A 55,577-nucleotide genomic window follows, 5' to 3' on the forward strand; every position below is an offset into this window, starting at 1 on the left:
GATATATGTTTGTTTTTATTTTCAAAATCATTTGGACATTTCATAAAATGATATGTAAACTAAAGATTGAAAATCAATTCCAGAAAGCCTCTTTTCATTTAGGATTAATTTCAAAAAAAAAAAAAACGATTGCTAATAAATCTTCCACCATGGAGTAGAAAATATTATATCCAATATATGAAATAATTATCAAAACATATTAAACCATAACACTAAATTAAAACTTTCTAATTCGAAGCATAAGACAATGGATTCGTACATCTCTGCCTATAATGTCCAACACCACCGCATCGGCTACATCTACGTCCAATAACATCTTCACCTTCGGATGGTATGCGTTGCAACCTCGGTCTACCGGCTCGCTCGCCTACCTGTCCATCTTGGTGGAAGAACAATGCGACTTGCCACGTCATCCGGGACATGCCACTGTTTTTCATCTAACAAAGGATAAATGGACTCATCATAAGCTGCACGATATGCATCCGCGGTGTAGTAATGAGAACACATGCCATAAGGAGCAATTTTTCGGTCTCTGCAAGCGGCAATACAATGATCACAAGGATATTGATCAAGATCGAAGACTTTGCATGAGCATGTTTTTGATTGGAGATTAACTGTACCCCTCAAACTCCCACCTTCCACAAGAAATTCATGCATATTAATGGCTTTCACACGTAGTCCGATGGACTCCAAATTTCGTAGTTTGAGTTGCTCTTCCATATGGTCAGTCATAGGCTTTGTCAATTTTGCACCTGCAGTACGCCGCTCATAAAACCACCTTTGCAGTAAATCCCGTATATGCTCTATTAATGCTACTATTGGCATCTCTCTAGCATCTAGCAGAATGCCATTCAAGCTTTCTGCAATATTGGTGGTCATGATAGTGTACCTTCTACATGGACAAAGAGACCATGCCCACCTTGTAGGGTCACATGATCGAATGTACTGGGCAGCCCTACTGTTTTTTGCCTCAATTTGCCCCATATAAAACTCAAAATCTTCAACCAAATATGCACTAATTGCGAGCATGAAACATTGTATTATTGATTCATCTTTCGCATGTCCATTTGCTTTAGTATTTCTGCTTATATGGTACGTGCACAACACATGGTATGCATTGGGAAAAACTTTGCGTAATGCCCTTTCAATAGCGGGGTGTCTATCACTCACAAACACCAAATCTGGAAAATCTCCGATGGCATCCTTCAGGTTTTGGAAAAACCATGTATATGCTTGCTCGTTCTCTCCATCTCCAATGCCGAAAGCCAAAGGATATATTTGCTTATTGCCATCCATGCCCGATGCAATATACATGTACCCTTTGTATTTCCCTTTCAATGTAGTTACATCAACAGCCAATACGGGTCTTATGTGGGATTTAAATCCCCTAATGCTTGCTCCAATCGCCATAAAGAAATATACAAAATTGTTATTATCGTCTGTTTTGATACGTGTAACAGTCCCAGGGTTCTTCGACACTAACTCATAACAGTAGGCAGGTAACTTAGCAAAATTCTCCTCTGGAGATCCCCTAACACTGTTAAGTGCATACTCTTTACCTCTCCATGCTTTGTTGTAGCTTATATTCACCCCATATTTCTGCAAAAAATCATGTTGAATTTCTTTGGGTTTGTAAACACGTGCAATACCTTCATATTTAGATTTGATACATTGCCCGATAACCCGGCTACTGGCTTGCTTGTGTTCTCGATGCACGATATCTAACGAGCAACTGTGTACATTATCAAAAATTCTCACAACAAATATTTCTCCATTTTTAAATGTGGTTGCACGTAGTCGCCATTTACAAGTATTTTTCAAGCATACAACCTCATACCGTTGTGTAGTTGACCGTGTCACCTTGAACTCCTTATTTTCTCGCATGCAATAGATACTCAGTTTATTCTGTAGGTCACGTTTGTTGCGAAATAATTGTCCAACTACTATGCTCTCACAGCCAGTGAACTTTGACAAAAATATGACCATAGAACCACTTCTGTTGCTCGATGATATGTGGTCACTTGTAGCACGATGAACTGTAACATCATCAACTCCTTCATTGTTCATTTCAGGATGCATATCATTATCATTGTCCGGCAACTCATGATCAAAATCTACATCATTATGATCAACATCATCCCCTGCTGCATTGTAATTCTCATCATGATCAATATGATGTAACTGCTCATACTCCTCGTCGTTAGGAAACCGTTCAGCATAGTCACCTCCAACATCAACTCCTTCGTGAATGTTAAATGATGTCCAGGCCCCACGAACATCAACTTGATCTCTAAACTGAGTTTCTTGAACCATAATTTCCTGAGATGTAGCCTGAATAGGTTCAGTACCGGAAGCTTGTGGTAGACGAGCGTCAATTGGAGGACAAGAAAAAGAATGAAGATTACTCCCACTATCCGAAGCAAATGCTGTTTGATGAACATTTCTACATACATGTTCAACTTTCGAAATCACCTCAACATACAATGGAGGCCGCATCATTGTCATCCCTCCATTCCTCACTTCTTGAAGAAAGCATTTCACATCCCTATCACATCGTATTTCTGTAGGATCCAACTTTTCTGCACATCGTCCATATATTCATTTTAGCTTTAGCAAATATTCATTTCGATCTATCTCAATAGAATTGAAAATCTCATCCTTTAACTCTGATTTTGTGCATCTCTTGCCGACGGAAACCATTACATTTTTACCATTTCGATATTCCCAATCACCACTATCATTTTGTACCAATATTCCATTGTATAAAATCGCAATTACAATGTCATCATCTTCCATTTTACTACAAAATTAAATGAATAACGTTAAACTAAATCAATAAATATATAAAATTTTGAATAATACTAAACAAACATATTAACTGTATTAAAAAAGTTGATTCTGTTTTTTTTTTTGGGCCAAATATAGCTTTTTCCTACTGGCGGAAAATTGGCGGAAAACTGGCAGAAAAATGGCGGAAAATTGGCGGAAAACTGGCGGAAAATACATGAAACAATCTTGTAAGATTATAAATATACTTTTCCAAAGGATACTATATCATAAATCATAATTTAACATTTAAACTTCCCCCGCTTAATTAAATACTTCAAAATCTCAAAACATCATTTCATACGAAAACCAGAAATACCACAGTGAAATATATTCACCATAAACAAATTTTAAGCACATAAAATTATAAAATATTTGATCGTGCTTAAAATTATATGATTCAAATCTGGTTTCTCAAACCAAATAGTTTCCAAAATGATTTAAAATCTCAATTTAATTACCAAGATATTTAAATACCACAAGTCCATTTATGGACCCATTATAATTGAAAATCATTTAAAATGTTATCAAAAGTCACATAAAATGATAACACATATATGTGAAAGCAAATATTTATATATGCAAAAAACAACATTTCAATCAAATGATATATACGTGAAATATTCAAACCACATATATATATATTATACTATATGCCCAAAACATTTAAAAATGATATAACCACTCACAGTACTGTAGATGCTCATGCCTGTTCCTCTACAAGATTGCCTCCAGGCTCAACTCGAATGCCTGTAATATAATAAAATATTCCTCAGGCTCCAAACAACTAAACCAGAGACACTTGTATAACCCAAATGTCTCAAAATGATTTACAGTACTACAAAATTGCATAAATTGTACACCGGACAGTCTAACTATACCGCGTGTTCTTAGGACCCAGTACCCAAAATTGGGGATTTTCACCCGAAGCCTAATATTTCGAAATTGAACCATTTAATAGGTCCTAATAATATCCAATTTCACTAATTCAACTCCAATTTTAACTAATTTGACTAATTTTGTCCAAACACAGTCTCCAATTTATCCGAAAATTAACTAATTGATTCAAAAATGGAAAAATTATCAAACGACCTCCAAAATTCACAAACTTTATATTGACGGAAAGACCAAGAGACAACGAACTCATCAATATGCTCACTTTGGTCCAAAGTTTCCTCCGGTGGCCGGAAAACACTGTTGAAGCGTCGGCCGAACTTCTAGTTGTCGAATCTTTCAAACAGTGAGGAATTTGGACAGAATAACCATGGAAATGAGCTCAGAGGGGTCAAAAATAGTGGAAAAGGTGTATGGGTTGGCCTGAAACGACCAAAAAATGAGAAAATCTGGCAACCCACCTCGCCGGCCGCCGCAGACTTCGCCGGCCCGATTTGGGCGCGTCCGGACGCCTCTTGCCGTGAAATTTCATAGTTGAGCTCTCCTTCAAGTGAACTTCCTAGGTGGCCGGCACGTGTAAATGGTGGTTGGCCGGAAATGGGCAAAACGGCGATGACCCGGTTCGATGGTAAATGGGTCGAAACGATCCAGTTCGGACCCATGGGTCTGAGGAGAGAATTTCTCGGGTTTTGGGGAAGAAATGGGTATTTTGGGCTTTGTTTCCTGTTTGACACGCTTACCTAGGCTTATATAAAGCCTTGGGTCACTAACAGACAAAAACTGAGGATTAGCTTGGATACTGATTTAAAACTTATGCTTAAAATTTCTCAGAACCATAACTTTTTATCCGTAACTCAGAATTTGGCATGTCACCAGTCTGTAAACTCATATCGACGAGATCTATACAATGGTACCTCAGTCAAACCAAAAATATTGGCTATTGAAAAAGTAAACTTGAACCCATATATTATTCACTTGGTCAAACTTGGTCAAACTTAGTCAATTTGGTCAAACTTGTTTAATCATGTATATTTTTTGGTACGAGGTGTTACAAAAACTCCCGTTAATGTGAAAGAACTTAGATCATTTCTGGGATTGACAAATTACTACCGTAATTTTGTAAAAGGGTATTCGAAGAAAGCAACTCCCTTAACGGAATTGCTAAAGAAGGAGGTGCCTTGGGAGTGGAGCAAGGAATGCGAGGGCGCATTCGAGGATCTAAAGGAAGCTATGATGAAAAACCCGGTGTTGGCCCTGCCAGACATCATAAGACCTTTCAAAGTCCAAACTGATGCATCTGACTTTGCTTTAGGTGGAATCCTACTCCAAGATGGTCATCCTGTCGCCTATGAAAGCAGGAAGTTGTCAGTGGCATAAAGAAACTATATGGCTCAAGAAAAGGAGATGCTTGCCGTAATTCATTATCTAAGAACCTGGAGGCACTACTTATTGGGGTCAAGCTTTGTAGTAAAGATAGATAACTCAGCCATCAATTACTTCCTTATACAACCAAAACTAACCCCAAAACAAGCTCGTTGGCTAGAATTCATTGCGGAGTTTGACCTTCATTTCAAGCATAAAGTGGGGACCAAAAACCAGGCGGCGGATGCCCTAAGTTGTAAGATCGAGCTTGCAGCACTAAGGATGTTGGCTAACATGGTTGTGAGTACTATCACAACTTTAATGCGAGAACTAATAAAGTAGTATTTAGGGGGAGATCATTATGCACAGAATATCCTCAAACTATGCAAGGAGGGAAAAACTCATCAATTTTGGGAGGAGGATGGCTTGCTGTGGACAAAAAGGAAATAGGTTGTTTGTCCCAAAGGCTGGAGACCTAAGGAAGATGTTAATGCGAGAATGTCATGATACTCTGTGGGCTGGACATCCGGGGTGGCAAAGGACGTATGCCTTAATCAAACAGGGATATGTGACGATATTATAGATTACATCTGAACCTGTCTTGTGTGCCAACAGGACAAAGTTGAGAGTTGAAAACCACCACGGCTGTTGGAACCTTTGTTCGTCCTGTCACGCCCATGGAAGAGCTTGTCAATCGATTTCATCACCAACCTTCCAAAGATCGGGGATCTTTCGAGTATTTTGGTTATTGTGGATCGATTCTCAAACTATGCAACCTTTATCCCTACCTCAAAGTATTGTACGGCCGAGGAAACCGCCCACTTATTCTTCAAGTTTGTGGTGAAATATTGGGGCGTGGCCTGACATATTGTCAGTGATAGAGATGCAAAGTTCACGGGATCCTTCTGGATGGAACTATTCAAGCTTTTTGGGTCCCAGCTTAATATTTCCTCCAATTATCACCCGTAAATGGATGGGCAGACGGAAAGATTCAATGGCATATTGGAGGAGTACCTACGACACTTTGTTAGTGCCAACCAGAAGAATTGGGTGCCACTCCTTGATGTAGCTCAATTCTGCTTCAACGCACAAAAAGGATCTTCCATAAGTAAATGCCCACTCAAAATAGTTGATGGCCAGATGCCCTTACTCCCGCACACCTTCGATGAGTATCAAGGCAAGAACCCAAGGGCTTTCAACTTCACCAAAGAGTGGAAGAACAACATGGAAATATCCAGAGCCTACTTGGAGAAGGCGGCAAATCGGATGAAGAAATGGGTAGACAAAGACTGGAGACCCCTAGAGTTCAATGTGGGGGATATGGTGATGGTTAAGCTAACTCGAGGGCAATTTCATTGGTTGAGGGATAGAGACCCTAGGTTGATGAGAAAATATAAGGGACTAATGCCGATCATTGCCAAAGTAGGGAGGATGTCATATAAGGTGGTTACCCTAGGATGGATGAGAGTACATCCGGTATTCCACGTCAGCAACCTCAAGCCATACTACTCCGACAAGGAGTATCCAGAGCGCAACACTCCAGTAAGAGCCGAAGTCAAAACCAAGTCGCCGAAGATAACAAATGAAATTAAGAAGATCCTTGCAGAAATAACCAGGCACGTGCATCGACAGCTAGTATGAGAGTACCTCATCAAGTGGAAGGGGCTAGGGGAAAAAGAAATCAGCTGGGAGAAGGAAGTCAACTTAGCACCCTACAAACAAAAGATCGAGGAGTTCTAAGCAGCTGAGTCGTCAAGGGTGTCGATAGAATGAGTGGGGGAGGATGTAAGAGTCACACACACCTCCACATTTTGATTGTAGATACCAAGTCAAGTTCATCTAGGGTCATTAGTCAAGCCCATGGTCACTTGCTTGGATTTCTAGCTTTTGTTATACGAAATAGTGCCATTATAATTCCTCGTATATTTTGATGTATATTCCTGTCGGAATGAAAATGGCTCAATAACCTTTTTAGAGGGGGGTGGCTAGTCGGCAAGTTGTTGGGCTAGACCACTGGGCTAGACCACTAGCATAGGTGAGAACTCTTGATAGCATGCTTGTAAACTTCTTTGCTGCTTTCTCCATCGAGACTAAATAAAACGAACGCATTTCCATTTCATTGTGTTGTTGCCTTGTTTACTGATCATTTTCTAACGATTGTGATTACATGCTTTATTTTGTTGCTTACTTGGTGCTTGCACAATACTAATACCGTGTGCGTTATTTGCTTGCGATGGATATTAATGGTTGGCTTACTACCCGTGAGAGGTGAGTAAGCATCGCACGGTCTCGTTGCACACTTAGAATGGTGGGACTGTGATACTATGCTTGTGAACAATCAACCTGGTACCACACAGAACATCGTTGCTAAATTTGAGTGATAATATAGAATAAAAACATGCAAAGATTTTATATTCTATCTTGCTTTAAAATAGAAAATTGGAACAAGAGATTGATATATTAAACATGAACTTAGGAGACATATAAACTTTAAAGTATCCAGATCAATCAACCTAGTTAAAGACAGACCATCTAAACGCATGAACTTACACCTTCTATTACATGCGTTACAAATCCTGCAACCTTAAAAACATTTCCATACAGACCTAGTGCTTGATCTGAGACAACATGCATCTTACATCCTTACTGTTGGGTCGCTCTTTTGGATTATCCAAAGTGCAAAAGTAAGCAACCTTTAGAACCAAAAGCATTTGCTCCTCAAAACCATTGCCTATTAGCTTCGAATCGATTGCTTGTCGAGGATTCTCTGAATTAGTCACACTTCTTAACCACTTAACAAAACCTATCTCATTGCCGTTTTGGAAAAATTCATCAGATGGAAGCTTTCCTGTGACCAGAACAGCAAGGACCACTCCGAAACTGTAAATATCACACTTGTCTGTGAACTTGAGTGTTTGATGGTATTCCGGTGCTATGTATCCCACAGTTCCTACAATATTTGAAGATGTCATATGTGTATGAGCATCTGGCATTGCCTTTGCAAGCCCAAAATCTGCAATCCGAGCTTCCATATCATCATCAAGAAGTATATTTGCTGGCGTAAGGTCTCTATGAATTATACGAGGGTTTTGATTCATGTGAAGGTATTCAAGCCCAGAAGCCACTCCTTGAGCAATTTTAACCCTTGCTAACCAATCCAACTCTTGAGTTCCCTGTTTAACATTACCAAACCTATCCTGTAAGCTACCATTTTTCATGAATTCATACACCAAGTAATGGCAGTCAGGTCTAGGAACATGAGCCAACAGAGGAAGAAGATTAGGGTGTCGGATATGACCAACAATATTAATCTCAGACCGGATTTGACGCATTTTCTTGTTCAGAGTCTTGCTATCTTGCCGCGTCAATTCTGCTGCGGACATATGTGGTTGAATAATTTTCTTTATAGAAATCATTTTGCCGTTACTTCCTGGTAATTCAGCCTTATAAACCTCTCCAAGACCGCCTTCCCGTATCTTCTCCAACGAAGTAATTCTTTCTTTGTTCTTCAAGAAAGCCAAATCCTCTTTCTTCTTGATTAAAGGACTAAAAATTGCAGGGCCTTTGTCCTTGCCTCCGCACATAACTGCAGCCAAGATCGGCTTGAATAGTCGAGAAAAGGTGAAACCGGATATAGTTCCAGCCATAGATCCTAGTAACCACCAAATTAGCTTCTTCTTGTTATCCTTTTCCGTGTGAGTTGTTGGACTCTCAGCATTATTTATAACCCAAATAGAAAATCATTTTTTATTATACCTTTTTGGATAACAAAAAAAAAATAGTTAAAAAAAGAAGAAGAAAAGTTCATCGTCCAATTACAATCAAACCGTCCAACACGGAATTGAAGTAGAAAGCACCTCCAATTGGATGAAAAATGGTGATATGTTTGTTTTTAATTGGACAGATGATAAACGAATTCAGTCTTCCATGGAGTTGTCGTTAATTTTCTTTTGGCCAGGTCAAGTCAACGCTACACAAGACTTGGAATGTTTTCTGGATAATTCTGGCCATTAGATCACTTCGTAATCTTCGGGTATGAAATTGACGTGCACTGGTAGACCTAACCAGCCTAATTCCTCGATTGCTGCTTGTTAGCGTGTTGACAAAAAAGTCACCACTCTGTGATGCTCATGTTTCTATTGACTTTCATATGTGATCTTTCTTGTTAACTTGGAATTTAAATACCAATTTTCTTTGTTGATTTTAAATGTTAAAAGAAATCTTGACCTTTAATTAGGAATATACTTTTTCCTGTATGACAGTCTTTTTAAAGTTATTTTTAAGATTTTGTTTCGTTTGAATGGGATATTAATTAGTTTCCATTGATATATATTTAAGTATAAATTTAAATTATGGATTTTTTTTTTTTGCATGATATATATAGAGTAGGCAATGATGAAAGAGATTGAGTACTTAATAAAGAATTTCATAGACTTTATTCTAATCTTATAGTAACCTTAAAAGTAGTCAATTTTCTTACAGAAAACATATACTGGTCCAGGAATCAGCAGTAAGCCCATAACTGTGTTCAAAGTCCTAGACATTATTAACAAGTAAACAGCCATCTTAGTTAATAAGTAGCAAGCCTAGCTCTTATGGAAGAAAACCACACAAATATTAAAAACCAAAGCAACATAACAGATGAACCTTCACAACAAACAAGCACTGACTCGTAAATCCTGCTTATACTAGCTTTTTTATTAAGTGTCGTTGCGGTAAAAGAAATATTTTTCCATTTCGCGGCTACAATCTGCGCAGATCACCCTATCGGGGACGTGCGCATTCCCTGGAAGGATCAGGTGATTGCAGTGTTCTGGGGTGCGACGTCTTTTCAGTTCATCATCAATTGCGGGCCAATTCCAAAGCTTTACTTTGCCAAGCATTAAATTCTTTGAGAATCGAAACAGCCAACTTTCCATTGGCTCTGGCCATCTCAGTTGCTCCTCTGCAGAGTATCAAACATCCTTGGTCACTGCCATCATAGCGGAGTATGGTCTGGATTTCCTTCATAATCTGATCGTTCCTCAACAGTCTTGCCATGTCTAGTCTTTGAGATCCGCATGCTCTCTAGCCGGGACCAGAAGAACCAGGTGGATGTGTAATCAGGCCAGAAGAGACTAAGTTTTTCCTTCTCAATAACTTCAAATATTCTCTCCAACCCCTTCTTGGAAGTGTTGTTTTTTCCAGCATAAATCAATTCTATGGTTATGTTAAGAGCTTTTGCGACATTTTTTGCTTTGGTTGTGAAATCCCTTATCCAGTCAGTATTATCACCTCCGTACACACAAATGTATCTATTTTCTTTTATCTGTAACCATAAAAAAATAAAAAATAAAAAATAAAAAGTAATATCATATTGTTATTCTTCAAAAATATAAATGACAAATTGACAATTATATAATATATGTGTGTGGGTTCTTGATCATATGAATTCTGCTTTTGTTTTGCTTTCGATGGGGGGTTTTGCAGAAGTGTTCTGTACTACTCTGTATATGAATGCATGAGCTGGAAGTTTCTTGAGGACACAGAAAAAAAAAAAAAAAAAAAAAAAAAAAAAAAAAAAAACCCAGTCTAGTATTTCTTGTTCAATTCCATCAACAAGTAGCTCAAGTCTCCATCTCTCTGCCCTCCACATTGCTGGCTCTTTCTCATCACTGAAAGGAAAGGCTGAATTGCCCCAAATCCAAACCATATGGTATGCATTTTGGGAGGATACCTTTCCTAGTGGATCCAATGCCACTAGAATCGTTTTCCTATCAAATTTCCAATACTCTTTGAGTTACCCGATCACCGTCGGTTCGATTACCAGAGGGGTGGTCACGGTGTACCATGGCATCACTGCCTGCAACTCAGCAAATTTGTATTGATTTTGTTCCTGCCAACCGATTACAACAGGGATCCAGACCATTTCAGATTGAACGTCATGCCTCATCCCATACACAGTGACAAAACACTTGAATTTCTTCACAGGGTAGATTGAGATCAGATATTATCAGTAGCACATGCTTTCCTATCAGTTCGTCAATTGACACCGGTCTCTGTCAGCAGAATTCTATATGTTCAGTTCCATATTACATAAGGAATATGAAAGCACAGAATTTCCAGAGAGTGAGATTTAAGAAAAAAATTACCTTTTCCATGTCATTTCCAATCACTAGTACTCTCGTTTCGTCTTTAGGAGCAAGCAATGCCCTGATAACCTTCAAGTTGTCTAGCTGTTTGCCTTCCAAAATGGGTATCAGATTTCCGAATTCTTCATCGGATTTCATCTTACCTGTGTCCCATGTGAATGTTGTTTCGGCACATTGGGTTCAATTGTTGGAACCAAACTCAAGAGAGATTGACTTCTATAAGTGGAACTTCTTTATGATAAATAACTCAGGTAGTAATTAATCTGAACGTCTCTTGCTAACTTTGATAAACCTCTCTTACCTGTCATTTTTTAGTTAAACTAAATGTATAAAGAGAAAGTTAGCAATATTTTCTGATTATTATTAGGTTGAAAGTCCAAGAACTCACTGAACTCAACAATGAGCGTGGTTATGGAGATGTCTATTGCATCGAAATGAGGTTGCAGGGATTTGAAATGCTCTATGAGTTCTGGTACTTGCTTCAAGATGGCTATAGACCTGGCTAGTGGATTTGTAGATCAAATCTGAGCCACAAGCCAGACATCTCCATAATTCACAGCGAAAGCTGCCAGTATTACCACCACTTTCACTTCCCATGAATAGCTTGCAAGCATCTTGCATAACAGTATACTAGTTTGATGAAAGGGGGACAAGCAACTAACTTGTATTATTTATTTATTTATTTATTTATTTTTTGTACATAACAAATATTTCTGGCCAATGATCGAGGTTGATTTCATGTCCCCTACGTTGCCTCCTTGTAGTCCTCCTTCTCTTTAGCTTTTCCTTGTTCTTTAGTGTTTTTTACGAAGGAGTTTCCAAGGCTTCTATGTTCACATTCTAGACAATTTAGCCCAACGGTTTTTAGTTTATCAAGCTTATTTTACTTTTTGCATTATAACAAAAACACTAGCGCTGTCCTTGAAAATAAAGAAGTATATCTTTTACTGTAAAAATCTAAAAGAGATATACGCTAGCTTTTACCATAAGTCATTGTATCATTACATGTTTTTCCTTATTTCTTGTTGATAAGTAAAAGCATTTAAATATCAACAACAAAGGGCATGAAACAGAATATATATTTTGATAATGATTAAAAATGAATTGTACTATGCAAATCCAGCTTCAAGATACCTCACGGGAAATATCATGTATAACATGAGACAGCGCTTCAGCCGTGTTGCCGAGACCAAATGAACCGATCCTTTCATCCGATGAACGATATGTATCCGTATGTTCAGACGTCCCCTGCATCAAAATTAAAGCAGACCTACCATCAAAGTATTAATAAATAGCTAGAACAATATATTTCGAAGTTCTAAAGGGCTAAAATAAATCCATTCAGTTTTGAGGACAGCAGGTCTAGCACAACCGAACAAAAAGAAAGTAAGGCGAATACGTGTTGATTTCTTTTAATGGTGAGAGAAGCCTGATTCAAAATGTCCTCAGAGACTTGGAGAATCGGTTTGACATTGTGAAAGTGAGGTTCCGGTGTATGAGTTTCCGAGCTTGCCTCACCACTAAACTGTCATCATCAGGTTGGTAGGTTCTGTTGTTTATCTTGTCCACCTGCATTTTAGAAAGCTACTTTCGTTTTTGGATTTCAAATGCCTTAAGAGGGAGGGAAGAAAAACTTGGGTGTATTTTTTACTTTTTTTGTTGGTTTTCTTTGTTTAAAAGTTGTCTGCAGCATAAAGGATATTAACATTCCAGATTTTTGTTCATTCCCACTTAAAAAGGGATCGTACTAAGCAATACTAGAACTAGTAAAAAAATGAAATCAGCAGTACTGACCCAAAAGAGAAATTATTTTGTTTCTTATGTATAACAGATCAAAATCCATATATATAACGTAAATGGTTCAGACATTTGGAACCATAAGTAAACTCTTGAGCAATGCAAAGCTACCTAATTGATACGAAAAACGGAACAAAAATAATAGCAACAAAATAAAACAAAGCACACACAGATTTACGTAGAAAATTTTTAAAGGGAAAAAATAAAGGCAAAGAGAGGCAAAATTTTTATTCATGAATATTAGTACAAAATGTGAGCAAATAGAGCAGCAAAACTAATACATCCGAAAAATCCTTGAAAATATATATATATATATATATGTATTGTACAGTTGTACGGTCTCAGGCCTATCGACCCTCGACCTCTGTTATTATCACAGAGCTTCATTTTTTTCTCTTAAAATAAATTCACCAAACGAATCGTACCGTAAACTTTTTGGATCAGATCAATAAGAATTCGGATCACCAACTTTAACACTAATTTTACTTTTTGTAGTTGAACTATAGCTAGGATATAATATGCAGTGAACCGGAGTAACCCATCATTTTATTTATTTATTTTTTCTATCTGCAAAATTCTATTGCTTTCCATTGTTAGTAAGGCTATACTAATTGGGTTTGGATTGAGATCCTTTGTAAATACAGGTACATATAATATGCAGAAAAATATGTCACTGAAAGGGGGAGCTTTTCTTTCCTCTATTTACTTGCTTTCTTTCCTTTTTTATTTTTTTATTATTATTATTATTTTTATATTTTCCCAACAATAAAGGTTGAAAAAGAAAAAGGTGAAAAAAAGAAGAAGGGTAAAAAATAATAATAATAAAATAAAAAGTAAAGAATGCTTCAGGTATTGTGGTAGGACTCTGATTCTCATTTAGTCTCTACTTTGGTTATCACCAGATCTAGCAACAGATATTGGACAAATTTATAATTTTTTTTTTAAACAGATTTTATTTATTTATTTTCTGATTTTCATCTACACTTTGTTAAACGTCACTATACAGCCAAATACCTCACAAGTAAGCAAGACTACTTTTTTTGTGAGGCTTCGAAAATTTCCACAGGATGGTTTTCTAGTATTTTAACTTTATTTATTTATTTATTGAGTATGGCTTAGTTTTGTGGAATGTGTAAGTAAAATTACCTCTTCTTTTTTTTTTTTTTTCCCAATTATCAAAACTATTTAAGTCTTAAGTACATCCTGATTCTAAATTACTTACAGCCAGCTTGAAAAAGAAGGAAAACAAATTCTTCTTGATTAACTATCAAAAAGGCTTTCAATTTGATTGGATGGCTAGCAAAAATAATCCAGTAAAAAGAAAAACAAAAAGAAAAATTATTAAAACTTTTGAGTGAAAGGAATTTCTAAACCATTTAGTATATAGTTGGAAAACATAATATCAGAAGTAAAATATATGAAACCCTTAACCTTATATACTCAGATTTCAGCCAAAAATAAATAAATAAATAGATAAAAATAAAAAAAGAATAAAAAAATCTTGTCTACTCTGAACATTTCTTTTACCTTGTTTTGTCTTGTTGGTGCAAAATCTTTGTCCTTTGAATCTAATTGCCACTTATAAACTTAATCCTACGAAACAAAATGAACGTCCTATGGTGCCAGCTAAAAACACAAGTCTTAAAGCTTATGATAGTTTATAGAATGTACCTTGAAAATAACTTTAATGATATTTACTATTATTATTTTTTTTTTTTTGGGGTACAAGAAACTTGACTCTTAACCCTAACCCTAAAATGTTAGATCACATAGAGTTTATATGAGAAAAGTAGTGTTTGAGAAAAATTTAATTTGGTGAGCTAAGTTGGCACCACCATGATCAATATCTAAAATGTTGTAGCATAATGTTTCAGCTCCTTCTAATTGGTCACATGCTTGATGAAAAAGAATGTCACGGATCTTCTTCAAAAAAGGATGAGATCCTATCTTAATTGGATAACCTTTGGATCAATTGTCATGAAACTTGTCTTGGCAGATCGCAAAGAATGTCTCTACCCTGTGAAATGGTGTTAATGTCCAGAAGCCAATCGGGACGAAAGTCAGCATGTTATTCCAAAGGGCTGAATTAACAATTGGGTTGATTCCACCCATATATGCCTTTTTTTTTTTTTTTTTTCCTGTGGTAAGTACTTAAAAAAAAAAAAATAAATAAAAAATGGTTAAACCTTCCTTAACCAAGATGTAGCTTTTTTCCACAATGACCTGAAATTTACCATTCTAGTTTCTAATCAAACTTTACCCAAACACTTTAAAATTTGCAATTTGTACACAAAAATTTCCTCCCTTAACCAAATACCCTTAATGGAAGCCAGCATGTCCTTGTGCAGAACCTCTATAAATTATATATATATATATATACATATATATAGGACAAACTAATTTGATTACCTTAAATTGGCCAGGATGGTTTACAGGTTGGAGGAGCTGTGCTATTTCCAGATTCTCAACATAAATTCAATAACCAAATTAAAATAAAAACATATATATCATGCAAAATAATGAATGGTCCATCATACCACTTATTTATATATTCATTAGATATAAGTTTTTCCACCAATAATTCTTGAATTTGTACTTTTAAACTTAATAGTAAAAATTTAAAATACACTTTTAGGTGGTCCAAACAATGACCTAGTTGAAAATCCCTTTATAATAATATAAATAAATAAAATAAATTCTTGAATATCACATTTATGGAAAAAGCCCAGAACCCAAATCCAACAAATCCAGCCCAGTATGCCCAACAAATCTAGCCCATTAATCTGATACTGGTAGTCGAAAAGCTCTAAAGCCCAACCCAACAATTCCAGTCCAAGAAGCCTGACAAGTCCATCCCAATAAATCTGGCTCAGGAACAAAACCACCGAAGACCGCAGCACCGTGTGAACAAAGTTGACAGTCTTTTTTGTTTTTTGTTTTTTGTTTTTGTTTTGTTATGCATTTTTTTTTTTTTTGTTTTTTTTGTTTTTTGGAGAGGATGAAAATCTAATAAAAATAAAAATTAAAAAAAAAAAAAAAGATGGGCCGAGAAAATGCATCTTCTGCACCCAGCGAATAAACTTAAAAGTAGTCTACTTTCTTAGAGAAAACATATAATGGTCCAGGGATCAGCAGTAATCCCATGACGGTGTTCAAAGTCCTAGACATTAACTAAGTAATCAGGCATCTTAGTATTAAGTGGCAAGCCTAGCTCTTATGGAAGAAAACCACACAAATATTAAAAACCAAAGCAATATAGCAGATGAACATTCACAACAAACAAGCACGGACACATAAATCCTGCTTGTGCTAGCTTTTTTTAATCAGTGCAGCAGCGGAACATGACATATTTCTCCATTTCCCGGCCACAATCTGCGCAGGTCACCCTATCGGGGACATCCAAACCGATCCCTGGAATGAGCAGGCGAGTGCAGTGTTCTGGGGTGTGACGTTTTTTCAGTTCAGAATCAATTGCAGGCACCAAACCCAACTCCGCAGCTTGCTTTTGCCAAGCATCAAATTCATTGAGTGTCGAAACAGCCAACTGTCCATTGGCTCTGGCCATCTCAGTTGCTCCTTTCCAGAGTATCATCCATCCTTGGTCACTGCCATCATAGCTGAGTATGGTCTGGATTTCCTTCATAATCTGATCGTTCTCAACAGTCTTGCCATGTCTAGTCTTTGAGATCCGCATGCTCTCTAGCCGGGTCCAGAAGAACCAGGTAGACGTGTAATCAGGCCAGAAGAGGCTAAGCTTTTCCTTGTCAATAACTTCATTGATTCTCTCCAACCTCTTCCTGGAAGTGTTGCTTTTTCCAGCATAAACCAGTTCTATGGTTATGCTAAGAGCTTTTGCAACAGCTTTTGCTTTGTTTGTGAAATCCCTGATCCAGTTAGCATCATCACCTCCGTACACACATATGTATCTATTTTCTTTTATCTGATAACCCAAAAAAAAAAAAAAAAAAAAAGAAGCAATATCATATTGTAATTCTACAAAAATATAAATGACAAGTTGACAATTATATAATATATGCATGTGGGTTCTCGATCATATGAATTCTGCTTTTGTTTTGCTTTGGATGGGAGGATTTGGAGAAGTGTTGTGTGCTACTCTGTATATGAATGCATGAGCTGGAAGTTTCTTGAGGATATAGAAAAAAAATAAAATAAAATAAAAAAATACCCAGTCTAGTATATCTTGTTCAATTCCATCAACGAGTAGCTCAAGTCTCCATCTCTCTGCCCTCCACATTGCTTGCTCTTTCTCATCACTGAAAGGAAAGGCCGAATTGCCCCAAATCCAAACCATATGGTATGCATTTTTGGAGGATACTTTTCCTAGTGGATCCAATGCCACTAGAATCGTTTTCCTATCAAATTTCCAGTACTCTTTGATATACCTGATCACCGGCGGTTCGATTACAAGAGGGGTGATCACGGTGTACCATGGCATCACTGCCTGCAACTCAGCAAATTTGTGTTGATTTTGTTCCTGCCAACCGGTTAGCTTGTCCACAACAGGGATCCAGACCATTTCATATTGAACGTCATGCCTCATCTCATACACAGTGACAAGCACTCTTCTTTCTTCAGGGGAGAGATTGAGATCAGATATTATCAGTAGTACATGCTTTCTTCTTAGTACGTCGATTGACACTGGTGTCTGTAAGCAGAATTCTATCGGTTCAGTTCCATATTTACATAAGGAATATGAAAGCATAGAATTTCCAGAGAGTGAGATTTAAGAACAAATTACCTTTGCCATGTCATTACCAATCACTAGTACTTTCGTTTCATCTTTAGGAGCAAGCAATGCCCTGATAACCTTCGAGTTGTCTATGTGGCTGCTTTCGAAAATGCGTATCAGATTTCTATATTCTTCATCGTATTTCATCTCACCTGTATCCATGTGAATGTTGTTTCAGCACATTAGGTTTAATTATTGGAAGCAAACTCAAAAGGGATTGACTTCTATAAGCGGAACTCCTTCATGATAAAAAAATTAGGTAGTAATTAATCTGAACCTCTCTTGCTAACTTTGATAAACCTCTCTTACCTATAATTTTTTAGTTAAACTAAATGTATAAAGAGAAAGTTAGCATAATTTTTCTGATTAATATTAAATTGGAAGCCCAAGAACTCACTAATATGTTGACGACAACTAGCAAGTTCACTTGTAAGGTGGCCGTGTATATCAATCAGCTTATGAGTCAAGCCTGATAGTTCCCATAACTCTGAGGTTGTGGCAGAGTACCTAAAATGAATGTCAAACAGCTGCTGTTATTTTATTGCAAAGTTTGAATTGAAATGGGAATATCATGCTGCTTTTAGAGTGCTTACTCATATCTCATGCCTGTAACATTAGCAACATGATTGGCACAAGCCACTATGGCTCGGATGGTCCAATAAGAGGCAGCAGGGATATGAGCCTTAGCAACTGATATTGATGGTGTATCAAGTGAAAGGTACTCTAATGGCAGTTCACTGAACTCAACAATGAGCTTGGTTAAGTCCACGATGGCCTTGATAAGTTGGTCAATTGCATCGAAATGAGGTTGCAGTTTTTTGAAATGCTCCATGAGTTCTGGCACTTGCTTCAGGATGGCTATAGACCTGGCTAGTGAATTTGTAGTGCAAATCTGAGCCACAAGCCAGACATCTCCATAATTCACAGCGAAAGCTGCCAGTACTACCACCACTTTTGCTTCCCATGAATAGCTTGCAAGCATCTTGCATAACAGCACAGTTGTTTGATGAAGATCTCCACCTGAGCACTTGCAATATAGCTGCCAATACGGTAGATTTGTTTTATGTTAAAAAGATTAAAGGGAGGACAAGAAACTAACTTGTATTATTTATTTTTTGTACATAACAAATATTTTTGGCCAATGGTAGAGATTTATCTCATGTTCCCTACCTTGCTTCCTTCTAGTCCTTCTCTTTAGCTTTTCCTTTTCCTTTAATGTTTTTTACAACGGAGATTCTAAGGCTTGTATGTTCACATTCTAGACAGTTTAGCAAAATGGTTTTTACTTCATCAAGCTTATTTTACTTTTTGCATTATAGCAAAAACACTAGTGCTGTCCTTGAAAATAAAGAAGTATATGGTTTACTGTAAAAGTCTTAAAGGAAATATATGCTAGCTCTTACCATAATTCATTATAGCATTACATGTTTTTCCTTATTTCTCGTTGATGATAAAAGCATTTACATATCAACAACAAAGGGCACGAAACAGAATATATATTTGATTATGATTAAAAATGAATTGCACTATGCAAATCCAGCTTTAAGATACCTCACAGGAAATATTATGTATAACATGAGACAGTGCTTCAACCATGTTGTCGAAACCAAATGAACCGATCCTTTCATCCGATGAACGAGATGTATCCGTATGTTCAGATGTCCCCTGCATCAAAATTAAAGCAGATCTACCATCAAAGTATGAATAAATATCTAGAGCAATACATTTTCTAAGTTCTGAAGGACTAAGACTAATCCATTCAGTTTTAAGGACAGCTAATGTAGCACAACCGAACAAAAAGAAAGTAAAGCAAATACATGTTGAATTCTTTTAATGGTAAGAGCAGCCTGATTCAAAATGTCCTCGGCGACTTGGAGAATCGGTTTGACATTGAGAAAGTGAGATTCCGGTGTATGAGTTTCCCGAGCTTGCCTCACCACTAAACTGTCATCATCAGGTTGGTAGGTTCTGTTGTTTATCTTGTCCACCTGCATTTTAGAAAGCTACTTTTGTTTTTGGATTTCAAATGCCTTAAGAGGGAGGGAAGAAAACTTGGGTGTGTTTTTCTTCTTTTTTTTTTTTTTGTTGGTTTTCTGTGGGTTTGAGGAGTTGGCAACTTTGGTTTATATAGGATGGGGAAAATGGAATAAAGTTAAATTGAACATGTACCTTGCTTGCAAGGTGAGACTAAAAACAAAGCTAAAGCCATGCATATGTGGATAACAAGAATGTATTAGTCTGGTGGACCCTAAGCTTGTCTGCAGCATAAAGGGTATTAACATTCCAGATTTTTGCTCATTCCCAGTCAAAAAGGGATCGTACTAAGCAATACTAGAACTAGTAAACAAATGAAATCAGCAGTAATGACTCAAAAGGGAAATTATTTTGTTTCTGATGTATGATATATCAAAATCCATATATATAATGTAAATGATTCACATATTTGGGACCATAAGTAAAGTCTTGAGCAATGCAAAGCTACCAAATTTTATTTTTTGTAGTTATATAGCTAAGATATAATATGCAGTAAACCGGAATAAGCCATCATTTTATTTATTTATTTATTTTCTATCTGCAAAATTCTATTGCTTTCCATTGTTAGTAAGGGTATACTAATTGGGTTTGGATTGAGATTCTTTATAAATTAGTGATAAAGACATCCAAAAATAATTCCATGTGTTCCATGACAGGTACATATGATATACAGACAGAGATGTCACTGCATGGTGGAGCTTTTCTTTCCTCTATTTCTTTTCATTCTTTCCTTTTTCCTTTTTTCCTTTTTTTATTATTTTTATTTTTATTTTTTTCCCAAAAATAAAGGAGGAAAAAGAAAAAGGTGAAAAAAAAGAAGAAGGATTAAAAAATTAATAATAAAATAAAAAATAAAGAATGCTTCAGGTATCGTGGCAGAACTCTGATTCCCATTCGGTCTCTACTTTAGGTATCACCAGATCTAGCAACAGATATTGGACAAATTTATAATTTTTTTTTTAAAAAGATTTTATTTATTTCATCTACATAAACGTCACTATACAGCCAAATACCTCACACGTAAGCAAGACTACTTTTTTGTGAGGCTTCGAAAATTTCCACAAGATGGTTTTCTAGTATTTTAACTTTATTTATTTATTTATTGAGAAATTCTATTCTTTTTAAATACTCAAGTACTGTAGTCAGTGAAGGTGGAGAAGCCACACAATAATATAACTTAGTTTTGTGGAATGTGCAAAGTAAAATTACTTTTCTTTTTTTTTCTTTTTTTCAATTATCAAAACTATTTAAGGTACATCCTGATTCTAAGTTACTTCTCGAACAGCCATCTTGAAAAAGAAGGAAAACAAATTCTTCTTGATTAACTATCAAAAAGGCTTCAATTTGATTGGATGGCTAGCAATAATAATCCAGTAAAAAGAAAAAGAAAAATTATGACAACTTTTGAGTGAAAGGAAAGGAATTTCTAAACCCTTCAGCATATGGGTTGGAGAACATAATATCAGAAGTAAAATATATGAAATCCTTAACCTTATCTACTCAGAACAATTTTTTCCTTTGTTTTGCTTTGTTGGTGCACAAATCTGTGTCCTTTGAATCTAATCGCCACCTATAACCTTAATCCTACAAAACAGGGTGAACGTGCTATGGTGCCAGCTAAAAACACTTTGAACTTGTGTTTTTGAAAATGCCTAAAACCTTAATCCTAAAAGCTTATAGATTTTACCTTGAAAAAAAAAAACCCTTAATGATGTAATTTTTTTTTTTCTTGGGATACAAGAAACTTGACTCTTAATCTTAAAGGGCTAGATCACATAGAGTTTATATGAGAAAAGTAGTGTTTGAGAAAATTTTAATTTGGTGAGCTAAGTCGGCACCGCCATGATTGATATCTAAAATATTGTAGCATAATGTTTCGGCTCCTTCTAATTGGTCACATGCTTGATGAAGAAGAATGTCACGGATCTTCTTGAGAAAAGCATCGTCATAGAGTAGGTTCACTTGTCTTGGCACACATGCGCATGAAATGGCTTGGCTTGTCCAAGAGGAATGAGACCAAGAGATCCTATCTTGAATGGATGACCTTTGGATCAATTTTCATCAAAGTTTTCTTGACAGATCCGCAAAGAATGTCTCTACCCTGTGAAATGGTGTTAATGTCCAGAAGCCAGTTGGGAAGAAAGTCAGCTTGTATTCTACAGGGCTGAATTAACAATTGGTAAGGACTTGAAAAAAAAAATAAAAGGAGTTCAACCTTCTTTTATCAAGATATAGCTTTTTCCACAATGACCCAAAATTTACCATTCTAGTCTCCAATCAAACTCTACCCAAATACTTTAAAATTTGCAATTTGTACACAGAAATTTCCTCCCTCAACGTAAATTCAAAATCAAATTAAAATAAAAACAAATATATCATGCAAAATAATAAACGGTCCATCACACCACATTATTTATATATTCTTTAGATATAAGTTTTTCCACCAATAATTCTTGAATTTCTACTTTTAGACATAATCTAATGGTAAAATTGAAAGTAAACTTTTAGTTGGTTCAAAGTTCAAACCAACCTGGTTGAAAATCTCTTTCTGGTAATATTAATAAATAAAAACAATTCTAGAATATCAGATTTATTGAAAAAGCCTAGAACCTAAATCCAACAAACCCAGCCCAGAAAATCTAGCCCATAAATTTGATACTGCTAGTCAAAATACTCTAAAGTCCAACTTAACAAATCCAGTCCAAGAAGCCCAACAAGTCCAGCCCAATAAATCTGGTCCAGGAACAAAAACAACCGAGCACCGCATCACCGTATGAACAAGGTTGACGTTTTTTTTTTTTTTTTTTTTTTTGGCGCTTTTTGTTTTTGTTTTTGTTTTGTTTTTTTGTTTTTTGTTTTTTTTGTTTTTTTTTTGAGAAGATGAAAATCTAATAAAAATAAAAAAATAAAAATAAAAAGAAAATTAAAAAAAAAAAAATAAAGAAGGGCCGAGAAAATGCATCTTCTGCACCCAGCAGCAACAACAACAACAACGGCATCAACAACATTAGCGTATGGTTGCCGCTATCGTGCGCACGCTCTCAAGCGCTTCTTAACCTTCACTCTCTTCCACCGCCATTACCAACACCAACCTCCTCACCCCCTTCGTCTTATCTCTCTACGCACCGTTTTACCTCAACCGCTTATCACTCTCTCCCTCTGTCGTCGTCGGTTTCAAAATCCCACTTTCCTCACGGGAAATTGTCTCTTCTATAGGATGGAGGTAACCCTCTACCTCCCACACTCTCTCGTATTTTTCTTTACTGTCTTGCCTTCGTTTGGTTGCGGAGAAAACTCGGATAAAGAGAATTGAAAAAAAAAAGTGTTTTTGGTTGGGTTTCTAAAATTTTTTAGTGGGTTTCTGAAATTACTTCTATATTTCCTATGATTTGATGTTACTTTGTCGATTTGAATTTCGAAACCAACAGGATTGATCAGGAATTACTATTTACCATTTTTCGTTTTACATTTTTTTATAGTGGGTTTTGGTGAATTGGGTGTCTGATTCATGTTCTTACTAAGGGATTTTTCAAGAAATATATATTGAATATATATATATATATATATATATATATATATATATATATATTTGGGTTCTTAGAATGTTCTGTATCGGTGTTGATGTTGTCTGTCGATCGTTGGACAAGCATAGTTTTGATGATATTGTTGATATGAGATACCATCTTTTAGGTAATTAGGTTGTGCTGCTTTCTTGAAGTAATTTAAGAAGAACATGCCGTGGAATGCTACTAGGTGTTTCTGTGTGAACTATTTAGAGGGGTGTATTCAATTTAGAATTTGATGAATTCAAAATGAGCTATAGATGTTTAAGGATCTGAGGAATTGTTATGGAATTTTATAGAGTTTATAAGGATTTGATAAAAATACAACGAAATATTTGGATGGATTTAAGGCAGGATTTCATATTGATAATTTTCTTCGTAATGTAATTGTTAAAACAATTTCAAATCCATTAAAATTTATTATTTTTTAAAGTTTTAAAATTAATGATTTTTTTAATACCATCAGATTTTCAAAGAATTCTACAAAGTTCTAACTAAATACATTTGGATTTTAATGAACTTTTATAAATTCCATCCAAATTTGAATTAAATATCATTAGATTTGTAAATTTTTAAAGATTTTTAAAATTTTTCAAATTCTAGATTGAATATACTCCCCTTAGTATGTTTAGGAGTAATATTTATTTGCTAGTTTCCAGTGGTAACGAAGGATATCTTTTTTTTATTTTTTTGTGAATAGCAACAAGGGATATTTAGTAATGGAAATTTTTAGCAAATTTGTTAAAAATGGAGACCTTAAGTGATTGGATAGTCAAGCTGCATAATCAAAGAGTGTGAACCTTTACCACTTCTCATAGGACAGGAGTGTGACACGATCATACCCTAGGTAATGAAGTTTGTTGTGATATGACCCTATGCCTGTGCCTATCATCCCGAAAAGAAGGATTAGGACCTTATAGTAGTTGTTTATAATTGGTTCTAGTTCTTGCGGTACAAATATATATTACTAGCATGAGTAGTTGGTGTATTCAGTTCTGTATGGACTGTTTTGTGCCTGTAATTTCCAGGTAATGTTGTATGGAGTAGTTTGGACGTTCTATTTTATATTGCCAATTATTAGTGGGGCTGAACGAACCCATGTTAACGATACTTTCACTTTGAGACCGAATACTTGTCTAATGGCTTTGGAGGGACAAACTCTGCCCATAGCTGCCCCTTGTGTTGAGGCTAAGCAATTCAATGAGGTATTTACTTTGATAAAATTGAGTTCAAGTTTCCACTAAGATTTATGAATTTGTCTGCAGTTTTCCTGGTCTTGAAAGAGTTTTGACCATTTTTGGGATAAATAGCAGTGCTAATCATAGCCACTGCAATTTGCTTTCTTCAGCGTGTTGTAAAGTTGAAGAGTCTTGTTCTTTCCTCTTCTGTTCCTCTTTCTTTGTGGGTATTGTCTTCGTTTTGTATACGTGATTATATTACTTGGCTTTCTGTCCATCTTATCAGCAAATCCAATTTGTTGCTTTATATGAATTTGCAGCGGTTCTGGAGTGGAAATTCTTTAAATAAGAACAAAGCAATGGTGGAGCATTTGCAGCATTATGGAGTGATTTCATCCAAAAAGGTAGCTGAAGTGATGGAAGCTGTTGATAGGGCATTATTTGTACCTGATGGGAGCCCTCCCTATCTTGACAGCCCCATGTCTATAGGTTATAATGCCACTATTTCTGCACCTCATATGCATGCAACGTGCCTTCAATTGTTGGAGGAGAATTTGCAGCCTGGAATGCGTGCTTTAGATATTGGTTCAGGTGTGTTTTTTGCGCTGTCTGTTCACTGGTACAAACAGGTTTGGTTATTGACTCATTTGTGTTTGTTTGTACATTTACCCATAAACTTTCTTGAGGCATACTATGCCAGGTTCTTGAGGTGTTTGATTTTGTTCTACTCATGGTAATAATACAATAATTAGATGGAAGAAAAATAAACTTAGGGCAGTTTTTCCTCCTTTGTTCATGAAGATTCTGAATTCCCTTACATAAATCTTTTGTAGGGACGGGATATTTAACTGCATGTTTTGCATTGATGGTTGGACCACAAGGGCATGCAGTTGGTGTGGAACACATTCCTGAGTTGGTTTCTTCATCAATCCAGAATATTGAAAAAAGTGCGGCAGCATCATTATTGAAAGAGGGTTCTCTCCAAGTTCATGTTGGTGGTATGTAATTGGAAAACCCCTATTTTTCTTTTTGTGGTATTAAAAATATTATTGCAATTTTGTTTTTGGATTTTTTAAACATAAAACAGTACAATAACCTGGTCGAGTGGTCAGTACTAGCTATGCAAGTGGTAGAGTGAACGATATATAATTTTCTTTGATGCTTAATTAGTTTTATTTTATGTTTAATTCTTTGGCTTTATTAATTTCGACTTTCAGTCTTGTTCCTTTGCATTGTTTTCACATGTTGGAAACGTTTGGATGAATTGCCCCTTTTCCTTTTTCTCACTCTACATTCTAAATTCCCTCCTCCCTTTTTTTTTTTTTTTTTTTTTTTTTTTTTTTCCTTCCTTACTCTTTGAGCATATATTCAAATAAAGTTTTAGACGGACCTTTTCAGTGATGTCGTTGGTGCATTAATTGCCCATGTGAAATTTCTCTTATGTTAATGTAATTGAATGGCGGCAGATGGCAGGCTAGGTTGGCCAGAATTAGCACCTTATGATGCTATTCATGTTGGGGCAGCAGCTCCAGAAATCCCACAACCCCTTATCGATCAGCTGAAGCCTGGAGGCAGAATGGTGATTCCAGTGGGTAACATATTTCAAGATTTGAAGGTGGTGGACAAGAACTTGGATGGCTCTGTTAGCGTTAGGAGTGAAACTTCTGTTCGATATGTTCCTCTCACTACTCGGGACGCCCAGTTGCGAAACTACTGAGGCTGAGATATCCATCTCACTTTGTTGTTAGACTAGGAGAATGTGGAATTTATTACTGTTTTAGTTTCAAGTTTTGTACAGGCGATGTTATGGTTTTTGTTCACAGTAATGAATAACATTAGTAATTTCATAACCTATCAAATATCGTTGCAAGTTTCTTCATCATAAAATACCATTGCAAGTTCTTTTATGTCAGAGAATGTTTCAGGCTGGTCAATGACCTAATAAGATGTAGCGCTACAACATTGCCATTGTCAGTGGATCAAATTGGTAATGTACGACCCTTTAAGGTTTTAAAAAAACGTAGACGAAAAAGACAGATATTTCAGGCTATATGCCCATTAAATACAAAACTATTTCATTCTAATGACACTTCTTGCCGCAATAAATAACAATATCACACTGATGCCCCAGAAAATTCCCGAGTCAGAATTCGAATTGACATATCATTTCGTACTTAAAATTTAATTTAAAAAAAAAAAAAAAAGTAAAACATTAAATTCATCAGACATAAGAAAATGAAACGCAAAATCAACTTCTTTGAACTCATCCCAGTTCCAGTTAAAAGCGCCTTGGTCTTTCCTCTGCAACATTTACTCTGATTGCCCTCCCATCGAGACTCTGCAGGACCAAAAGACACAAATTAGATGGTTCCAAACATTTTCCTGCTATATTTGAATGATAAACTATATCAACCTAAGAATTTGATTCCTAATATTATGTTTCTCAGTTTCATGGTGTATCTTATGATTCTCATCAAAAGTCTTTAATAAACTATTTTGATACCTCCCCATTAAGAGCAGCAATGGCATCATTCATTTCAGTTTCACTGGACATTGTGACGAAGCCAAAACCACGTGAACGGCCAGTCTCCCTGTCAAAAACAACCCGAGCCTCTACTACTTTACCATGTTCACTGAAAACCTGCTCCAGCTGGGCATTATCAACATCCCATGGCAGGTTGCCAACATAGATTCTGAAACCAGGTTCAAAGACACGAGGTGGTCGTTCTGCACGTGTCCCTCTCGGAGCAGCCTTATTAACAGTCAACAGCCTTCCATCTAACTCCTATTCAAAGTAGAAAACATAATTTAAATACATACTTTAAAAAGAGAGGGGGGGGGGGGGGGGGGGCGGGGAAGAGGAACAGAGAGAGAGAGAGAGAACAACAACAACAACAACCATTTACAATTTTAGGATTATGACAAGCAAACAAAATAAAACAATAGTTTCATTACTGTAGTCCCAAGTTATGACTTATTTAGGAGGTATCACTAAACTTCATATTCTGAGTTTACAAAATGATACAACCTTCTTTTGACTGCCATAAGATTTATGGATCTTCAAATACATTGATATTGCTATCCTAGCAGCCAGTAGGAAGCTGTGACTCCCTTAAGGCTTATCACTGCAACAAACATAGTATCGGTTTGAATTTGCAGCCCTCACACTGAAACTGAGAAACACGTTTCAGCTGCTTCCAATAGTCACCTCCAGCAAAGTAACCCCCCTTAGAATCTTTGTCATTGCGAAGAGAACTGCTAATTAAGATCATACAATCCCTTTCTAAATAATAAAAACACATTCTCTTGTCATTCAAAATACTGGTTACCATGGTTCAGCTGCATATAAATCATGTATCCTCATCTCCAATTTCATAGTTAAACCTTAAATGATGTCTGTCTGCTAGAAGTAATGAAATCCGTAAACTACATATATGGGTAAATGAAGTGCCTTTAAAAATGTTAACCCATACTAGTTACAAGTTTTCATCACTTGCCAACATTTTTAGTTACAAGTTTTCATCACTTGCCAATTGCTTGTTAGGATTACCTTCTTTTACATCTGATATCCAAATTCCTCAGCACTCAAACTGCATGCAGATCAGATGTCAACTAATAACAAGTTTATACCTATGAAGGCTTTCCATCACAAGGACGAAAAATGATACATCAGAGTTGTATGATTTCAAAGAATCTGCTAATATTAACACCCAAGTTTCTAATACCCAGTACAGAAATATAACTTCATAGATGACCATTTGACCTCCTCAAGCATGTGCCACGTTGTTCATCCTCTCCACTTATATGCATTTATTCCTTTCTGTTCAATTTCAGTTTCAATTTCTTCTATTTACAATCTAAAGTATTTTCGAAATATTGCTTCATCTTTTTGTCAGTCTAAGCTAGCTACATACTATAAAGACTACAAAAGGAAAATAATAATAATAATAATAATAATAATATCTTTAAAGGGTGGGGAAAAAAAAACTTACATAACGGTTGAACATCTCCACAGCCTTATCAGATTCTTCAACAGTACTCATAGTCACGAAACCAAATCCTCGACTACGATCAGTTTCCCTATTGTAAATAACCTACAACCATAACAACCAAATAAGAAAGAAAAACAGAAACCAAAAAACAAAGAAGAAGATAACTCACCCACATATCAAACACTCACTATACCCAAAGTCATTTGGAACCCAAAAATTCAAAACTTCAAACATAAATACAATCAAAATTCACCTCAGCAATCTCCACAATTCCGGCTTTCTCGAATAACATAGCCAATTTTTCACTATCAACATCATAAGGCAAATTCCCAACAAAAATCTTAGCATCCTCTGGCGGTTCATAAACCTCTTCCTCCTCACCTCCTCCGTCGTTAAAAATCCCACCGTCACCACTCTCTCCTTCACTCTCACCGGCCCCGACGGCTGCGTCTTCGCCTTCTTCGGTATCCCAATCCGAAATACTTCCTCCAGTCTCACCCAGTTCTTGATTTTCCCATGTGGTTCGCTCTTCTTGTTCAAGGGTAGCTGTGCTGTCTTCTTCTTGTTGAGCCCAGTCTGACGTCTGGGCTACAAAGGAGACAATAGAAGAAGAATGGGTTCTCTTTCTCAGAAAGTGAAGGGGTGAAAAGAGTGCAGAAGAGTGAGAGCATGAGAAATGGAGCTTGATGGGTTTGGAAGACACTGAAAGAAATGGGTTACTAGTTTTGGTAATAAAGAAGGATGGGAGAGAGGATAAGCATGAGTCCCCCATGGACAAGGTCCTCATAATAGGTGTTGTTGCAGAAGTCATTTCTATGGCCAGGAAGAGAGAAGAGAGAGCAGGGTTTTAGAGGAAAAAGAAGAGGATAAGGAGGTAGACGATGATGAAGAAAAGGGGTTTATAGAGAGGGCGAGAAAATCAGAGACCGTACAACAAAATTATGGGCCACCTAGATTTCCATTGTCTTTTCTTTATGGGCCCATTGACCCGGCCCAGGTCCTACTAGTGAAAGTTTGTCAAGGTCAAGATTTTAGGATTTGATAAGGTTTTTTTTTTTTTTTTTTTGGGGGGTAAGTAAAAAGGTTTATAGTGGTTTGGCATACCTCTGCAGCGTGGAGTGATGAATCCATACACATCAATGTATGTTTAAGCAAAAAAATATTGGGATTCTAGTATAATTGATGGTGAAATTTGAATCTTTCTTAATCAAAAGTCGAAATTTTTATCAATGTATTTATTATATAATTTTGATTAAATATATTTAAATTTGTTAAAAAAAAATAAAATTAAAGGATTTTTTTCAATTTGTAATACCTAATTTAAAAAGCAATATAAAGCACAAAGGCTAAGCTTTTATACATATATATATATACCATTAACTTTTCATGAAATATAACTTTTTTTTTTGTTTTTTTGGGGTGTCAATTTAGAAGTCCATAGTTAGGATTATGTAAATAAATGTCAAGTTATACAAGTTGAAGATTTGGAGCAAACGATACACATTGAATTCTTGGTTTGTAATATGTATCAAATTGCTCATTTTTAAGTTAAATTCTCTTTTTTTTCCCTTCTAATAAATAACATTGAATAATATTTTAAGACTTCATTCAATTTACATTCCTTTATCCATCTCCTGTGAAAGAGAGTTTCAAGATAGAATTCATAATTTCATATTAGAAGTCTTTTGATTTCAAAAATATAAAAAGCTCAAATTTCTTTTGATTTCAAAAATATAAAAAGCTCAAATTTTGTACTAACTTGGATATAATAGGAAAGAGAGACATCCTCAACCATGTGGAATTGAAACAAAGGTTATAAATATTTACACGACTTGATGTTCGTGATATCACGATGAACACATTAACTTGTTCAAGTTATCATAATTCCAAATTTTTCATAACATAGACCACTTTGGGTTTGTACCACATAAACATTATCAGTAGACAATTTGGATTTCTTTATAATTGCAATCTCCATCAAGTTTAAAAGTCAATAAACCCTCTTTTGCATCGTAGATGAATTGCTTCTCTTTTTTATCCACTGCACAGGACCTTGGTTTTCTGTGGGAATACGCTCCAAAACGACCACATCCTCGAACTTGAATCTTTGCCATCATCAAACCAGATGAATCTTTTTTGCAGTCTAGAGATTTTATTGCTCCTCCTGAGTTGAACATGTCCACCAACCCAAGTGGAGCAAATTGAATATTGTCACCAAAAACCTGTTCATCATCAAATAATCATCTTTTAGAGACTACTACCTTTGTAAGAGACACAACACAGAGTTAGAAAATCAACAAAACTGTGACTGACCCTGATAGGAGAGACTGTGTAGATTTCACATTTTAGGGTTCCCAAGGACACTTCAAAACTTCCTTTCCTTGGCATCTTTGATAGAGATCCTGAAAAACATGAATATTGGGTGTCAGAAAACTAGTGTTTTGTTTTTGTAAGCAGAAACAAGATATTGAGAAAAAGGTAAAAACGTATTTGAGACCTGAACCAAAAGAATAAAGTGCACAATCTCCATTCCAATGTTCATCAGCAATCTCTTCAAGTGAATCAACATCTGAAGGACTGACACGGCTAGACAGAAGAACATCTGCAGATCCTTGAGGTGATTCATATTGAGCACCTGGTGTTGGTGGCCATTTCCCTGCTCTTTGGCAATTGAAAATGCCAATGATTCCAGTTAAGTTGTTCACATTCCAAATCTTCAATAGACTGCATATATGATATATGGTTCATTTGGTCATGAAAAAAAAGGGGAAAAAATGAATTTATTAAACCTGTTTCTGATCTTTCTAAACCAGATTATTAGTCTGATCAAGGGTGACCATAAATATATTACCTCTTCCCATCTATGACAGGGTCTGAGAATAAACAATCCCTAGTAGGTCGACCGGCTTTTCTAGCTCTTAGAATAGAGCCATCAGGCAGTACCAACTTTTTGATGACTTCGAAATCATGTTTTCCTGGCCTGTCACTGTAAGTATGTTACGAAAAAACAGAGGTTTAGAGGGTGAGGATATGTGGGAAACACGCAGAAAAACATTTCAAACATTTGATTTGATCTTATAAAATGGAGATCTTACTGAAAAATGAAATGTTTGGTTACTAGAAATTTTGACAAACCTCACATATATTGAGCATCCTCCCAATGCCCTTGCTGCACCATGGAAATAAGCTGTGTAATGATCACTCTGAAATAAATCAAGAAAGCCAATTAAAAAGCCATATTCATAACTTATGAAATTGTTTGAATATATCATTTTCTGCTTCAAAAAAAAGATTCAAGGGGCTAGAAAAAAGATAACTAGTTAACAATGTAAGTACAATGTCTTTGATTATTTTCTTTTTTCCTCTTCAGCAACTATTCTAAAAGACATGAAGTTGAAATCTGCTTACATAAAACTGGTCCCAATCTGGCACAACAATCTCCCCCAGAAGGAGACTGTTGAAAGCAACTGCAGCAACATGAAGAGTTTGAAATGTTGGCTCATTTGGCATGAAATCCTCTGATACTCTAGCAACTGCACCCACCTTTGAGCTGAAATCAATCACAACTCATCAAAAATCTTATATGCAGTTTAGATTTTTATGTGTAAGAAGAAGAAGAAGATTGCATCACCAAACCTGTAGATATACTCTGTGTTTAGACTCATGCAGGAAATGAGGTTATTGGCTTTGAAGTTCTTATCGACAGATTCCTCAAGTGCTTGCTGGTATTGTCTACTGAATTCAACTCTGCCCCCATAACCAGAACCCAACATTTCCACAATATTCTGAACATCCACTTTCACTCCATCTACTCCACAGCTAGCAAGGTAGCTATGCAAATCGTCATAGAAACTAAGAATCTTCGAAGGGTCGATCAAGCCAACTCCATATTTCCCCACATTCACAAGGGTGTCACAGATAACATGGGAAACATTACTACGGGAAGGCATTGGAAACTCGAGTCTGGGGTTGTATTTTCTCATCACTTTGGATCTGGGAAGTACTCCTCCCCAATAACCAACTAAAGCGTGCCATGTATATATCATTCTGTATGCATGGTGTTTTATTAGTTCTGTCTTTCAGTTTGTCATGGAACCAGAGAGCTAATTAACTTGATGTGTGAAAAAGTATATAGATTAAAAGGAAACTTAACCTTACTGCATATTTTTCTTTTAGGATTTTGATGAACTGTTGCAGATTGGTGCAGATAGTTTGTAATGAGTAAAAGTTCTTAAACTTTCTGTTCTCATCCAGACTCACTAATCTTCCAACAAACCTTTATAATAAGAAGCAAGTAAAAATGTTACAAAATACTATGCAAGATCCAAAAAAAATAAATAAATAAATAAATAATGTAAACTCTTATATGTATGTGTAGTCTCACGTGTGTTTAACAGGAATTTCTTCATCATCTTCATACAGTTCTTCTATTGTATTTTGCCATCCATCATCGATGATCAGAAATTTTGGAGCAAATCCTCCATCTGCATAACTTCATAGAAAAAGGAATATTTTCTTCATTTTATTACGGATTAATATGTGTTGCTTCCAAACATATATATTAATCTAAAGAATCAATGCAGTTGACAAGTTAGTTAGTGTTTTTTTACCATACCTTTTAAGACCCTCTTCAATTCCTTCTGGTGTGACTCGGGTATAAAATGCATCCCAGGTGCTCCATCCAAACCAATCAACGTGTTCTGGGACCTTTCAATGTAAAACTCCATTAACTAATTACTATATGTTCTTGATACTAAAATAATTGTACAGGATGCTCCTGGTTTTCCTAACCTTTTTGTTCTCTATGTGATTGAATGTACCTTTTATATTTGCTAACATCCTGCATTGGGTAACAGCAGAAAAACAGGATTAATATAATAGTTGTCATCATAAAATTGCACAGGGATTAATTCATACTATACATACATACATATATAATATATTTATTTATATATGTATATACGTACTTGATAGAATCCTTGAGGACGTTATATGGGTTGCCTCCTGAATTCATGAAAACTGTTTCCATCACCAGGGAAGTTTCCACATTTGGATCACCTAATGATGAAACCAACAGTCCACATAGTTCAGACCCAGATCAAGCGATTAAAAAGCAAAATCATATATATATAAAAATATATATATATATACATATATATATATATATATATATATATATAGAGAGAGAGAGAGAGAGAGAGAGAATGCGCATCTCCGTTCTCCATATAACAAAATCAAGAAAACTGGAAAAAAAAAATAAAATAAAACACTAACCACTTTCAACATTGAGCTCGAGCTCATTTGTAACTGTTCCTTGCAAAGAGGCCCTGAACTGTCCATCCAAAATGGGCAGTAGAAGAACGTAAAAAGTTTCTCCACCACCATTTGGCTCAGTATTACTAGTGATTTCTTCATGGACACTGGACTTGTCTCTTACTTCCAACAGAAGCATTTGAGTTTCTGCTGGAACTTGACCCCCTAATTCTCCAAAACATGGTATCATCCACCATAGTTTGAATCTGAAGAGGCAAGTAAACCTGTATCCCCTGCAGTTTCATTTCACACAATAATACTGAATGATCAAATTAAGAAAATTTATCAACATGTTTTTGGAATTTACTGAAGCCATATTGTTTTCAACTGGGTTTTCTTTAAAGGGTATTGAAATCAAACAGTTAATTCATGACTAGAAAAAGCAAGAAAACATGTAGATTGTAGAGTGGTACTGAAGAATTCGAAGAGAGAAAACATGACAAGAGCTTGAATTTTCTGAACTTGCTCCAATGAAAGCCGCTTCAGAGCCTGCAGGGGTAACAATGACATTATCCGGAACGCCAGTAAGAACAGCCTTGCCACGGATCATCAAGCTGCCATTTCCGACGCTTGGAGTTGTAGAAATTGTCATCTGTTATATACAACTCCAACTGGGTTTCTTTATTTACTTTTTTGAATGATTCAATAAACACCCAAGTGCATTTCAATTTATAGGGTACTAAAATGATGATGATGATGATGATGATGGTCATTGAATATTGACCACCGATCAATTTCCCACCTCAAGGCGCCGATCAACGAGACAAACTATTTTTATTTTATTTTTTAATATTTTGCATTGGAAATTTGGCTATGTTATTTGTCTTGATTTCACAGTGAAGGTGGCAAGTATGAGGGACGTGTCCATGAAATATACAAGTGGCTGCTCTTTGAGGACCCTCCTCCTAGCATATTGAAACTATACATTTCCTGTTGGGTTTGTCTCTATTACATGTGTTTTTCTCTGCTCTCTGATCACACTGTTTTATATAATGTTGTAATAAAGTTTTTATGAACCTCTTTAATTTTTTTTAAGAATCAACATACTTTATGTTATCTATAGACTATAAACTTTTTGAGTCTAAGAATCTACTTGGGTGAAATACAATCAACTCGTTATGACATGAATGAGTAATAATAATAATAATTTGGTTAGTTTTGGATGAGAAATAATGACACATGCCATTTTCTTGGCACTGTTTGCTTGTTTTAAAGTTGATTCTGCTTTCATAAGGATCAAAAAACTTGAATTGTGTTCTCAGACCACCATTTAGTTATATTTGTACCATATATGTGTGCCTCTAAGCAATTTTTTTTTTTAGATTAGAATATTACAAAGTTGGTGGGTTAATGTAATGTTATTGTTAAAATTTCTGCCCAAAAAAAAAAAAAAAAATTGGTTGAAGTTTACTTATAGAGATGAAACCAAAGTTGATGATACAGAACAACTCATTCAAATATATCTCTATCCAACCCATATATACTACTGTTCGATTATCATTCAAATATATCTCTATCCAACCCATATATACAACTATTTGATTACGACTCATTAGGTTCGCTTTGAATTTGTAGCACATAAATTATCAGTAGAAAATCTCAATATTTCTGAAATTGTAATCTCCTAAAAGCGTACATGTCAACAGCCCATTTTCTCCATTGTAGATGAAGACCTCCTCCTTCCTGTCCACTGCACAAGATCTTGGTTTTTTATTGGAATAAGCTCCAAAACGTCCACATCCTCGAACTTGGACCATTACCTTGTCATTTCTACAGTGTAGAGACTTGATTGCTCCACCAGAACTGTACATGTCAAGCAACCCAATTGGACCAAATCGAAGATTTTCACGAAAAACCTTCTTTCAACTAATGATAAGATTCAGTAGCACTTTTGTAAGAGTCCCAACACAAAAGGAAAAAAAAAAAAAAATATATATATATATATATATATTGGAGAAATTGTGAAGATTTCACATTGTAGAATCCCCAAGGACACTTGCTTCTATTGGCTTTCATAAAAGAGATCCTGACCCAAAAAAAAAAAAAAAAAAAAACCTTGATTTTTGGCCTTGAGAAGAAGAAATACTCTTCTCTGTCAGCAGAAACACCATATTGACAAGGCAAATTACTGAGACCTGAATTGAATCAATAAATTGCACAATATCATTACAACTTTCGTCTACAACCTCCTCAAGCAAGTCAACATCGAGAGGGCTAATACAACCCGGTATGATAAATGGTGGAGATCCTGGATCAGGTTGTAAATATTGAGCACCAGGTGTTGGTGGCCATTTTCCTGCTCTTTGGCAATTGAAAATACCAACAACTCCTGTTAACTTGTTCATGTTCCAAATATTCAATAAACTGCATTTAGAACATAGATGGTCATGAGGAAAGTGGGAAAGGTTTATATTTTGTATGCATGTTGAAAACAAGATTTTTACCCCTTCGCATCTGCAACTGGATCAGTGACTAAACAGTCTCGTGTAGGTCGACCGGCATGTCTAGCCCTTAAGATAGAGCCATCTGGTAGTACCAACTTTTTTAAGACATTGAAATTATGTTTTCCCAACTTGTCACTGCAAGGAAAAACAGAGTGGTAAAGGCAGAGGGAGAGAAAAATAAAACTATTAAGTCTTATTCAGTATGTCTTATGGCATCTAAATTAGTTTATTAGCTATACATTGATTGACTGACCTCACATAAACTGCACATCCACCCAATGCCCTTGCTGCACCATGGAAATCAGCTGTGTAATGATCAGTCTGAAATGAAAAAATATATGAAGAAAAGCCAACTAAATTTAGAAACTTATATTAATTGGCAATATGGGAATGGGATGGAATATTAAATGATTAGGTAGAGGTTTTGTTACTTACAAAGAACACATCCCTATCTGGAACAACAATTTCCCCCAAAAGGAGGCTGTTAAATGCAACTGTAGCAACATGTAGAGCTTGAAATGTTGGTTCATTGGGCAAGTAATCCTCTGATATTCTAGCAACTCCACTCATCATTGAGCTGAAAAACCAATCTCCCAACTCTTTAAAGAATCAAATATGGATCTAAATCTGCATACAACATATAGTTGAGAAACTTAACCTGTAGATGAACTCTGTGTTTAGACACATGCAGGAAATTATGTTACTGGCTTTGAAGTTCTTCATGACAGATTCGTCAAGGGCTTTCTGGTATTTCTCGGTCAATACCCAAGGTTTCCAATACATTTTGAACATCCACCCAAACTCCATCCACACCGCAACTTGCAAGGTAGCTGTGCAGATCATCATAGAAATGACCAATCATTTTGGGGTCAACTAACCCAACTCCATATTTCTCCATGGCATCGCAGAAATGGGAGGGATTACCAAACTTCGGATGTAGGAAGTACTCCTCCCCAGTAACCAACTGAAGTGTGCCATGCGTATATTCAATCTGCATGCATTCTTTTCGGTTCTCTTATGGTAAAAATCCTGACTGATAAGTGAAAAAGAAGTGCCTAGATCAAAAGCTTTTACCTTAATCCGTATTTCTCTTTTATGTTTTTGATGAAACATTTAAGATTGTTGCAGGATGATGATTCTGAGGAAAAATTCTTGAACTTATAGTTCTCCTGAAAACTTACTAATCTGCCACTATACCTAATTAAGAGAAAGTAAAGAAGTCAACGTTTTGATGCACACTATAAAAAGAATTAAGACTTTCTGCTACCGCTTTTTTCTGTTTTGTAACTTAAATGTTGCTGTCTTAGTGTTACATTTGGTCACAAAATTTTGGTAACTAAATGTTATATATGTTCAATATGTTGAAAATCACATGCAAGTTTAATGGATGTAGTCTTATCTTGATGCTTAAACATGTATGCTTGTAAGATTGTTGACTGGCATGACTCTGAAGCAGCTAACAGAATGTAGGAATCAGTTTTGATTTGGGCTATTCTTTAGGCAATAAAATAGTCAAACTGACTATGACCTTTTGTTCATGCTATTTTTTGGTACTTAACAGATATGCCTTATATGTAGCAGATTTTTCTGCAATTTAGTTTCCATTATGCTGTATAAATAGATGCTTTTTTATTCAATAAAAAAAATATGACCAAAAGCCTCAAATTATCTTGTTCTTGTTATTTTAATATCTAACAGATTGGTATCAGAGTTGTTTCTTGAGGGACCTGTGAGATTGAGTGAACCCAGACACAATTCCTAAAAACTTATCATCTATCCCTGCACAAATATAAAAACCTACAACCTATTCCTAATGGATTCATAAGTCTCATTCACTGCAATTGCACCTCCAATCTTTGATGGACAAATTATCAAATGTGGACTGTTAGAATGGAAGCTTATCTTGATGCAAATGATCTGTGGGAAGCTGTTGAACAAGTATATGAAGTTCCACCCCTACCAAACAATCCAACTGTTACACAAATCAGAACTCAGAAGGAGAGGAAGCAAAGAAATCAAAAGCAAGAGCAAGTTTATTTACAGCTGTCTCACCAACCATTTTTACCAGAATAATGACACTGAAAATAGCAAAGGAAATTTGGGACTTCTTGAAGCAAGAATATGAAGGAAATGAAAGGGTCAGAGGGATGCAAGTGCTGAATCTAATCCTAGAATTCGAGGTGCAAAAGATGAGAGCATCAGAAACAATCAAGGAATATTCTGACAGACTTCTAAGCATTGCCAACAAAGTAAGACTTCTAGGTACTGATTTTTCTGATTCTAGAATAGTTCAAAAGATCCTAGTCACAATTCCTGAAAAATTTGAGGCTCATTTCATCTTTGGAAGACTCAAAAGATCTTTCAAGCATCACCTTGGCAGAATTGTTGAACGCACTGCAAGCCTAGGAACAAAGGAGGCTTATGAGGCAAGAAGGATTTGTGGAGGGTGCTTTTCAAGCCAAATCACAGTACAACAATGGTGATAAGAACAAGAAAACAAAACAGAATAACAACAACAAACCCAGAGATTTTGAAAACAACAACAGGTAAAGTAACAACACTCAATCCTGTCCTTACTGCAAAAAAACCAATCATCCAGCAAAAAAGTGTTGGTGGAGGCCAGATGCGAGATGTCACAAATGTGGTCAGTTAGGGCATGTGAAAAAATTATGCAAGTCTCAACAGCAACAAGGAGAAGCCAAGGCTGCTGAGAATCAACCTCAAGAGGAGGAGTTGTTCATGGTATCATGCTTTGCTACTAATAACTCCACAGAAAGCTGACTTATAGATAGTGGTTGTACAAACCATATGACTTATGATCGAGAGCTTTTCAGAGAGCTTAACAAAACTGCTATCCCTAAAGTCAGAATTGGAAATGGAGCATATATTGCAGTAAAAGGAAAAGGAACAGTAGCAATTGAAGGTCACACAGGGTTTGAAATTAATTCGTGATGTTTTATATGTTCCTGAAATTAATCAAAACCTTTTGAGTGTTGCTCAGTTGCTGGAAAAAGGCTATAAGGTGCTATTTGAAGACAAAAACTGCATGATTAAAGATTCTAACGGTGGTGAGGTATTCAGAGTTCAAATGAAAGGCAAAAGCTTTGCTTTAGATTTGATAAAAGTGGAGCAGGCTGCTATACACAAAGAAGATAGCAATGAAATGCTTTGGTACAAGAGATTGGGACATTTTCATTTTGCTGCTCTATGTTTCATGAAGAAGAACAATCTTGTAGAAGGTCTGCTTGAATTAGAGGAGGAGCTTCCTACATGTGCTGCATGTCAGTATGGGAAGCAGACAAGGCTTCCTTTTCCACAAAACAAGGTCTGGAAAGTTATACAAAAGCTACAGTTAATACACATAGATGTGGGAGGACCCATAAAAACACCATCATTAAATGGCAGTAAGTATTATATTTCATTGATGATCACAGAAGAATTTGTTGCATTTATTTTATGAAGCTTAAATCTGAGGTTGCTGGCATCTTTAGGAAGTTTAAAACTTGGGTGGAAACTCGAAGTGGATACAAATGTAGGTGATCAGGTCTGATTATGGAACTGAATATACCTATGAAAAATTTAACAAGTTTTGTCAAGATGCAGGCATTGAACACCAATTGACTGCACCTTATACTCCTTAGCAGAATGGTGTTGTGGAAAGGAAAAACAGGAGAATTATGGAAATGACTAGGTGTTTGCTTCATGACAAAGGATTGCCAAAGAAATTATGGGCTGAGGCTGCAAACACATCAATTTTTTTGCTAAATAGGCTACCAACAAAAGCTTTGCCAAAAAGGACTTCATTTGAAGCATGGTATGACTACAAACTGAAATTGTTTAATCTGAAGACATTTGGTTGCTTGTGTTTTTCTTACATTCCTCAGATTAAGAGAGACAAACTGGACAAGAAAGCAAAACCCGGGATCTTTGTAGGCTATAGCTCAGTTTCAAAGGCCTACAGAAACTACTTACCACAAAGCAACAAAATAATTGTTAGCAGAGATGTCCAATTTCTTGAGTTAGACAAATGAAGTTGGGAGAATGACAAGAAGTTTCAAATTCAAGAGGAGAATAATGATGTAGATGAAGAACCTGTAAAAGGAACCAGGTCACTCTCTAACATTTATCAAAGGTGTAATGTTGCTGTAATGGAGCCTGCAGGATATGAAGAAGCTGCAATTGATCAGAAATGGATAGCGGTAATGGAGAAGGAGATCAAGATGATAGAAAAGAACCAGACATGGGAGTTGGTGGACAGACCTAAACACAAGAAAGCTATACGAGTCAAGTGGGTTTACAGGACCAAGCTCAATCCTAATGGTTCTGTGAACAAACATAAGGCAAGGCTTGTTATCAAGGGCTATGCCCAAATGTTTGGGGTAGATTTCTCTGAAACTTTTGCCCCAGTTGCCAGGTTGGACACCATAAGGATGCTACTAGCTCTTGCTACACAAAAAGGCTGGGTTATACATCAAATGGATGTCAAGTCAGCCTTTCTCAATGAAGAAGAAATTTTCATGGAGCAACCTGAAGGATTTACTGTTCAAGGACAAGAGGAAAAAGTATATCTATTGAAAAAGACCCTGTATGGTTTAAAATAGGCACCAAGGTCCTGCTACAGCAGAATTGATTTACATTTGACAAACTTAGGCTTTGAAAAGAGTCTGAGTGAATTTACCTTATATATTATATATCAAGAAGGTTGACAATGAAATACTTGTGGTATCTTTATATGTTGATGATCTGCTTGTTACAGGAAGTAGTAAGGAGCTGATTGAAAAGTTCAAAGAAGAAATGAAAGATGTCTTTGAAATGACAGATCTTGGAAAGATGGCATTCTTTCTTGGTATGTAGGTACAGCAAAAGCAAAATACAATATTTGTATATCAGCAAAAAATATGCAAAGGAAATTCTCAAGAAGTTCAACATGGAAGAGTGCAAGCCAACTCCAACTCCAATGAATCAAAAGGAAAAATTTTGCAGAGAAGATGGAGCTGAAAAGGTTGATGAAAGGCTGTATAGGAGTCTAGTAGGTTGCCTAATGTATTTGACTGCAACCAGGCCAGATATCATGCATGTAGTAAGTCTGCTATCAAGGTACATGCACTGTGCTAGTAAAATTCATTTTCAAGCAGCAAAAAGAATTCTTAGATATGTTAAATGGCACAATTGATTATGGAATAAGATTCAGTCAAGTTAAAAATTTCAGTTTCCATGGTTATTCTGATAGTGATTGGGCTAGATGTGTTGATGATATGAGAAGCACCTCAGGTTATTGTTTTAGTTTTGGTTCTTGAACTTTTTCATGGTGTTCTAAGAAACAGAAAATTATAGCTCAATCTACGGCAGAAGCAGAATATGTAGCTGTTACTTCTGCTGCAAATCAAGCTCTTTGGATCAGAAAACTCATGAGTGATTTGTATATGGAACAAGAAGAAAGCACACAGATATTTGTGGACAACCAAGCTGCAATTTCAATTGCTAATAATCCAGTGTTTCATGGCAAAACAAAACACTTCGAGCTAAAATTTTATCTTCTAAGAGAGGTACAAAAGGAAGGAGAAGTACCGCTAGTCTACTGTAAAACAGAAAATCAAAATGCTGATATCTTAACAAAGGCACTTCCCAAGATTAGATATGAATACTTGAGGAAAAAGCTTGGAGTATGCAGCTCCAGAGCCGAGGAGTGTTGACTGGCATGACTCTAAAACTGCTAACAGAATGCAGGAATCAGTTTTGATTTGGGCTATTCTGTAGGCAATAAAATAGTCAAACTAACTATGACCTTTTCTTCATGCTATTTTTTAGTACTTAACTATACTGTATGTAGCAGATTTTTCTGCAATTTAGTTTCCACTATACTGTATAAATAGATGCTTTGTTATTCAATAAAAAAAATATGACCAAAAGTCTCAAATTATCTTGTTCTTGTTATCTTTGCATTTTTAATATCTAACAAAGATCTTACTTTATGTCTTCAGCAGGAGGTCCACTAGTATCTTCATAAGCGTCTTCTATTGTAGTATTTTGCCATCCATCATCTATGATGATAAATTTTGGAGCGTATCCTCCTTAGGAGTAACTTCATAGGAAAGAAATTTTTCTTCATGTTCATCATCTATTTATGGTTGACAAGTTTCCAGTTTTATGTATATGTAACTCTTAAGACCTTCTTCAATTCGTTGTGGACTGACTCCGGTATAAAATGCATCCCAAGTGCTCCATCCAAACATTACATGTTCTGGTATCTTTAAATAAAAATAAATAAATAAATAATAGATAACTTTATCACTATGGTTATATAATGACTTATTGTCAAGTGAAAAGTAACTGTAAAAAAATGTCCTGGTTTTACTTACCTTTTTGTTCTCTATGTGACTAAATGTACCTTTTTGCTTCTCTAATATCCTGCATTTCAGTAGGCATTAGCAATACCCTTTTGCTCTTAAACTAATCCCAAGAATTCAGTATATACTTTGCATATGATTAAGTACTTGATAGAATTCTTGATGCGTTTGAATGGATTGTCTCCTGAACTTATGAAAAATGATTCAAATACTTGGGAAGTAAGGACATTTGGATCACCTATAGTTCAATCAAACATGTCAACAGAGTTAAAACCCAGATCAAGATAAAAAAGATAATTAAACAAGAACCTCCATGGAAGAAAACCAACCATGTTTGAACATTTAGACATGCATATAAAAGTGAAACAACCAACCACTTCCGACAGAGAACTCGAGCCTGTTTTCATTTGCCCCTTGCAAACTAGCCCTGAATTGTCCATCCAATATAGGCAACAATAGAAGGTAGAATCTTTCTCCAGCAGTAGTAGTGGGCTCAGAAATTTCCAAAAGAAGCATTTGAGTTTCAGCTGGAACTTCAGAACCAGATTCTCCAAAACATGGAATCATCCACCAGAGATTGAATCTGAAGAGATACTCAAACTTGTATCCCCTGCAGTGTCAAAACTGAATCAGGATAAAAGTTAAAAAAAAAAAAAGGGCCAACTTGCTATGAAATTTGTTGTTATTAAAAGCCATGTTTGATCATTAACTAAAAACCGGTTAGTGGTCATAAAACAAGGAACACAGTACTCAAGAATTCCAAGATAGAAATCGTGGCTAGAGCATGAAGTCTTAGAACTTGCTCCAATGAAAGCTGCTTTACTGTTTGTTGGTGTAACAATAATATTTTCAGGTACCCTAGTCAAAACTGCCTTGTCACGTACCATAAAGCAAATATTTTTTATGCTTGGAGCTGGAGTAATCGTCATCTTTTTATGCTCCTGCTTGCTTTTTTTTTTTTTTTTTTTTTTTGAAGTCTTGGCTACGTACTTGTGAATGATATTCATTCTAACTTGTGTCAATTTATAGGCAAAGACGAAGGACATATGCATACATAATATATATACATATATTATATGGTCACCGATCTAATTCCGCCGCGCCGTGCAAAACTACTTTTTTTTATGGCTTTTGGAAATATGGCCATGTATTGGGCAAGGATGACTAAGGACTTACGTGTCCTTTAATATTGTCTTTACACTTTTTAACAGATGGCCCCCAAACTATATTCAGATACTCTCTATGAATATCTATCCTTGGGATATTGAGATTATCTTCTCCAATGATCTAGGCCACTCCACTTTTTCTTTGTTATATTGTGTATTGCTATTATGTTAAATTAATTAATATTATTTTTCCTAACCCATTAAACTGGAAAAACAAAATTTTTTTTTTTAAAAAAAAAAGATGTTTTACATCAATATAAAAGCAGGATAATAAAAGCATATCATATATGAGTTTTATAATTTTGTACCCTTTTATACATTCACAACTTCCTTATAAGCAAATCTTTTTTCCTCAAAACGCTCATTTGAATAAAATCAATTCCCATAAATGTAAAACTATATGAGTTGCTGTAGAAATTTCATCACATTTATAGATGCTGGGTCAGAACACAAATTCAATGTCTCTTGGATCGCATTCACCTTGAAGTTGTACTGTCAATAAACCATCTTCAGCATTATAGTTGAACTCCTCTTTCTTGCCCACTTTACAATACCTTGGTTTAGAGCTTGAATAGACTCCAAACCGCCCAACTCCTCGTCCTTTGACTTTTATTATGCACCCTGAAAGTTCTATGCTGCAGCTTAGAGTCTCAACTGCTCCTCCTGAGTTGTACATGTCCAACAATCCTATTGGAGCAAAACGCAGACCATCACTGAACACCTGCTCATATCACATCGACATAGAATGCCTTAAGACTTAATACAACAATGAAATAACAATAAGCATAAGTTGATAAATTACTTACCCCAATTGGAGAGATAGTATATATTTCACATTGTAGGGTGGCCAATGAGACTTTCAGATTTCCATTCTTTGGCAATACAGAAAGTGATCCTGCAATTTGACACAGTTTATTCATAATGCAAAATTACTTGGAAAAAGAAGTTAATGATTATTCTAGAAAAGTTCATTCGTACAACAGGGTTATGAGGGTTTGGCAAGTTCACCTGAATTGAAGGCATATACTGCAAACTCTTCATTCCAGTTTTCACCTGCAATCTCTTCAAGAAATTCAACATCAAGTGGCCTTATGAATCCAGAGATTGATGTAGAACCTGTGTTGGTAATGTCTAGTGAGACTTGTTTCAGTGGCCAACTTCCTGCTCCTTGGCAATTAAAGATACCCAAAACTCCAGAAACCTTGTTCAAGTTCCATATTTTCAACAAGCTGCATAGAATCATAGTTGTTGGGATGAAATGGAAAAATCAGGAGCATTGCAGGATACATTGAAAACAGAGAATGTAATTTTCCTTCTTTTTATGTTTTATGAGATAGCTTTACCTTTTTCCATCCATTACGGGGTCTTGAAATAGACAGTCTCGAGTAGGTCGACCAGCATACTTAGCTCTTAGTATTGATCCATCAGGCAGAACTAGTTTTTTGAGGATGTCAAAATCGTGATTGCCAGGCTTGTCACTGGAATTACATGTAATAAGGAGAATTAGTCTTCTTTCAATTTTTGGGAAGAAAAAGCTGACCATTAAGTATTCCTATCCTCTTCTCAAAGTTTATGCAAATTAAATCATCAATGAGCTATTGTCTGACCTTACATATACTGCACATCCACCCAACGCTCTCACTGCACCATGAAATTCAGCTGTATCATGTTTGCTCTGAGACGAAGAAAGAATTATTAAACTCATAAGATTTCTGAAAGTCCATGATTTAACCTTAAGGTGAGGCATTACTATCAAGTTCACTTCAGTAAACAATTCAAGTATGAACTACTACAAATAGAATAACATAGCAGAATATCAAGTCTTACATGAAACATATCCCAATCTGGCACCACAATCTCACCCAAGAGAAGACTATTAAATGCCACAGAAGCAATATGCAAGGTCTGAAATGTCGGCTCTCTTGGCATGAAATCCTCTGATGCTCTTGCAACTGCGGTCTTCTTTGAACTAGCAGTAGAGACAATCAAGCAGAGCTAATTACTTTCCAACTTACATTTCAGTTGACTTGAAAATGTTTTTAGTAATAAGAGTGGCAAACCTGTATATTGAGTCCGAGTTGTGACTCATGCAGCAAATCAGGTTATTGTCTCTGAAATGTCTTGCAATAGATTGCTCAAGTGCTTCTTGATACCGTCTAGTTATTGACACCCGGCCACCATAAGTAGATCCTAGAGTTTCTAACAAATTCTGAACATCTACCTTAACTCCATCAACACCGCAGCTCACGAGATAGTCATGTAGATCATTGTAGAAATCAGAAATATATTTTGGGTCTATTAGCCCTACCCCATATTTCTCCAAGCTGTCCATGGCAATGTCTCTAAGATTTCCTATGTTTCCAGGTGACTGAATAGGGTAGCTAATCTTTGGGTTATATTTCTTCATTTTTTCTGATGAAGGGAGGACGCCTCCCCAATAACCAGCTAAAGCATGCCACATGTAAACAAATCTGCATATATCAATTTATAAGCCTTCATTGTTTAAACTTATTGTAGCTACTAACAGTTTGATATGGAAGAAAATGCAAATCCACATCCGAACTGGAAAGCTTACTTTAAGCCATATTTTTGTTTGATGACACCAATAAACTCGTGGAGGTCAGTGCATCCATTTCTTGAGTCCGGATTCTTGAACTTGCTATTTTCTTTGATGTCTACCAACCTGGTTGCAAACCTACAGTTTAATAGAAGAAATTAAATGATTAGTTATAGTAACTGCCATTTTAAGAGAAATAAGGAGCTTCCAAATGTAAGACGAATAAGATTAAGGAGGATCCCGTTTTTATAAGGACTTACTGTGTTCCTTCAATGAGCGTTTCACCTTCTTCACAAAACTCATTTTCAGTCTCCTGCCATCCATCATCAATTATCAAAAATTTTGGTGAAAAGCCTCCTTCGTTGAAACTATGAATATAAGAAACACAAAAAGACAAGAATTGTTAGGCTTGATAGACCTTGCCAAAAAGATGCTAAGTATATGTCTTAGCAATGATCACATTCTACCTCTTAAGACCCTCTTCAATTCCTTGTGGATCGACTTCACTATAGAAAGCATCCCAAGTGCACCATCCAAACCAGTCTAAATGTGCAGGAATCTATCCGATTACAAAATTTAGAACATCTCGAATCCCAGAAAACCATGAATATAAACATTACACATATAACTTAAAGAAAATAAGTAATTACTTTCTTGTTCTCAACATGACAGAAAGTTCCTTTGTGCTTCTCCAATATTCTACACAAAAAGAAACAATAAAATGAGAAGAACAACATAAAAGCATAGACCATTATCTTGAATAAAACTTACTTAGACCATTATCTTGAATAAAACTTACTTAATAGACTTTTTAATGAGTTCATATGGGTTGTCCCCGGAGCTGACAAATAATGCTTCTAGTGCTTGGGAGGTTTGGACATTGGCATCCCCTAAAGAGTGACGGCAAGAGAACAGAATATAATGCAGAACAAGAACTCTCTTAAAATTTTATTTCGTAACTAAATTATGCTATAGCCAAACTTACCACTTTCAACACAGATCTGGAGCTCATTTGCACAGGTCCCCTGCAAGCTTGTGCGGAAAAGTCCATCCAAGACAGGTAAGAAGAGAATGTAGAAGGGGTTTTCGGTAGTTGGCTGATAAGAGACATCATCATGGAAAGCAGACACTTCTTTTGCTTCCAAAAGCAGCATTTGAGTCTCCATTGGAATTTCACTTCCTGATTGGCCTACACATGGTATCATCCACCATATTTTGACTCTAAAGAGGGACAAAAACCTGAATGCCCTGTAATGCCACATGGAATTCAGATAAATATCTAAACTAACAAAAAAAAAAAAAAAAAAAACATAAATTTACAGCACTGATTCTCAGTATTAATATCAATAAACAATGTTCTAAATCAAATGGTCAAGATTCTTAATCCAAAGTATGACCCCCAAAAGAAAACCAACAAATCGAAAGCTACTAAAGTCGGGAATGTAATAAGCTGAATTAAGTGAAAAAAGAAAAAAACTTACCCAAGAGTCCCAAGACTGAAAACATGGCGAGAGCTTGGGGATGTTGAAGTTGCACCAATGAAAGCTGAGCCAGAGCTAATGGGAGAAACAACCACGTTTTCGGGAACTCCTGTCAAGACAACCTTGCTCCTTACCATGAGGCAGCCATCCTTAATGTTTGGTGTATCCAAGATCACCATCTTCGTACCGCACCACTTTGTGCAATGTCTATAAATTAAACACTGCTTGCTTTGATCAAGAATTACTGTTGTTTGAAGTGTGCTTGGAAACAAACCCAGTTCAGAAAATGATAAACCAAAAGCCACCAAAATATAATGCAGAGCTCTATTTAACGGAATGACCAATTGAAGTTTTGGGGAAAGATTGGAATACAGATCAAAATAGAAAGAGAGAAAGATAACGTGCAAAAGGGAAACGAATGGACGATTAGACCAACCCTGACAAGCCACTATAATTAATTAATTATATTCATATGATTTTTGTTTATATTTTCCTTCTGTCGTTATCCTAAAAATAATGTTGACCTGATCGGTTTGCTTTTTTGAGAGAATTTGACATGTTGGGAAATATCTAGATTTTCAACTTTTTCAAGTTTCCAGATCTGTCTTTTATTGGGTCCCATTCGTGCAGCTGGTTCCAGTACAAGCATATCCTCTTGTTGACTCCCATTAAGGAAGCATTATATATATATATATATATATGTAGATATTTTTTTTTATCATTTTTCAACTTTTTTTCTCAGAAGAAAATAAATGTAAACCCCACAATATCTAATAGAGTAACCCACAAGCCAGCGCTAAATATTACAAATAGCACTTCAACAAAACGTCAGGTAATTTCATTCAGTTAAAAAATATGCTATTCATGTCTGATTAAAAAAATAAATAAAAAAACAAAATCCAAATAAATTAGACTAACAGCAATTTAACCACTACAAAGCAAGAACACAAATTTTTCAAGCAAACATCTTATAGAGTAACTGACACACAATGCAAGCAAGAATATTTTGCAAAATTGAAACAGAATTGGTAAAATTTAATTCTTTTATATTGCCAAGTTAGCAAAGAAATTGAAGTTACCAATTGGAATCTCATGTGGGTTCAATTGGTGTATGTGACGAATTTCTTGTATAGGAATTGGAGGAAGTGAACGACCCAAAATCTTGTTACCCAAATAATGGAGTACTAGTTCGTTCTCGTTCGGACAAAAGTGAAACCCAACTGGTAAATGACCTATTGAAGTCGAAGAAGAAGAAGAAGACGAGCCAGATTCCCAATCGAAGAATGCCATGGAAGGCGAGGCAGAGTTCTGCTCCATTTTCTCAGAATATTCAATAGGGTCATTTTCTGAAGAAGAGAAAATACAGAAAGATAAAAAGAATATAAAAACTAATAAAATCATCAGCTCAGAAAAATTGTTACTGTTCTTGAATTATTTTTCTGAGGGTATTTATTTATTAGAGTGTTGCTGAGCCAAAGCCCCTGGGAGATTCTGAGCTAACTACTTTTCTTAACTAACTAAGCCACCTTATTTCACTAATTTGCCACATCAGCTTACACTTAAAGCCTATTGTATGAGAAAATTCACACCAAGATTACACGTCAGCATAACAAATATTTTATTTATTTATTTATTTATTTTTTTAAACATCTTAAACTAAATTTGTTTATGCATGTGAACAATTTGAATTGGTATCGAAAAGGAGGGAACACATACATTTGGGTCGTCTGGGTTGGAGAGAACGGTTTGGATTAGATACACCCATTATGTTTTTGGTTTCAAATGGAATTGGGTTAGGGTTTTTTTCGAAAACTAGCCATCCGTAAATCGTTTTTTGAAGAATAGCAAAAATTTTCTTTTTCTAAAAGCTAACCATCTTAGAACAAAAATACCCTTGATCAAATTGAAAATTATGCAATATGTTTTTCCTTACTCTTTCCTTCTTCCTCTACACACCCGTTCATGTTTTGTGTAAGACATTCTCTAACTCTCAACAAACATTCTTTGCATCTCATCTACTCTCACTCTCATTTTCTTGTATTTTCTCATTTCTAAAACTAAACTCAGGTAAAAATTTTACCTTTTTTCTTATTAGATGAAACTAAGGAAATATGGGTATGTATTTTTTTCTCTTTTTTCTTGTATTTTTTGTTAGTTTTGTATTTTTTAAGATTTTTATTTAATATAGGTATGTAAAAAATTAATTTATGAGCTGTTATATGTGAGTTTAAAGATACTTAGGTGACATATGGTTTCAAAATGAGAAATAATTTGTGTAAAACTGAAAAATCACAAAAAACAGTAAAAACGGAGGAAATTTAACAAAAAAGATGAACTTCCTCCATTTTCCTCCAGTTTGTCAGTTTTCCGCTAATTTTCCGCTAGTAGAAAAACGCTATATTTGGCGGGAAAAAAACAGAATCGACTTTTTTAATACAGTTAATATGTTTGTTTAGTATTATTCAAATTTTTATATATTTATTGTTTTACTTTAACGTTATTCATTTAATTTTGTAGTAAAATGGAAGATGATGATATTGTAATTTCGGTTTTATACAATGGAACATTGGTACAAAATGATGGTGGTAATTGGGAATATCGAAATGGTAAAAATATAATGGTTTCCGTCAGCAAAAGATGCACAAAATTAGAGTTAGAGGATGAGATTTTCAATTCTATTGATATAGATTGAAATGAATATTTGCTGAAGCTAAAATGGATATATGGACAATGTGCAAAAAAGTTGGATCCTACAGAAATACGTTGTGATATGGATGTAAAATGATTTCTTAAAGAAGTGAGGAATGGAGGGATAACAATGATGTGGCCTCCATTGTATGTTGAGGTGATTTCGAAAGTTGAACATATATCTAGAAATGTTCATCAAACAGCCTTTGCTTCGGATAGTGGGAGTAATCTTCATTCTTTTGCTTGTTCTCCAATTGGTGTTCGTCTACCACAAGTTTCCGGTACTGAACCTATTCAGGCTACATTTCAGGAAAGTATGGTTCATGAAACTCAGTTTAGAGATCAAGTTGATGTTTGTGGGGCCTAGACATCATTTAACATCCACAAAGGAGTTGATGTTGGAGGGTTGAACGGTTTCCTAACGATGAGGAGTTGAACAGTTGCATAATATTGATCATTATGAGAATTATAATGCGGCAGGGGATGATGTTGATCATAATGATGTAGATTTTGATCATAAGTTCCCGGACAATGATAATGATATGCATCTTGAAATGAATAATGAAGGAGTTGATGATGTTAGGGTTCATTGTGCTACAAGTGACCACATATCATCGAGCAACGGAAGTGGTTCTATGGCCATATTTTCGTCAAAGTTCATTGGCTATGAGAGCATAGTAGTTGGACAATTATTTTGCAATAAACATGACTTACAGAATAAACTGAGTATCTATTGCATGCATGAAAATAAGGAGTTTAAGGTGACATGATCAACTATACAACGGTATGAGGTTGTATACTTGGAAAATACTTGTAAATGGCGACTACGTGCAACCACATTGAAAAATAGAGAAATATTTGTTGTGAGAATTTTTAATAATATACACAGTTGCTTGTTAGATATCGTGTATTGAGAACATAAGCAGGCCAGTAACCGGGTTATCGGGCAATGTATCAAATCTAAATATGAAGGGATTGCACGTGTTTACAAACCCAAAGAAATTCAACATGATTTTTTGCAAAAACATGGGGTGATTATAAGCTATAACAAAGCATGGAGAGGTAAAGAGTATGCATTTAACAGTGTTAGGGGATCTCCAAAGGAGAATTTTGCTAAGTTGCCTGCTTACTATTATAGGTTAGTGTCGAAGAACCTTGAAACTCTAACACATATCAAAACAGACGATACTAACAATTTTGTATATTTCTTTATACCGATTGGAGCAAGCATTAGGGGATTTATATCCCACATAAGACCAGTGTTGGCTGTTGATGCGACTACATTGAAAGGGAAATACAAAGGGTACATGTATATTGCATCAGGTATAGATGACAATAAGCAAATATATCTTTTGGCTTTCAGCATTGGAGATGGAGAGAACGAGCAAGCATATATATAGTTTTTTTCAAAACCTTAAGGATGTCATTGGAGATCTTCCAGATTTGGTGTTTGTGAGTGATAGACACCTTGCTATTAAAAAGGAGAAAAAATTTTCCGCTTGGCGGAAAATTTTCCAAAACCTATAAATGACATAAACCTAACAAGGTTTGTGTAAAATTATAATGAAAATGGCTAAAGAAACTTTTCAAACCAGCGCATATGTGGATTTAAAAGCTACAATATCTTCTATATATTAGTGTACATTATACATTAGGCAACAAACCAACCATGCGCATGTGACATTGCTTCCTAAGGATAACCTATGGTTCTAACACATATTAATCATCATGGTTTCACATTCAAACCTCCGATAAAATTCAACAAAAACACAACTTCATAATAGTTTTAATTTCACATTTCACATTCTAACCATACAACACAAATATTTCCGTCACACCAAATAACATAATATTTTAAGCATGACTCATAATGACAAAGGTTCAAACTTGAGCAATTTATAAAGAGATGACTTATCATCTATAAAATAATACATTATGGAAATTATCAACAATTCTGAAAAACCATTCAATACAGCACAAATAAAGGTTCTCGGATTAGTTCGTTACATTAAAGCGAAATTAGTTTGCAACATTTTTTCTATTTTGTTCAGAGAAGTAACTTACATTAATGGGGGACAAACCGCCACCAATGCTTCTCTATCTATATATATATATATATATATATATATATATATCTTTCCATATCTCTGTAAGTGTGTGTGTAAGTTTCTCAGCAAATACTTGTAACTCTAACGATCACAAATTTTGTGCTTCAATTTTCTGCTCGGTCCATCACTTACTCCTCCAATGCTGAAAAATATAGAAAATCAATATTAGTAACAAAAAAGATATTGACAGTGTTTCAAAATTAATAATAACAACAAGTATATTGTTTTAATTTCAGTAATGTCCATTTATTAAAATCCCCCAATACAAATAATAACAAAACAAAGAAAGAAAAACCCTATGCACACATGTGGATGGAACAAATTGCTTATACCAGAATGTAAACAACTTAAAGGTCACATACATTTGAGCAAAATGCAGAGAAAAACAGAGTAAATGTCACATGCATATAACAATCTATCTATACAGTATATCATGCTATAACAAGGTTAGTAAATGTTGGCACAATCAGAAATACATGCTAAAGCTGCATTTTATGCAGAAACCGTACATATAGCAATTTCTCAAGTCATAAACCGCAAGAACAAATAAGTTATGTTAAGACAATCACTTAACATTATTCAAATGCCAATCAAGTATGCTTTACCATTTTCATGGTCTTCTTTCTGGTCTAAATAACTAAGGCTTAACTAGGAAGTTTAATTAATTCAGTAATAACATGATAACATTAGTAGAAGTATTCAAGCTTAAAGGAAAATATATGTTTCAGAGCACTATACTAATTAATCATAAAACTTAAGAACATGACTCCTACTATAAGTGTCTTTAGCATCAAAGTCCTTTCAAAGAACAATAAACATGTTGAAAAACTAAGTGACCAGCTAATAAGCCAACTTAAACAGCTAAAGTTGAATTGTGTTTATACCAGCAGTGTTTACAATGCAATCAATAACTCTATAACCAAATAGAACTTAACTAAGTGACCAACTAATAAGCCAACTTAAACAGCTAAAGTTGAATTGTGTTTATGCAATGTTTTCTCAATGTGTTTTTTCAATCTTCCATCCATTATACTCCGTTAGCTCAGGCTTGTCAGTTACTTAGTTTTTTCTTTTTCTTTTTCTTTTTTCTTTTAACTGGAGACTACATTAAGAAATTATAAAAGCAAAACCATACATGGACTTAAGCCCGTTAGCTATATATATATATTTCAACATCTTTAATTCTCTAATGGTCAGATATACTATTTCCTACTTTCACTCTTGGCCCTTGCAAACTAGTGACAATGATAGATCATAACAGCTAAAAACCCAATCTTAAAATCAACCGTTTTATAGACACAAAAACTAAATAAATAAAAGAAAGAAAAAAAAAAGGAGGTTGAGCAGTACTCTTTGTAAATTCATCATTTATATAAGAAAACGATATATATCAAATACAATAACAGAAAAAGATTTTAAAAAAAATGTGAATAAATTGATTGAGTAAAGCTTAACGAATAAAAAATAATAGATGGCTTCTAATCAATTCAAAGGGTGGGTGGACCATATATATTGGTTTTGCTTTCTCATTCTGTATATATTGATCGAGTAAAGCTTGAAGAATGAAAGAGCAATGATATTCTTTTTCACCCCTTTAAAGAATTAATTAAAGTTTAAAGCATCTCATAAACATCTATAAATAAGGATAAAAAATAGACAAGCACATACCTTTGTATTGAACACTTAAATTCTGTTTTTCTTTATTCTTTTTTCTCTGCTTTGTTTCGTTTTTTATTCTTTTGTTAGCTCTTAATGAAGGGGGAAAAAAAAAATATATATATATATATATATGGAAACAAAGCAGATTCTCATTCTAAAAAAAGAAGAAAGAAACCAGAGCTAATGTCCATTAAGGAAAGAAAACAGAGACTTAATTTAAAGTTGAAGATGTTAAGCAACAATGTACTTGAATGTGTACTTTAAGATTTTAAGTAAACAAGAAGAAGAAAAAAAATGTTAAAGTTGTTGGAAAGAAAAACAGACCGCAGTGGTGATTTTAGAGAAAGGTTACCTTGCAGCTATGGCAATGGCTAGCCCCTGGTGGTTATAGAGGACGTGAAAGAGTCTCAAAGAGATAGTTATCCCTACTAAGTATCGACATGAAAAAGTTTGCGCTTGTAGAGGACATGAAAGCAGGGATTTTAGCTCCTATATTTCCCAATAAAAAGAATAAATAAACAGTCACCCAGACATTTGCATTAAACAGTTATAGCCAGTTCAATGTAATCATGAAGAATATTTTACATTACAAACCTACTGCAGCTTTTTCAAATTTGCAGAGATGACTTTTTTTTGCTTATGGTTCTTCACTTTTTCCTCATCACTCTCATCGTCATCCATAAGCAACTCAACAGATTATGCATTTCGTTCAAACCAGCTTTTCTGTGCATTTTCCTTTCGAAAACGAAAACAAAATTATAGTTTTTAATTTTTAAACATCAATGGAGCATCATGATACTGCAATGAAAACAAAATTATAGTTTTTAATTTTTAAACATCAATGGAGCATCATGATATTGCAGAAATAACATTCACAAAACCCATGAAACCTATAGAACCCGATACTGCAGAAATTGAACAATTTGAAAGAAACAAAATTCACAATTTTGTTAACTAAACAAACTTACACACAAGACTGGGAGTTGGGCAATTTTGTTCGATTCTTCTTAGTTGGGCTGGGCAGGTTCGACCAGAAATGCTATACTTACACATAAGACTACTCCTCTTCCCAAAAGTCCCGAAAGCTGCACAGGGGCTGCTTCACGATGACGGACGGTCATTGCAGTGGTACCTGTGGCTGCGGCAATTACTAGAGAGGTCGGAATATAGCGATTGACGACGACAATGGTGTGCTCTCCTCTGCCTCTGGGTGGTGATCGCAATCGTGATTTTTGAAAGGGAAACTAGAAGGGAAACCCTAGCTGCATTTTGAAAACCAAAAAGAGC

At 35.4% G+C, this 55,577-nt stretch overlaps 9 protein-coding genes across 12 annotated transcripts in view; 2 read left to right on the forward strand and 7 right to left on the reverse strand.

Annotated features, from left to right (window-relative positions):
• The window catches only part of LOC132800711 (uncharacterized), an 8,222-nt gene extending 3,125 nt beyond the window's left edge, over window positions 1-5,097 (forward strand). The window contains exon 4 of the mRNA XM_060814951.1: window positions 4,858-5,097. Coding sequence (XP_060670934.1) covers window positions 4,858-5,097 — 240 coding nt within the window. The remainder of the gene's footprint in view (window positions 1-4,857) is intronic.
• Window positions 5,098-7,603: 2,506 nt separating this feature from the next.
• On the reverse strand, window positions 7,604-9,647 carry LOC125422591 (leucine-rich repeat receptor-like serine/threonine/tyrosine-protein kinase SOBIR1). The gene is made up of 2 exons (XM_060814952.1): window positions 9,576-9,647; window positions 7,604-8,768 (listed from the first exon to the last, which is right to left on the reverse strand). Exons 1-2 carry the CDS (start codon window positions 9,645-9,647, stop codon window positions 7,689-7,691), a joined length of 1,152 nt encoding a protein of 383 aa, XP_060670935.1. The 3' UTR covers window positions 7,604-7,688.
• A 6,016-nt stretch (window positions 9,648-15,663) lies between these two features.
• On the reverse strand, window positions 15,664-19,863 carry LOC107418219 (protein SIEVE ELEMENT OCCLUSION B). The gene is made up of 7 exons (XM_016026900.4): window positions 19,578-19,863; window positions 19,312-19,425; window positions 18,354-18,799; window positions 18,158-18,267; window positions 17,770-17,912; window positions 17,197-17,676; window positions 15,664-16,950 (listed from the first exon to the last, which is right to left on the reverse strand). The coding sequence occupies exons 1-7, from the start codon at window positions 19,752-19,754 to the stop codon at window positions 16,330-16,332; spliced, it is 2,091 nt and encodes a 696-aa protein (XP_015882386.3). The 5' UTR covers window positions 19,755-19,863; the 3' UTR covers window positions 15,664-16,329.
• Window positions 19,864-22,699: 2,836 nt separating this feature from the next.
• Window positions 22,700-26,422, forward strand: LOC107418240 (protein-L-isoaspartate O-methyltransferase 1). 4 transcript variants are annotated; one of them, XM_048473429.2, is made up of 5 exons: window positions 22,700-23,017; window positions 24,386-24,562; window positions 24,856-25,126; window positions 25,369-25,533; window positions 26,002-26,422. In XM_048473429.2, the coding sequence occupies exons 1-5, from the start codon at window positions 22,751-22,753 to the stop codon at window positions 26,250-26,252; spliced, it is 1,131 nt and encodes a 376-aa protein (XP_048329386.1). In that variant the 5' UTR covers window positions 22,700-22,750; the 3' UTR covers window positions 26,253-26,422. The 4 variants fall into 4 exon arrangements, with proteins under 4 accessions (XP_048329386.1, XP_048329388.1, XP_048329390.1 ...); XM_048473433.2 differs by lacking the exon at window positions 24,386-24,562 and adding an exon at window positions 24,623-24,758 and having other exon boundaries at window positions 22,855-23,017; XM_048473431.2 differs by lacking the exon at window positions 24,386-24,562 and having other exon boundaries at window positions 22,702-23,017.
• A 153-nt stretch (window positions 26,423-26,575) lies between these two features.
• Window positions 26,576-29,366, reverse strand: LOC107418242 (28 kDa ribonucleoprotein, chloroplastic). Its single transcript, XM_016026926.4, has 4 exons — window positions 28,781-29,366; window positions 28,528-28,629; window positions 27,039-27,320; window positions 26,576-26,873 (listed from the first exon to the last, which is right to left on the reverse strand). The coding sequence occupies exons 1-4, from the start codon at window positions 29,336-29,338 to the stop codon at window positions 26,814-26,816; spliced, it is 1,002 nt and encodes a 333-aa protein (XP_015882412.3). The 5' UTR covers window positions 29,339-29,366; the 3' UTR covers window positions 26,576-26,813.
• A 927-nt stretch (window positions 29,367-30,293) lies between these two features.
• On the reverse strand, window positions 30,294-34,484 carry LOC107418208 (probable galactinol--sucrose galactosyltransferase 2). The gene is made up of 14 exons (XM_048473865.2): window positions 34,254-34,484; window positions 33,802-34,073; window positions 33,495-33,585; window positions 33,319-33,367; window positions 33,143-33,234; window positions 32,912-33,019; window positions 32,681-32,803; window positions 32,164-32,574; window positions 31,936-32,077; window positions 31,663-31,730; window positions 31,379-31,513; window positions 31,025-31,251; window positions 30,841-30,929; window positions 30,294-30,749 (listed from the first exon to the last, which is right to left on the reverse strand). Exons 1-14 carry the CDS (start codon window positions 34,430-34,432, stop codon window positions 30,465-30,467), a joined length of 2,271 nt encoding a protein of 756 aa, XP_048329822.2. The 5' UTR covers window positions 34,433-34,484; the 3' UTR covers window positions 30,294-30,464.
• Window positions 34,485-35,275: 791 nt separating this feature from the next.
• LOC112488859 (probable galactinol--sucrose galactosyltransferase 2) lies at window positions 35,276-40,497 on the reverse strand. Its single transcript, XM_060814629.1, is given in 9 exon segments — window positions 35,276-35,643; window positions 35,896-36,204; window positions 36,285-36,419; window positions 36,538-36,605; window positions 36,720-36,861; window positions 36,943-37,047; window positions 37,049-37,275; window positions 37,359-38,256; window positions 40,377-40,497. Coding segments are annotated over 8 exon segments (1,242 nt in total). The 5' UTR covers window positions 37,398-38,256; window positions 40,377-40,497; the 3' UTR covers window positions 35,276-35,426.
• A 595-nt stretch (window positions 40,498-41,092) lies between these two features.
• Window positions 41,093-43,198, reverse strand: LOC107418209 (probable galactinol--sucrose galactosyltransferase 2). The gene is made up of 3 exons (XM_060814630.1): window positions 43,006-43,198; window positions 42,779-42,869; window positions 41,093-42,692 (listed from the first exon to the last, which is right to left on the reverse strand). The coding sequence occupies exons 1-3, from the start codon at window positions 43,196-43,198 to the stop codon at window positions 42,407-42,409; spliced, it is 570 nt and encodes a 189-aa protein (XP_060670613.1). The 3' UTR covers window positions 41,093-42,406.
• LOC107418222 (probable galactinol--sucrose galactosyltransferase 2) lies at window positions 42,896-48,288 on the reverse strand. Its single transcript, XM_060814628.1, has 15 exons — window positions 47,836-48,288; window positions 47,340-47,602; window positions 47,154-47,244; window positions 47,005-47,053; window positions 46,822-46,913; window positions 46,615-46,722; window positions 46,373-46,492; window positions 45,858-46,268; window positions 45,625-45,766; window positions 45,405-45,472; window positions 45,141-45,275; window positions 44,806-45,026; window positions 44,604-44,692; window positions 43,342-44,518; window positions 42,896-43,241 (listed from the first exon to the last, which is right to left on the reverse strand). The coding sequence occupies exons 1-14, from the start codon at window positions 48,012-48,014 to the stop codon at window positions 44,240-44,242; spliced, it is 2,247 nt and encodes a 748-aa protein (XP_060670611.1). The 5' UTR covers window positions 48,015-48,288; the 3' UTR covers window positions 42,896-43,241; window positions 43,342-44,239.
• Between the last annotated feature and the right edge of the window lie 7,289 nt (window positions 48,289-55,577).

This window comes from Ziziphus jujuba, chromosome 2, assembly GCF_031755915.1.
Source record: "Ziziphus jujuba cultivar Dongzao chromosome 2, ASM3175591v1".
Taxonomy (NCBI): domain Eukaryota; kingdom Viridiplantae; phylum Streptophyta; class Magnoliopsida; order Rosales; family Rhamnaceae; genus Ziziphus; species Ziziphus jujuba.

What these genes read in the sequence shown, in the direction of transcription:
- LOC125422591 (XM_060814952.1), bottom strand. Translation starts at nt 9,647, where the DNA reads ATGGCTGTTTACTTGTTAATAATGTCTAGGACTTTGAACACAGTTATG. An exon ending in TACTGCTGATTCCTGGACCA is followed by an intron (nt 8,769 to 9,575) that starts GTATATGTTTTC and finishes CACACGGAAAAG; the next exon opens with GATAACAAGAAGAAGCTAAT.
- LOC107418219 (XM_016026900.4), bottom strand. Translation starts at nt 19,754, where the DNA reads ATGCAGGTGGACAAGATAAACAACAGAACCTACCAACCTGATGATGAC. An exon ending in TACATAATATTTCCTGTGAG is followed by an intron (nt 18,800 to 19,311) that starts GTATCTTAAAGC and finishes CCGTATTGGCAG; the next exon opens with CTATATTGCAAGTGCTCAGG. An exon ending in AACAAGATATACTAGACTGG is followed by an intron (nt 16,951 to 17,196) that starts GTATTTTTTTAT and finishes TTGGGTTATCAG; the next exon opens with ATAAAAGAAAATAGATACAT.
- LOC107418240 (XM_048473429.2), top strand. Translation starts at nt 22,751, where the DNA reads ATGCATCTTCTGCACCCAGCAGCAACAACAACAACAACGGCATCAACA. An exon ending in AGGCTAAGCAATTCAATGAG is followed by an intron (nt 24,563 to 24,855) that starts GTATTTACTTTG and finishes ATGAATTTGCAG; the next exon opens with CGGTTCTGGAGTGGAAATTC. An exon ending in TGCTTTAGATATTGGTTCAG is followed by an intron (nt 25,127 to 25,368) that starts GTGTGTTTTTTG and finishes AATCTTTTGTAG; the next exon opens with GGACGGGATATTTAACTGCA.
- LOC107418242 (XM_016026926.4), bottom strand. Translation starts at nt 29,338, where the DNA reads ATGACTTCTGCAACAACACCTATTATGAGGACCTTGTCCATGGGGGAC. An exon ending in GAATTGTGGAGATTGCTGAG is followed by an intron (nt 28,630 to 28,780) that starts GTGAATTTTGAT and finishes TTATGGTTGTAG; the next exon opens with GTTATTTACAATAGGGAAAC. An exon ending in TGGAGATGTTCAACCGTTAT is followed by an intron (nt 27,321 to 28,527) that starts GTAAGTTTTTTT and finishes TACTTTGAATAG; the next exon opens with GAGTTAGATGGAAGGCTGTT.
- LOC107418208 (XM_048473865.2), bottom strand. Translation starts at nt 34,432, where the DNA reads ATGACAATTTCTACAACTCCAAGCGTCGGAAATGGCAGCTTGATGATC. An exon ending in TTCTCTCTTCGAATTCTTCA is followed by an intron (nt 34,074 to 34,253) that starts GTACCACTCTAC and finishes ATGAAACTGCAG; the next exon opens with GGGATACAGGTTTACTTGCC. An exon ending in ACTTTATTCTTTTGGTTCAG is followed by an intron (nt 30,930 to 31,024) that starts GTCTCAAATACG and finishes CATGTTTTTCAG; the next exon opens with GATCTCTATCAAAGATGCCA.
- LOC107418209 (XM_060814630.1), bottom strand. Translation starts at nt 43,198, where the DNA reads ATGATTCCATGTTTTGGAGAATCTGGTTCTGAAGTTCCAGCTGAAACT. An exon ending in CGAGTTCTCTGTCGGAAGTG is followed by an intron (nt 42,870 to 43,005) that starts GTTGGTTGTTTC and finishes ATTGAACTATAG; the next exon opens with GTGATCCAAATGTCCTTACT. An exon ending in CGCATCAAGAATTCTATCAA is followed by an intron (nt 42,693 to 42,778) that starts GTACTTAATCAT and finishes ACTGAAATGCAG; the next exon opens with GATATTAGAGAAGCAAAAAG.
- LOC107418222 (XM_060814628.1), bottom strand. Translation starts at nt 48,014, where the DNA reads ATGGTGATCTTGGATACACCAAACATTAAGGATGGCTGCCTCATGGTA. An exon ending in ACGCTCATTGAAGGAACACA is followed by an intron (nt 46,493 to 46,614) that starts GTAAGTCCTTAT and finishes ATTAAACTGTAG; the next exon opens with GTTTGCAACCAGGTTGGTAG. An exon ending in GGATGTGCAGTATATGTAAG is followed by an intron (nt 45,276 to 45,404) that starts GTCAGACAATAG and finishes ATGTAATTCCAG; the next exon opens with TGACAAGCCTGGCAATCACG.